Source organism: Lepisma saccharinum, chromosome 15 (assembly GCF_977018435.1).
Source record: "Lepisma saccharinum chromosome 15, izLepSacc3.1, whole genome shotgun sequence".
Lineage (NCBI taxonomy): Eukaryota > Metazoa > Arthropoda > Insecta > Zygentoma > Lepismatidae > Lepisma > Lepisma saccharinum.
This window is the reverse complement of record NC_139243.1, coordinates 27,722,245-27,787,763: the sequence shown is the minus strand read 5'-3', so window position 1 is coordinate 27,787,763 and position 65,519 is coordinate 27,722,245. Positions and strand designations below refer to the sequence as shown.

At 38.4% G+C, this 65,519-nt stretch overlaps 1 protein-coding gene across 1 annotated transcript; it reads left to right on the top strand.

Moving 5' to 3' along the window:
• The first annotated feature begins 23,909 nt into the window (after positions 1-23,909).
• On the top strand, positions 23,910-46,542 carry LOC145999180 (glycine receptor subunit alpha-2-like). Its single transcript, XM_083136111.1, has 8 exons — positions 23,910-23,934; positions 25,479-25,546; positions 29,945-30,174; positions 31,139-31,221; positions 33,882-34,022; positions 36,438-36,636; positions 44,646-44,898; positions 46,294-46,542. The coding sequence occupies exons 1-8, from the start codon at positions 23,910-23,912 to the stop codon at positions 46,540-46,542; spliced, it is 1,248 nt and encodes a 415-aa protein (XP_082992237.1).
• Positions 46,543-65,519: the final 18,977 nt, after the last annotated feature.

Here is a 65,519-nt window from a genome sequence, read left to right as displayed (position 1 = left end):
GAAGCGATCTAGACAGTATTCCTAGTAGTTCCACACAACATAAATTTAGCACATAAAATTGTTGTAAGCAATACCATTTTAACACCTCTGAGGTTAAACATTATCCAAAGTCTAGAATGGACCTCCTGGGGTTGCTATCTTTATCATTTTACCACCAGTGGTTTTCTAAGGACAAAGTGGTATAACAATTAGAATAAATAAGTGCAATTAGAGTTGATTTAAGGGGGAAATGAGCTCGAAATAAAAAGGCGCTACAATGATTAATCTCGAAGAAATTAATGCGAAAGAAAATTCGCGCGAAAAGCTTTTATAGTTCAAGCTTATTGCCTTTCAAAACATTGCATCAGAAGCAATAAAGGTTTTCTCCGAAAGATAGATGGGTGAGAAAACATGCATGTCCAATATCCAAGCATATTTAGGAAGATAAATGTATTTTTCTCGTGCTGTTAGTTCAGAAGTGAATACAATGTTGGTAATCAATGGGGAGTTTCGCTATATTTTCTCACTATTATCAAACGCACACAAAATCGTGATAGTGTCTTGTTGTTGCTGTTCTGTTATTGGATTAACAAATAAGTTCGAAAAGTATAAATGGCGAAGGCTGTATTTCTATTTTACAAAAATACAATACTAATATTTTTATTTACAAAGTAGCTGATTGCCCGGCGTTCCCCGGGAATTTAATTATCTCAATCTTGTATTAACCAGCCAAATAATGAACTCTAACTATAGTGTAAAATGTAAGTAATTTTATTTCATCGTGAATGTCACCAATTAGCTTAGAGACTCCGAAAACAATGGTTTCGACAATAATCTAGGTCATTCGTGGCATTTTATTTTTCACCCTCTCTCACCCCCTATGCCGAAGGTGGTGAACTTGAAGTTGAACCGCATTGGGAGATGGATTTTACACTAATATAGGTTGTTTTCGCAACACAGCCTGAATGTTAGACAACCCGAGAAACACAATCGTTGTGCGGGATTGCATAGAGTCACGGATGTCTGTTTGTGCGGAATTTATTATCGGTCGTTTTGAATTATTTTTAAATGTCACCCCTTCCCACCTCACCCCTAGGGTTGCCAGGGGTGTCTTACCCCAAAAGTATTCTTTCCAGATTGCAAGTGATACGTGTACCAAGTTTGGTTAAAATTGGTCCAGGCATTCGAGATTTATGCCGGAACAAACATATACACACACCCTAACACACACCCACACACATACATCCATTATTATATATATATATTTATATATATACGTAGATTATAGTACTATGTGTATCGCTGCGATGTTATTTTGTTTACCAAAAGCAATAGACTGGGCAGTGGTATGGTAAAGTTTATAAATTACTAAAAAATACTTTTTAAATAGACAAAAGATAAAAAACCTATACACAACGAACGTAGACAGAAAAATCTTTCGTGAAGGTGTGTTTCACCCGTAAATGATCCTACACAGGCACTGTGCACTACTTAAGCATGTGTTTGTATTGAACGAAATACAGGTTAAATACGTATACGAGGGGAGAGTGAAAAGTTTTGAGCCTCACAGTGAAGGGGTGTTTGAGCTACAATTTATGATTATGATTTCTCAACATAATCACTTAATCTCTATAATCACCCCCCCCCCCTGATCAATGCACTTATGTATTCTGTGCTGTAATTTGTTTACAGTCATCTGGTAGAATGATTTGTCCTGAGTCTCACACCACTGAATGACCATCTTCGTCCATGTGGAAGTGACGTGCCCGCCGAAGTGAATAGCAGGGAAAAGATGAAAATCTGACGGCGACAGGTCGGGGGAATAAGCTGGATGGGAAAGTGCGGTGAAGCCACACTCGACCAAAGCAGCCTGTACAGTGAGGCTTTTCCGACAGAGGTACCGAATCACGGCCCTGTCGGCCACTTTCTTCTCTGACACTTCATTCACTTTCAACCTGACTAACAAATAGAAGAAAACATGTGAATTTCATAAAAGTTCGCACACAGTGTCCTAAGACTCAAACCTTACAAACTTACCTAGCATCACTCCTTCATGTGAGCTTAACCTTGTGTTTGTGTGTCTGGGAGCAGGGGGGGTGGGTAATGCACTAGGAAGTTAGAAGTTTCAGATTCGAAATTTTACCCTGGAGGAGATTGTAACATCATATCAAACAACACAAAGAATTTAATGGTCGGAATGGGGATTTTGCAGCAATCTAAATTTTCAGTGTGAATAAGGAACAACACTGGATAGAGAACAGCCAGATGTGAAAGTGGACGGGTCGCTGGTTGGCTGTGATTCCAAGAATAAAACCTCTTTCCCATAAGATTTAGAAATTTCACATTTTAATAATTCCGATTCAATTGTCTCAAGCAAGGATCCTATAAGCATTGTCTCCTCCTAAATTGTAAAGTTTTGAACAAACCCGTAACGCAACAGCCCGACTGGCTGCCTCACTCATTGAAACAGTTAAGTGGTCAGCACGACGAACACACTGTTGTCTTTTCAGGTTTCCGCGAGTGGGTTACGCTAATCATTCGTAGCTCCATAATTTCGTCAAGATGGTGGATGGCCACCGGTCCCATACACAGGCCGAAATCTTACGAGAAAATTTCTTACGCTTCCCCCGGGAGACTCAAACCTGCGCGCGTCACGTGTCCGGAGCCCAAAGCATGACGCACGGCCACGGTTTCGGGACGAAAAAAGGTATTTTCAGTTCTTACGGCGGGCGCTCTAGGAGCTGGCAAAGGTAGTGTGGAGCGGGGAATTCACAGTAGACGAACCAGACAACAGCGGTGGCGCCGAGAGTTACGACGTTGAAGGGAGGAACTACTACGTGTACCTCGTTCTACAGGCTGCTGCGTTTCTTATCGCGCTGGATTGGTCGCTTCCCACCTCCCCACTTGCCAGCGTGTAGAGCGCCCGCCGTAAGAACTGAAAGACCTATAACATGTGAGAAGTTTGGAGGATGTTTAACCCCCGCCCCTTCAAATACCGTCACGCTGGCATATTTCAAAGTTCTATTAGAGTTTTTCCAAAGTAAAATACATTCTTACACACATTTGGCGAAGATAAGAAGTAACGTGATCTAGTTAGTGTTACATTACTTCATAAAGTAACGCTTTAACGAGACTTGGTCAAACAATAAAGATATATAACTCCATACTACATCTGTTCTCCGTATAACATGCTTTTCGTTTGTAACTTTACATACACTGGTTTAAACAATGGGACAAAGCCTGTTTCGTTCTGGCTAATAAATCCTTCAGGTCTGAACTGATCAAAGTAACGGAAGTAAAATCGCGCGAAGTAACTAAGTGGCGTTACTTATGTAATATCGGTAATAAGTTATTTACGCAAACTTACTCTGTAACTATGCAGTTACAGATATCTATGGTAATACAGGGATACCGGAAAATATGATATGCTGTTGTTGTTGATTTGTTGTTTTAAGTCCACTTTATGCACAGTAAGGCTAATCGGGACTGGACCTACAGTTTTAAAGTGGGATCCGAACCACTGTGTGCCTCCACCGGGTATCGAATTGTTAGGATATCACTTGTGCTATTATCTATCAATAAAAGCAACTTGAAAATATACCTTGTACTGGATAGTCAGGTTAAGTGCGTCAAATTGAGATTTTGTTTAAGAAAAATCATGTAACATCTAGACATTTTGAAAAAGACGGATATGATATTGAATTTGAGAGAAATTGGTCGGCATGTTTCAAGGTGACGCTCTCCATACCCACCAAAATTGCATTTATAACCGTAAATTTAAAATTGTTAACACATGGGGAATTCAATCCTAGTAACGTGTAAATTACTTTTAAAAATGAAAATATATTCTCAGTTGCGAGTTCCTGTGGTTGTGAGTTTATTTTGAAAATGTTCCATAGGTATTCATGAATTACTTCTGGAAATAAGTAACCAAAACTATAGCACAGTTGCTTTGAATATGTAACTTTTCTCTTTTCAAATGTTACTATTTACACAATGTTAATAGCAGTCCCATCTATCGAGTTGAGTGCTTCTAACGTCTAACTACATCTATTTTTCAAGTCTTTCATGTTTCTTGCAACGGTGTTCGCTAACAATGCCCATATGGAAAAATAACATATGCATTCTATGATAAGAATGTTGTGCTTTCAAAATGGTAAGGAAAATGCTATATTGCTTGTTACTAAAAATATTTTTGTCTGTGTTTCCTAGAAATATTAAAGAAACGAATTTTATAATGGCTGTGTCTGTCTGGGAGGCATCGAAAAACCTTTGTGCACTTTCTGCACTCTTCTATTGAAATGAAGAGGCTGTAATACTTTCTTCGCCAAATAACTTCAGCGAATTTACCATTGAGGTACAATTAATTTTTAAAGGTATCGAGGTTGTACTTTCTTGCCCACAGATGGCAACACAATATTATTTTACGACATTTTATATTCATAGTTTTTTTAAAAGAGTAGAAAACTAACCACAAAGGATTCAAAATATATTTTCTGGGTTCCAATCTGTATAAAAGATTCAAGTAAGAGTAGTAAACTGGTAATATGATCATTAATAATAATTCTTATCACCTGGTAATAATAAAATACGTTATTGTTACTTATATCCTTGGAGAAAAAAGGAGGGTATACGTATAGTTATCACATACCGTCTGGTATTATCCGACTTAGCAGATTTGCATTCTGTTTGCTTCATCATTCATCAGTTCACTATTCGTCTTCATCATCCAGATTAACCGAAAGGTAAGAACCCCAATCTTAAATAACCGAATTGATAAGAAAGAATTCTATAAATTAAACTTAACTGTTTTTCCACTTCTTACAGGACAATGCTGAGGAGAAGACATGATGATGGTCTGTGATAAAGTTCAGAAAAAAATGATCATCAATACACTGGTTAAACTGTGCACGTCTGGCAGAATTTATTTTGTAAACTTTATTGTTGCTTACTGGGTAGTGGACCTTCGAAATGATCTTGAAAATCAATCCTGAAAATGAGTGACTGTGTAAGATTTGTTTCGTGACTATCTTATCCTAAAACAATGTAACACCGAATAGTAGGCTAAAATTGTAAATGCTGTTGAAATGAAATTTCATATTTCTATGCAACATTGTATTTTATTTCTTGTAACTTTAGAAGTTGCAATGCAGCAGTGCTATTTTTCAATACTTTTAGCGATCATTCAATAATATTGGTGGTTTTTAACACAGGAAAAAGTTGTTTTAGAAAATATTAGCTACTGCAGGCCAACATACAATTACTTTCACAACAATATAATTTTGCGTTACCTATGAGTAGAAATAAAGCTGCTATTGCAGGTTTCCCTAACTGTCTCCTAACATTGAGGGAGAAAGTTATTTCTAACGCTAATTATTGCCGTTATACTATTAATTAATATTTACAATGCAATATTGAAAATTGTGCGAACGTTTCAGCAGACTTCTACTGTTCTATATCGTCACGATTAGCCTAAAGTGGCAGAAAAGTGAAGTAAAATAACAAAGCCAATAAATTATGTCCTTTAAGTTAACAGAGCCTCCCCAATGGCGCAGTGGTAGCGTCGTCGCCTTGTAATCAAGGGGTTCCGGGTTCGATACCCCGTGGAGGCACATAGTGGTTCGGATCCCACTTTAAACTGTAGGTCCAGTCTCGATTAACCTAACTGTGAATAAAGTGGACTTAAAAACACCAATTCTTTAAATAACAAAATTTCAAATAATATGACTCGATATTAATTATAAATAAAAATGGAAATCCACATGAATCAAGAACTTTAAGACACATTTTGAAAAGAGATTACATTTGTAATGGTAAAATAGACATCCAAACTGTTTTAATTTAAAAACATCTATATTTTAGATTTATAGCAATTTTGGATATTGGGGGACACAAATATATCATAATAATTTCATGTGATCAGCGGCTGTTGAGTATTAGTTTATTTGTTGGTAGAGTCTAGACGTGGGATAATGATGGAAATTGTCAAAATTGAACTTACACACTTGCACACAACACATGAAGGCTACTTCTTCAACACTCGGTGATATGAAAAATTAATAAGAAAGTAGACACAAAATTGTTAAGAGAAAGAAAATTCATATGCATTCCTACGCATTTTTGCCACATAAGCGCCACCTAGCTTTAGAAACTTGTAACGGAGCACAGTAGTTTTGTATAGTTTATTCCCCATTCAGTGTATCCCAACTCAGGAACTATGGAAATTCCAATGAAAACAAGTGTCATCTCAGGAACTAATCTTTACCAGTTGGATTGAAATGCCTTCTCAACTCAGGAAGTCCTACAAATTGCCTCGGGGGAGAATGAATTGGCGTTTGAAATAGTTGACATTACGCACACCTGCTTAACTGCCAACCTAACCTAAGCTACAAGCAAAATATGTGCAATATACTCCAAAATATATTAGAGGAAAGAATACATTATCCGTAAAGTATATTACTTTTTCTGCAACTGTGCGTAGTATTTTACTGCAGTACTGATAAGAACTGAAATAACCGGTACAAACCTCTCCCCTTCACTCTCGACGCAATTAGCAGCGCTTCCCGGGTGGGGAACATTGCTTGAAGGATTCTACGTGACAATATGAGTTCCTGAACTGGAAACTTTCGGGACAGTTCAAGAGTTGGAACTTCCTGAGTTGGGACATCACTTATTGTATTCACTTGTCAATAAATTTGGCCACATGGGGACGTTCAAGTCAATCCGGAACTTTTATTTTTACAGGTTTAAAAACAAATCCCAGGGTGGAGGTAGTGCATGCAATAGGAACTGGCAACTGTGTCCTGTTACTGGTAGGCGGCGGTTCTCATTGCACACGCCAGTCCAGAGACCAGTGTTCAAGATGGCGGACAACAGTGTGAACGTGTATACGAAACAGCGTCTGGTGATGAAGTTTGTAATGAAAGAGGGCATAAAATGAGCTGAAATTTACAGAATACTGAAAGCAAAGTACGGTGATGAAACACTCAGCCGCAGTGGTGGTTCCCGCCCACAAAAGTCATTCCTGAGAACATTAAGCTCGTGGAACAGCTTATCATTGACAATAGTCGCATCCATGACATTTTGCTATTCCGAGAAGATAGTGTTTCTGAGGACGAAACGGCCTGGTTTGATCACGAATGGAGTTCTGTTTCTACAGGACAATGGAAGACCTCATACCGCTCAACGCACTATGCAAACATTCCAGGAAATCAGCTGGGAATTATTTCCACATCCTCCTTACAGTCCGGACTAGGCGCAAACTGATTTCCACCTGTTCGAACCCCTAAAATAATTCCTCGGAAGTCAACATTTCAGCAGTGATGATGAAGTGAAGGAGGCTGTCCTAGAAAGGTTCAAACTTATTGACAAACTGTTTTCCGGGATGGGCTATAATTGTAAAGGTACATAAGTACAGTCAGCCGCAATAAAAGTCGGATACACAGATACAGAAATGCTCATTCCCCTACAAGGCGTTGTGTGTGATGAAGTTCCCATTGCAAATCATCGAAGAGTTATGCAATATACACAACGCCTTGGAGGGAAGCGATCATTTCAGGATATGTGTCCAAGATTTATTGCCGGTGACTGTACTTATGTACCTTTACAATTATAGCCCTTCCTGGAAAACTCGAAGACAAAACTGGTAATGTGGGTTTAATTCGAGTTCTTAACGAATTTTCACTTAAAAGTTTAGATTTTTTTCAAAATTTCGGGAGGGGATGTAGACGCCAGTGGTCTATGTTCACTTCTGAAGTTGATTGAGATCTTGGTCCTCGCTTGGGCGGTTCTCCCATAAACAAAACCCTTCTGTTGATTGCAGGAGGGGTGGAGCCTGACATGTTTCCCGTACTTTACCCTGCGTTTCTTCGTTTTGTTATTCTGCTGGTATTGTTCTGCTAACGACTATCAGATTAACATAATCGCTTTGTTTTCTAATTTTAAACGAAGAATGCCAATTTCCACACGAGCTTCTCAATCCACCCTGTTCACGTCCATGAACATACTTTGATACTTCATTTATTTAAAAGGGATAATTTAAAGAGTGATATATTACCTGCAACAGCCCCTATAGGGTAAGGACGGGGCAAACGGACACCCTAAGCACAATTTTCAAAATAACTGTGAAACATTTTATTGAAGAATGAAAATAACTATTGGCATAAAAGGTGTGAACCTTCAGTTAACACATGGTAGCACATAGTATGCAAGCCAATGAACATCTGTCTCAAAATAGTCTGATCAATCCCCGGATGCGGCAGTGTCCGTTTACCCCGCACGTTCGGGGCAGACGGACATTTGATCGGGGCAAATAGACACGTGATGATTTATGAACTATCATCACTCTCACAATATCAACACACATAATATGGGTCATTTCCTTTTGTAACACAATTTGAGAACACTAAGCATTGCACCCAATTTTGACCATGGTTGTACACATCTTTGCATTTACGGCACTTGTCAATTGTTGTGCGTTTAAACTTCTTTGATTTTTTGCTGCAGCTTTCAGTTTCTTGTACTTGAGGCAAGCGATGAAGGAAGGATCCCTCAATACATGTGATTGCCCAGTTTTGCGTTTCCTGCTGCAGATAGCAGAAGTTGATGGCAAAGGGTTTAGCTCCTCAAAACTTCCACGAGATGACACATCCTCTTCTCTTGCTGTAAGCTCTGATGATCGCTCATCTTTAACATGGACAGTTAAAGGAACAAAGACATGCTCAAGCAGTCGTTCTGGATTAACGGGATATATTCCATAAGCATTGAACCCATTTACAGCATTGTTCGTTCTCGATGTCTCACCATCCTGTAACAAGGTCACATTGTATTAGAAACACAGACATTTGAAGGGTACACAATATATTCTATACAATTCACACTTGACATTTCCATTACCGAGTCAAACATACATTAGTATCTCAATCTTAACAATAGTTAAATGCAATACAATTCATCTATGTCCGTTTGCCCCAACGGCAACCTGTTCATCTGCCCCACATGTAGCCTTTGACTTTACATTCCAAAAAAGTCCACCAGATGACAGCACAATGTTGTGAACACGTGTGTATATATAAAGGAATCACTGCCTTCACCACACTTCAAATCACAACTTCGGCGGGATCATATTAACCTATGCAATCCTTGTGTTCGCAACTCATTTTTTTAGTATTCAAGGTTTTGCACGTACATTTTCTGCTTACCTGGTAAGGTTTTTATCCTGCATTCGCGGTTCTTCTTTACGATTTCTTCCGATGCTCAACACAATTGCTCGCAAACATTCAGGTTCGTACACAACTCCAACTACTGCACTGTTGCTAACTTCAAACCGAAAATATTCGTACTTTTCTTAGGGGATGTCCGTTTGCCCCATTGTCCGTTTGCCACGTCCTTACACTATATTTCACAGGACCTAATGTATGATCATTTTCGTGTCATCTGCACAGAACACCTTGGGATGAAAAGAGAAATGGTCCCACAATCTTGATCATCCAGAATGGGAAATATTGAATTATTACAATCATCGAGTTGAAATAATTGATTGATTGATTGATTTGTACTTCGCTTTTTGTGCCACTTTTGGCTATTTTGCGAAGATGGGGATGAGTGATGACATGATGAAATTGATGAATGGACACTCACGACATCCATGCCCAGGCCGGGATTCTAAACCAGGACCCCTGGCGTCGTAGCGTGATGCGCTAACCACTCCGCCACGGGGGCCCATCTCAAGTTGAAATAAGTCTGAATCTGAAGACACGCCATAAGCACAGTATGCTACAACGATATGGGTTCGAATCCAGGCCTGGGCAATGGATGTTCTTTGGGAGTGTCCCTTCATCAATTTCATCATATCACCACTCACCTTCATCTTCGGGATTAAACGGTGTACGCTTTTAGAAGGAACATGAGTTCAGCCAATACGAAGCCAGTGCTATTGCGCTGTTGCCAAACTAACTTCTAGCGGAAGGGAAAGACAGAGAATTAGCTGTGTCCAATATTCAACTATTTTTTAATAATGCGTACACGGTATATATAAGTACAGTGAAATAACATAGTGAATATTTCTACACAGGATTATAATATCATGTCACTATAGCATTGTAAGAACTCAGACTCGCAATGTTAGAGAACGCCCACGACAATGAAGGGCCATTGTGTATATTGAGACGAATTTTACACCCATTGTTTTCTCAAGACAGAACAACTCAGCTGTCAAAACGGTGGCAGACTAAAGGAGAATTAAAGGGTCATTGTGTGTGTGGTGGGACGTGTTGTTTCCCAGTGTTTCTTCCAGAAACGATAACACCAGCTGTAGGCGACGAAAATTTATGGGACTTGGACAGACAGGTTCAACATGTCTTGCCCCAGCTTATGATGAACCTTAAAGTGGTGAGTTTTATGAAAACTTCTTGCGCGCAAGGAAAATACAGAAGACGGCGTTTAACTTGCGCGCCGCAGTTTCCTGACTGTATAAAGTTGCGCTCCTGCCATTGGCTAGTCACCACGGGCAGGCTTTGCGTGGCTCCGCCCGATAACGCTTCTAAAACCGTACGCCGTATAGCCAAAAATAACGGAAGAGAGAAGTAAAATAAACCAAATCAAAGAATCAATCACAGAGGTAGAATCAAGATGAAAGTCGGATAAGATGCTGTCCACGCAGCCGTCTGTTTTTATAGTCAGTAGGCCTATTTAGCTTTTCTGTTGTTTGTATACGTCGAAACAGAGTACATATGTACATATTTCTACAATATGCGAGACGAACTCCGTGCAGAAATTGTTAGAATAGCGCTCTACGACACCAACCCCGGTTCGAATCCTTACCTCGGCATTGATGTATTTTCTCGTGTCTTCCCGTTCGCCCAGTACCGAAAAACTTGTTTTATTGACCCAAGTGATAGCACGCGCCAGAACGGAAGTACCGTTTCGCCCAGAGGGAATTTTTAAAATATTGTTTGAATGTGAAGGGAAATGTGAAAGTAAAGAGCCAGATAATCAGGTGTGGCTTCCAAGGGGCTGCCTTGTCGCATTGTTTAATGCATTAATAACAGAAATACAGATACATCTACATAAGAATACACAGTACAAACACAATATCAACAATAGTGTTAGGTTAGGTTAGTATAATTTGTTAGAAGACTGCGAGTGAATTCGACATATATAACCATCAAAACACAGTAACTTGCCACCACGTTTCGTTAAAATGAATGACACAGACATGTTGCATTTGGTGGTGATCTATTTCAAACCCACGCTTATATAGGTGAGCTGTAAAGAAAAAGGACACGTGGCTCTACACGATTGGGAATTTTTACTTTCACATATCACCCTGGTCGAAACGGTGCCTGGCGAAACGGTGCTTCCATTCACTTGGGCCAGTAAAACAAATTCTTCGGTACTGGGCGAAACGGGCATGAATCGTAATTTCTTCACAATCTCATCATGTCATCACCTATCCTCATGGTCGCGATTTGTCAAAAATGGCAGAAAAGCGACGTAAAAACCTAACTCAATTCAATATGTGAGTGACAACAAGATTGTTTCCTCTATTTACGTTATAATATATCAACACCCGTTTCCTCCTCGTCTATTTTGTTATAAAACCGGTAATTTCTACCCAAAACATTATACCCTGTGTATCGAACCCGTGTCACCCGAGTAACAGTCACATGACCGACCGAGCGGACCCTCATGCCTCCTGGATAATAACCATGCAGTTGGGACTCATTTTCATCACTTGTGATGTCATAAGTCAATAACGTTACACATTTACTCGTCATCCCCGCTCGTCAATAATGCCTATCTTCGCAGCAATCGGCTACTGCATTCTCCACACACGGAAGAGGTTTCATTTCTTTATTTGTACGGGAACATATTACAAAGCAGCTCTATATTATCGTCATAGCAACCTTATCAGTATAAGTTAAAAAAATGTCTCACTTGTTTCATAGAAATTAACGGATATCATCGGTTTGCATTCTGGAACGGCGCTACAGGGGGCTAGGGGGGGGGGGGCTGTAGCTCTCTGAATAAATCTAACACATGTGTAAAATGATTTTTTTTACGTAGGGCAACGTTCAACATTTAAAGAGCCTCCGTCAATGTTCTTCTCTGCTTGTTAGTTCCTCATTCCAGTACCGACAATGGTATGAGTGTTACCGATGTTCTCTCATTGTTTTCATCGTTATATCTATCCTTATCGTTGCAAGTATTCAAGAGGGAGAAATAGGACGTTAAGAAATCAAAGAGCAGTACACAAAGTAACTAATTCTTAAATGTTAAGAATTGGAAATATTAAAATTGGACCTCCCCGAACTGGTTATCTAGCAGCAATACTGCTGCCTTGAAATTAAGGGGTCCCGGGTTCGATCCCCGGTGGAGGCACATATCATTAAATGACTCGGATTCCACTATAAGCTGTTGGTCTCGTCCCAATTAGCTTCTGTCTATATAGTAGATCTTAATACAAATCCAATGAAGTAAACATTTTTGCATACGATGCAAAAATCAGCACGCTTGGGCAAAAATCATTTTTCGCAGGCCTATTATTGCTTGTGATGTTAGAAAATAATTTCTGCAGTACGGTTAAAGTGGCCGAATTTGATTTCGTGCGGAAGAATCAATCTTTGAAGCACGTCTCATAAAACTATTGATCTAGTATCATTAATACAGTTTCTGTTCAAGGGCGTTTTCGCTTATTTCATGCCTACTTTATTAAGTTAGTGCCACTTTTCTGAAGCACGAAAAGCTACAATCTGTATAGCCAACGCTCTCTACAGTTGTGATTTAGACAGTTTAGAGTCATGGCACACTATGAGGCAGAATGGATGGCAAAATAAAGACATTCAGCAGCTTCTTTGCAATGATTGAAACATTCAAAATTTCCTTTTACGAACTTTATAAGCTTTGTGTTATTGAAATGTGCATATCCCCATCAACGGTTGCTTGCGACAAACCTTCGAAATGTAATTGGTGACGAGAGGTTGAGTGCTCTATCTGTTCTGTCCTTTGAAGAACTTGCAAAATCTTTGGATTTTAAAAAAAAGTTGTGGCTGCTCATGAAAACAGACGTATCTTATCGTAGTTTCTTGCTGTGGCTCATGTTTGAAGCAAGCCTTTTACTTGAACTTCAACGAAGCATCCTAGTATTCAGTTTACCAAATATCAATTAGGATTATGATAACTTCAATGAAAGTTGAACGTCACTATTTAAAATGTCCATATATTTTTTCACTTATTGATCTACTGTGTTTTGTTTCTTTATCGTTGCTATGGTCAAAAATAATATAGAAATGTATACATCGTAATTTTATATTATGAAGAATGTGATTATAATTAATTATACATCATATAATGCAACAACGTTTTCCAAAATATAACAAAACAGAAATTAATAACATAGATATATCATAGTGCGTATTAAGCACAAAATTAAACAAAACATAATGAATGATATAAACGAACATATTTGGGTCAGTCACAATACGCACCCCTTCCGGGTGAAAATTTTCGATTTATAGCAGTTCTGTAAATATAGAAAATTTTACCACATTTAGTTCCAAACTTATGAACATTGCATTTTTAAATTACAACATAAATTATATTTTTTTTCAAACAATATTAATTCAGTTCACTATGATCTCCGTGAATCAAACTTGACTGACATATTCTTCATTTTGTTTTAGTTGCATGCATTCAGTACATTAAATAAATAAACAATATTTTTGACTATGCAAATATCCAACATTTTTCATTGTAGAATTGTCCGTAGTTACCTTAACCTAACTATATTCAAGAATTATTTTGGCAAATTTAAGCAACTCTGTTTTCCTGTCGGCTGAACAATTAAACTTCTTTACATTAGACAAATTTTGCTTATTTACAGATTTCTTCCCATCTAGAGACATAACTTCCACATAATTGTTCTTAACATTTTTAATATAAATCCAGAAATTTGTTAATTTTCTTATTAACGAAGCTGCTATTCTCGTGGTTTTTAACAAGAACAATATCGTTGACTGCGATTGTGATACTCCTTCCAACCTCTTTCTTCGTTTTGGTTATAGCCCTTTTCTTCATTCTTGTTTTTGCCATTAGACATTTATTCTGCCATGTCACCTTCTCCAGTTCAGATGGCCAATTAATTTGATGAAATACTGTATTCTTGACATTATCATGAAGAAACAATTCATTCGGCGTAAATCCTGTAACCTCAGATACCGAACTGTTTAAAAGTCCAATGATTACACTTAAGTGTTTAAACCACTGCTGATGATTATTTTTTTGTGTATAGTCTTAGTAGCCTGATTATTTCCTTATTGTATCGCTCAATTGGGTTGGCGAAAGGTGAATACACTGATGTTGTAACATGTTTTATTCCATTCGATTCTACAAAACTCTTCCATTCAACTGATCGAAATTGATATCCATGTCAGACAAAATTACTTTAGAAAGTGGATAGTGATAAAAATATTGCAGTTGGAACTTATTTATAATTTCCTTGGTTGTAGCTTTTCTCAAAGGGTAAGCCATTATAAATTTCGACATAACGTCCACAATTCTTAAAATAAAGCTGTGACCTTGTGACTTCGGTAAAGGTCCAATAAGGTCTATAGAAAGCATACTGTGAGGGGTTGTAGTATGTACATGCAAAAGTTCCTTATCATTTTTTAAGGCTGCCTGCTTAGTCTTTGCACATGTTAAGCAGTTTCTGAGATATTCCTAATAGTATTTTTCATTTTTGGCCAATAAAAATAATCTTTGCATTTATTATGAACCTTAAAATATCCAAAATGTCCTTGCTTATCGTGAAGCCGATGTAGAATTTTAGGTACCAACTCCCTTGGAACTACGAGTTTCCACTTATCCTCTGGAAAGTGCTTCAGAAACAGAAGACCGTCATGGAATGTGTAAATCTCTTTGGATCCTTTCAGAGTATTGCCTTCCTTTAAATGCCATATAATTTCAGAACAGCATAGATCCAGTCTTTGACTCTCCTTCCAAAAGTCAACTGTGTCCTCATCAACAATATCTAGATTCAAATAATTAATGTATAATTCATTGATGAGAGGAACGCCTGTAGATAAATCAGGATACCTACTAAGAGTATCGGCAGCTTGGTTACAAGTTCCAGGTATATGATGCACGGAATAATCAAATCCTTGTAGTTTTAAGGACCATCTGTTTAGTCTCTGATTTAATGACTTCGCAGACTCCAGCCATGATAATGATTTGTGATCAGTATACAAATGAACTTTGGTTCCAGCAACATATATATAAAATTTTTCAAAAGCAAAAAGAATTGCCAAACATTCGATCTCGTGCGTACTGTAACTCACCTCATTACCGCGAAGAACTCTGCTTGCATATTTTATAATCTTGAGATCCTCTCCTGAAGTGTCGCCAGTTTGCCATAAAACCGCACCGATCCCCTTCTTCGAGCCATCTACATTTATGTTGAAAGGTTTTGAAAAATCAGGCTGTGCTAAACCCTCGGGAGATATAACTAACTCACGTAACTTCTCAAATGCCTTTGACTGTAATTCCTTCCACATCCAAGGAACATCAGATTTCAGAAGTTCATAAAGTGGCTGAGCAGTTTCTGCAAATTTATTTATAAATTTTCGTCTCCAGTTGACCAAGCCAAGGAATTTACGAGGAGCTCTTTTGTTATTAGGTGTCGGAAAATTTATTATTGCAGAATTCTTGCTTGGATCAACTTTAATTTTGCTTCCAGAAACTATATGGCCAAGAAAAGAAATTTCCTTACATGAAAATTTGCACTTCGAAAACTTAATTGACATATTAGCCTCCTTGAGTTTCTGAATAACAGCTTCTATATGCCGTAAATATTCCTGCCAAGTTTTACTGAAGATCAAGAGGTCATCCAAGTAGCAGACAACATAATCATTAAATTCCCTTATGAATATCTTATTCATTCTGTCTTGGAAAACAGAAACTGCAGACTTTATACCAAAAGGAAGATATCGAAAAAGATACTGTCTTCCACGATATGAGAAAGCAGTATAAATATATGAATCCGGACTTAACGGGATCTGAAAATATCCACAAGATAAGTCAATAGAAGAAAAATACTGCGCTCCCAAAAAGCGTTGAAACATTTCATTGATTGGTTCCCCTCTAACTTGCGGACTAATAACATGCTTATTTAAATTCCTAAAATCCACAACTGGCCTCCACAGACCCCCTTGTTTCGGGACTATGTGCAAAGGATTTATATATGGCGAAGATTCCTGGTAAATTATGCCCAAACTTTCCCATTTGGCGAGTTCTTCTTCCAAAGGTTTTCTTATGGAAATCGGAATGGGATATGGTGCAGTAGATACAGGTATTTCTGTGTCCAATTGTATCTTATATACCTCTACATTTGCATGTCTTGGTGTATCGGAAAATTGGTTATGATACTTCCATAAAAGTGAAAGTAAATCTTGTTTTTGTACTTCATTTATGTCATTAATTTCAAAAACTTTATTGTAAATGTCGCTCTTAGAAGGCATGTATTCGATATCCGATACAGGCACATAATTTAACAATCCACAACACTTCAATTTATTTGCTTCGGATTGAGGTTCATTCTTAATCATAGAGCTACAATATTCATCACATTTAGAGTGTAACAAATTAGAATCTTAATTATTTAATGAAGCACAAATTTCCTACCTGAAGAACTTACTAAACTTATGTGCTGTGACCTGAGATCTACTACAGCCTTATACTTTCGTAAGAATGGAACTCCCAAAATAACATCAGCGTTAAGTTCCTTTAAAATAAAGAATTCCATAGGAAAATATTCATCATCAATTTGAAGGCTTATCGTTTTGCAACCAGCAATCTTGCACCTTTTACTTCCAACAAATCCAGACAATCTGATATCTTCAACCTTGTCTAATCTAAGATTACCAATTAATGATGTTAATTGCACCAAACTTCGTAATTTAAAACATTTGCTTGACTTCCAGAGTCTATTATACAAGTAATAGGTAATTTACATATGAGTCCATGTATGATTGGAACTTCCGTTACAGGAATAGGAACACCATTCTCATTAAAAGTCCAGTCGGGTTCATCGTCGAACCATTCTAACAGAAAGTTTATTTCAAACGTTTTGAAAGATGAACTCGTATTATTTACAACATTAATATGATCTTCTTCACTAACACTATCATCAATTGAACGTTGCCTCTTAACAGGACAGCAGAGGGACTGAGGCACTTCCTTCTGCGCAACTAATTTAAAGATGCAGAGTTAGGAATTTGTTGCTGTATCGATCCTTGTACTTGATCTATTCGCGAAGTATTTTGTTCACGATTTGCCATTCTTGTAGAATCAGAATTAATTTGTGATACCAAACTTGCTGCTTCAGGTTGAGAATTTAATGAATTTGAATTTGCAGGAAAACGCTGATATGGTATTGTATTATTATTAGCACAGCGATTTTCATTCATGTAATAGAATCGCGATTGATTGAGCAAATTTTCATCATTAAATTGTCCTGTAGGTGAACGAGAATTATTTTGCCTGTAATTATTTCGGAATTGTCCTCCGTTTCTAGATCTGAAGCTATTACAATTGTTTCGTGCAGTAAAATTTCCATGATGTCCATAATTATTAGAGGTTCGCCTAAAATTGTTGAAATATCGACCTCGAAGATTGTTTCCCTGCCGATTTTCGCAACCTTGATTGACAACAGCATTGGCATCTACCTCACTACTAGTTGGAGTCTGAGTACAAACACTAGTGGTCTTCGAGCGTCGAACATTAATTTGCCGCACATTTAATTTGCCTCTATTTTGTTCAGAGTTCTTAAAAACCTTGGGAATATTTTCACGTTCGTTGTCTTCATTAGGAAGAACAACAAGCCCCTTTCTACTAAATTTTATTACATCTAATCTTCTTAACATGCTAGTTAGTTGATCTACTGAACGAATTTCTTGACATGTAATGTGATTGGCAATATTATCAGGTAATTGGCTAAGTATTAACTGCACAACATCTATATCTTGAGGATTTTCAACCAAATTGCAATAACTAGAGTGAGTTTTTAAAGCAAAAGTCTCTAAACTGCCATGTACACTGGGATCGTATTTGCGATTCCTCAATACGGAGAGTTGTGATTGGATAACTTCCGAAGAAGCGAACTGATTAATGAATTCTTGTACAAACTGATCATAAGAATTAAAGTAATATTTATGAGTCCGAAACCAATAACCAGCTCTCCCAATGAAGCATTGTTGAATACTTTGCAGTTTCATTTCTGTTGGCACTCCTACAACATTTAATATGTTATCCAGCTGCTCAATATATTCTCTCGCTGATTGTTGCTCTATCTTTCCCGAAAATTAGGCAATTGAGATAATTCACTTAATTTTAAACGTCCACTTCTTGCATTTCCTTCTCCATTGCATGCATTTCTAGTTATAGGATGATGACTTCTTCCTCTCAAACTATACGGTCGATTATGGCAAATATGATTTGCTCCGTTTAACCCTGTGTTACTATAATCATGCAATCTAGAACCATTTACAGACGACTGATGATCAGCGTGATTGTTCGAAACTGAACAAGGTACACTTGCATCACGATAAATATTACTAACACAATCATTATCTGGGTTAGGTTCCGATATTTGTAGGTTAAAATCACACCTCATACAAGGAGAATTAATGCTTTGATCTAGATGAGAATGTGGATTATTATGTACATTCCTACCATTGGCATTATTCGTAGTAAGCACAAAACTAGAAGTTGGATGTGCATTTGTACCAAACAGTTGATAGCAAGCATCAGTGTACTTATATTTCTCAGCATCTAACCCTCGTTTTTGGAATGAACCTTCTGTCGTCACATCTAAATTTCTTTACGCAAGTTTCATTAGAGCTAGATCTTATAGATTAATTATACTTGTGTTTCCAACGGACATGTTTACGAGCACTAGTGTTTATAACATTCTTCTTACCAAAAACTGTCCTAGAAGAAACATCTGATATGTCACTAGACGAAGTACTGAGTCCAACATCGAGCTTGGATCTTCCATTGTGACATGTATTAGATTCTGTATTATCCAGAACAATTGATTTTGTTCTACTTTTACTATTTGTAACAACAGAATTACGAGCATTAGAACTAACTTCGGCTGTTAAATATTGCCATCAGATTGAAGGTTTTTGTTACCTTGTTCCATACCTTCAATTCGGGAATTAAACTGTTGGAACTTTTCTGTACAATCAGAAATATGCTTATGTACATCAGCATTAACATCGCTTTTACTTTCTAAAATAGTGACTCTGGATAAAAGATCAACTATATTAGCAGAGCAGTCATTACAATTTGAATTGCGATTATCTAAACGTTGGTCATAATCAATAACGTGTTCTTTCAATGATAATTGCACATTTTCAAATTCAGATAGTTTGATATCAATATTACGACATTTATTTTCAAATACAGATTCAAGACGCGTAGTTGATTGTAAACACGCCGTACTAACCGCATCTATTTTGTCCTTAAATTGAGACATTAAAATATTGAGCCGATTGTTAACATGACTAATATCATGATTAACAGCTTCTAATTTGACATCAAGCTGTGAAGATAACTGTGTATGTGCACTAGATAATTCAGCTTGTTTTAAAGATATAACGTCGAATTTAACCTGAATATTTTCATTAGACAGATTTAATTCTGATCTAAATTCTTGGTTAGACTGTTCAAACTGAGTCCTACGTTCTTGGATAGACTGCTTAAGTTCTTGATTAGACTGCTCAAACTGAGTCCTAAGTTCTTGGATAGAACTTACAACAGCTAATTGTATGCTTCTAATGCTGTTTAGTATGTCATTTAAATTAGGATTTATACTTTCCAAATACACCGGCAATTGGTAAGGATCGTAACTGGAATCACATTTGTTACAACAGTATTTTTCCTTAGTGGTAGAATAAATTGTCCAATGTGTGACGGAAAGCTTCAAACATGAAACATGATACCACGAATGGCAATCAAAACATTGCACATACCTCAGGTCATTATCGAGCTTATCACAACACGTCACTCCTTCAATCTTACCTGACTGTACATCACAAATGTCACCATCGTGAGAATTACTACTATTTAAGTAGGTTCCTTCATATGCAACATTAGATTTTAGCCTACGTGAATGTCTAGGCTTCGTTTCTTTAGTTTTATCTGCCATGACTGCACAGAATAATAACAATCTTGAGTACAATATTTAGGGTCGCCAATTTTGTCTTCACAACATGTTCAACAAATTGCAAATCCAAGACAAAATAAAATTTAAAAGTATCTAACTACCATTGCTCAAACTTCTCACCACGCATCAGAAGATCGTCCTTTTTTTTCAATCCTGGCTGTAGGCGCCAAATTATTGAAGCAAGCCTTTTACTCGAACTTCAACGAAGCATCCTAGTATTCAGTTTACCAAATAGCAATTAGGATTATGATAACTTCAATGAAAGTTGAACGTCACTATTTAAAATGTCCATATATTTTTTCACTTATTGATCTACTGTGTTTTGTTTCTTTTTCGTTGCTATGGTCAAAAATAATATAGAAATGTATACATCGTAATTTTACATTATGAAGAATGTGATTATAATTAATTATACATCATATAATGCAACAACGTTTTCCAAAATATAACAAAGCAGTAATTGATAACATAGATATATCATCGTGCGTATTAAGACAAAATTAAAGAAAACATAATAAATGAAATAAACGAACATATTTGGGTCAGTCACATGTTCTCATTTTAACAACAAGTTAGTCACACTCTTTACATAGAAATAGTGTTACGTGTGGTATTTATACGAATATCCAGTTAGTTGATAATGTAATGAGTGTAGTTTCTATGGTGCATTTTGTAGCCTACTCTTAACATGAATAGTAAGAGTCTGATATTATTCCACTCAATACTGGCTTAGGAAAAAAACAATATAATTATTACATTTTATTTGACATAAAAGATTCGTGCCTAAAAGTACTTTTGTATATGATGGAACAAAATGGCACATTGATTTATTTTGAGTTCTGATTGTAAAATATGCAAGCGGTAAAATTATACCCTGAAAGTATGAAATAAGTACATTTTAGTCGGTATTAGTTAGCCCACCGAGAATTTGACTGCGAAATCTGAAGCCCTCCACTTATTTCACTGTTTGTATTCTAGACATGCAAAGGTATGATTAATAGCCTGTAGTCCACAATATGTGTACACATAAATACGTACATATCATGCACACTACTACGAGTTGTGAATAAATAAATCATTTTACAGCAGTGATGTTATCATCACTACCCCTTGACGCAATATGGTTGTTCAATAATTCATATTGTTTACATGGAATAGAAGCTAATGAAACAATCAATTGGTTGCCATGCGAAACATTGAGGCTCTGTCAGTACATCATTGTTGCCATTGCTCGAAGATCGTTCGACTGAACATGAAGTGGACTATAATTGCAATATGCATGTAAGTGTGTAAATTGTTTTATGCGCAGTGATCGAATTGGGCTGGTATGGCATTCCGGCAGTAAATTCATATGTCGAAGAGCATACCGGCAGTAAATTTTGATAACTGGTATTTATTTATTGGAGCTGAACGCACGAGTAGCTTCGCAAATACCAACAATGTAATCGCTCCTTCTTCTCTCTCTTTTGACAATACAGCCCCCCCCCCCCCCCCCCGTCCACGGCCAGGAGCTCCTTGTCGATCATAAGTTATGAGAAACGCAACAATTGAGTCGAGAATGTTCAAAAAAGGTCTAAATTGACCTATATAGAGGGATCACTTAATATAATCAAAAAACACAGAATCAACCAGCAACATGTTGAAAATTGTATATATAAATTGGTAAAAGAGGACGGCCTTTTACAGATTTACCATTTGACATAACTGGTATTAAATTAAACAATGTGACTTACACACAGTGATGACGTATGTTAATTTTGTGGCTGATATTTGTGGTCTTAGGAACTTCTGTAGCAGTGAGTGGTTAAATGTCCAATACAATATTAGTTATTACAATTCATTCGTGGCACAAATAAAAAAGGAGCGCAATTTGTGGTGATAAAATAGAAAGAGAATAAGAATCGATGTATTATTATATAAGAAATCACAAAAAATATTGTATCAAAAGACAGGTCTGTGCATACAAGCATACTGGCAGTGGTGTAACTTATTTTCTATTCGGCCACTGTTTATGCGTAGGGTAGACTTAAGTATCACCAGTCTAGTGCATTGTTTCATATTTCTTGGTTGTTACATGTAACGCTGACTGGATCTAGTAAATGTTGTGTGTAACTGACTGATGATATGATGAAATTGATGAAGGGGTACATACAATGAATTTATTCTGGCGCCATAGGCAAGATTATGGCACGTAAAATGGTACCGATATTTTAAGCGCGTCCTTAGATATTTTCTTATGTCATGGCTTGTGATATTTCCATGAGGAAACAACGAAAAACTCATCCATAGGTTATACGTAGTTATAGATTCGTAGTTTGAATTTCTGATTAAAACAAGTTTAGTATCTTTCCGAATATTTTAGTTATGGTTTAGTGTCTGAAGATTATCTTTTAAAAACGTATTATTAATACTACTTTTGGAGTAGTGTGTTACCAGAACATAAGTCTACAAATAAAAAAGGTAAAGTGCTCCCCTGTGCTTAGCACCACGCCATGAAGGCGTATAGGGGTGTCGGGGTAACTTCCCACACTTTCTTGATCCAGTCGTGAGTGGGGGTGATGTGATCAGCATCACGCCCCTGACCGCCTTTACCCCCTAGGGTTTCTCGAAGGTACCCATGTCATTCGACGCTGGGTGGATGCCGACTGAGCCACCGCCATTCAAGTAAAAGAAGAAAAATAAATTATGGATATTAATTTGAAGTAAATAGTGAAATATGCAGTGCACAAAGAAACTAATTTAAAAATCCGAGTGATATTTCAAAAGGAAAATAATTAGAATTTAACTTTCCTTGCTTTCGATGAAGCATAATTGTCAACTTTCCTATCAAAACTGACTGAGCAATTTATTTTTCATTTGACGATCTCAGGTAGTTCTCTTATTCTACGTCGGGTACTCTGACTTTGTTGTCTTAAGAAAAGAGGATTTTAATGGCGCCCTAGGTTTCAGCACCTCCTTTTCAGCCTACCCTTCGCTACGGCTGCGACACCAAGACACTATTTATTTGTTAGTCAGATTTATTATTAGGATCTACTATAGCTCTCGCCACGAAAACAGTCCAGTCAAGGTCGGAGCTTCCCCTTGCCCCCTCCACACCCCTGGCCCTACAGGGTTGACACACTTCTTCTAAGCTGCTCAATCGATACTTCACGTTTGATTTCGTCGGTAGATATTGTTACTCATTGGCAACACTGTAGGTGGATGGCGTGACCTTCACTGGACTGTTTTCGTGGCGAGAGCTTTAGGATCGAGATATGAGAACCCTTCATTACGATTGTTGCGTCATTTTTTCCGTCAGTTTGCCATCCACACTCAGCCTTATTGATAGCTCCGTACACAGTGTTGCCGCCTTGTAACAATATGCATTTCAAGTTTCTTTTCAAGCGATGGCTGATTGTAGAGTTTGAATCCTTCTTTTGTTACCAACTTGGCGGCGGAGGGGTCAGCACGGTCTCTACATGGGTGTTCATCATATCATCAGTTAATGACAGTCAGTTACATGCAACACTGACTCGATCCAGTCATTGTTGCATGTGAGTGTTACTTGTAACAATCAAGAAATAAGAAACAATGAATAATGCGTGGTTATGGTTACGATACTTTTTCAATAATCATCCGAACAAGTTCTCTTAGTGTCTCATTGAATATTTCCAGAATTCCAACAGCATTGGGAATCAACAATTTCTGTTCCAACCACTCTTCTAAGATGGACCTACCACCGATGGAAAAAGGTGAGTTTATTCTCTAGTAGAAATAGGCTATAACACAGAGTGGACTGGGTATTGCAAACAATCTATTTCATTGTAGGTGAGGTAAAAACAATAAATGAGTGAATAGAATGGATATAGTTTAATAGTATTTCATGCATTATAAACTTTTTTAGGGAACCTGATGCCAAAGAAGGGAGTTATAATTGATTTGGTTTATTTTACTTAGCTTTTTTGCCACTTTTGGCTAATCGTGAAGATGGGGATGAGTGATGATATGATGGAGGGACACTTACAAGGGAGACGCATGCTAAGGCCGGGATTCAAACCAGGGACCCCTGGAGTCGTAGTGCGCTGTGCTAAACTCTCCGCAACGGAGATCGGAAGGCCACATCTCACAAACCTCCATAGGCATATCATTGAGTAAGTTACACGGTAGTATATTGAGAGGAGGTAATATCGCACTTGTCAAAGATTGGTTCGACAGTTACGCGGGAGACCCGGCTTCGATTGCCGGTGAATGGAGTAGTTCTGGAGTTAACCCAGTCTCTTAATAAATCGTTACCAAGGGGAAACACTGGGAGGTAAAAGCAGCCGGAGCGTGGTGCTGATCACATCATTTTCAAAAATTCTTAATTCTTTCTAGTGTGTAGAAATAATTAGGTGAATTATCTATGCATCATTTCGGTTGTTTATACACCATAATTGCACAGTGGTCAACTAAATATTTATTAATTTCGGACAATGCACTATTGGAAGGCCCCAATGGTGCATTTCGTCTGCACTATGTTTAATTTACTGATATCCCATATACGTAGAACACGAATGCAAACGATGTTGAAATGGTTCTCAGTTAAATTTATTCAAACGTTGCTTACTGTACAGTTGGATGCACTACAATTGCTAGACAAATTGTCCATGACTGTTTTCTTAATATCTTTCTTTTACATCTTGTGTGTTTTTAAGCAATGAATTTTTATGTATGCTGGTGCAGAAGTTGTCAACAGCTTGTTTTGAGTTTTCATTTAATTCTTGAAGCTCTTATTGGGTCAAATAAAGTGCAGGAACATGGTGATGGACAATTTGCACGGTAATACACATGGATCTCACTGTACATACTGGAAGATTTGAAATATCTCGATGCAATATTAGATATTATATTTGTACTTATCACGTTTGAAAGCACAAAAATGTTAACCTTTTTCTTGAAGAAGTTGAGTTACATTTGGGTAACATTTGCATTATAATTCAGACTATGACATTGCTCTGACGTGGCGAATATTTATCCTCGTTGTCAGAGTTACTTAAAAGTATTGAAAACGATACCTGGTATACCCCATTAATTCACACTTTCTATATATTAACGTTCATGTATGAATATTAATTTACAGTTATTTATTTTTATTTAAAACATTTTGCGATATTCTCTTCTCTTTAAAAAATCTGTTTCAAACAATGAAAGCAACAAATAATATAAACCTTTTATATTTCTTTTAAAACTTGAATTTTGCTAACTTTGTATGCAGTCTCTCATCTGTGATAATAATAACATATTATTAATGTTGCAGGAGAATCGACACGAGTTTTTCTAAATTTGGAGTTGGTGAGGAAAATTGAGGTTGAGGAAGCTCATGGGGTATGTTTCTATGTGAATGATTTTTATACTAGCAAATTAAAATATGTTGGTTTAAAGGTAGCTGAGGCGTCATTTATATAATAAGGACATCAGTGTTTCTATTCGTTTCTCATACAATTTGCGGCACAAGTTAATTTGCTGCTATTTTTGAAACATATTAATAACACTATCTGTAATATGAGACTACAGATCTTAACTAGTTCTAATGTTCTCTCCTAGCTGTTTGTTGTTCTTCTTCTGCATCGTCTCTCTTCTTCATTCCTCAGCAACAACTTCCATCTATACCCTGTCTCGGCCATCTCTGGAGAAAGGCCACACATAGCTGCAGAGAATAGGCAGAGCGAAACAGTACACTCTGCTAGAAGGCTGCTAAGTAACTGCATTCGCGCAATACCGTTCCCTCTCGCGTGTTCATTGGTAGTGCCATCTCACGTCACTTTTGCGCAGACTTGTTTTCATTCGCTTGTTACAGAGATAGGGGGACAGATTCACCTCCAATCCTTTTTTCCTATTACTTGTATTGTATGATAATAGTCCTCCTCCGTGGTCGTGCGAAGGCGCTGTGCATTGGGGACGGCAGGGGTTCGAATCCGCCTGGGTTCAGTCTCTGGGTTTTTGGCCAGCGTATAAGACCAGTGGCAAGCCACCATCGTGAGGGAATTAGAGAGCTACGAGTGAGTAGCTTAACCTGGTCTCGGAAATCTCCTATAACGGCTGGAGGTTCGACGTGCTGACCCCACATCACCCAATTACTGGTTCAAGATCTCCACATCTCTAGGTAGGATTGTCGGAGAGAGACTGGCAGTCGGGAGATAGACCAAGGCCCTGTAGAGCCACGAGTCATTATTATTATTGTGTGATATTGTCTATTCAATTTTTGTAATTTATTCTGCCTATCATGGTAATCGTGATGTTATGTATTTAAATCATGCTTTTTTAGAGTTATTTTTATCATCCCATAAGTATGTTACTCACTAATTTTCGCTCTCTTCCTCTCTCTCTCTCTCTATCTCTTCCGATCTATATACCTAGATAGCTAATTATTGTCTCTCATCTATCTATCTCTCTCTCTCTCTCTCTCTCTCTCTCTCTCTCTCTCTCTCTCTATATATATATATATATATATATATATATATATATATAAATGGATGTATGTGTGTGTGTGTGTGTGTGGGTGTGGGTGTTTGTTTGTTCCGGCATAACTCTCGAAGGCCTGGAGCGATTTCAACCAAACTTGGTACGCGTATCACTTGCAATCTGGAAATAAATACTGTGATGGTAAGACACCCCTAGGGGTGGGGTGGGAAGGACTGACATGTAAAAATAATCGAGAACCACCGATATTAAATTCCGAACAAACATACATCCGTGACTCTATGCAATCCGCACAACGATAATGTTTCTCGGGTTGTCTAACATTCAGGCTGTGTTGCGAATGGAGTGCATAGTTTTCGTGACACTCCCAATGCGGTTCAACTCCAAGTTCATCACCTATCGGCATGGGGGGGGGGGGTGAGAGGGGGTGAAAAATTAAGTGCCACAAATAACCTAGATTAGTGTCGAATCCATAGTTTTCGGGGTGACATTCACGATCACATTTAAAATCAGTTACATTTTGCACTATAGTTAGAATTCATTATTTTCCTGTCTAATACAAGATTGGGATAAATAAATACCCGGACAACGCCGGGTAATCAGCTAGTATTTTATTTCCGTCAGTTCTTTTCTCTCTGTTTTTTCCTCTGGCTAGTTTATTTCTCTATCTTGTTCGCTCTCTTTGTCACCTGTTTCATTAACTAGTTTATATATATATTTCACTCTCTGTATGTATCTTTGTGTGTGTATAATGTATGTTGCTCACTCAAACTCTATATTCGAGGGGCATTCAAGTCAATCCGCACTCTCGAGTTTATAAAATAAAAGAACAAATTTCAAGGGGTGGAAATTGATTTTATTTTTCGACACATACTCCCCTGCTTCATTCATACATTTATTCCACCGTTCGACTAACTCCTGGAACGCTTCGGCATAGAAATATTTGTCAGTACATTCGAACCATTCTAGGACAGCCTGCTTCACTTCGTCATCACTGCTGAAATGTTGACCTCCGAATAATTATTTCAGGGGTCCAAACGGGTGAAAATCATTTGGCGCTAAGTCTGGACTGTTATGCGACGATTGTCAATGATAAACTTTATGATAAAACCAGGCCGTTTCTTCCTCAGATTCTTATGCACAACATGCAGAACACTACACTAATATTCACTGTAAGCAGTGACACCACGGGGTAAAAAATCCACGTGAATAATCCCATGTTTGCTCCAGGCTATGCGACGATTGTCAATGATAAATTGTTCCACGCGCTGAACGTTTCCAGGAATGACTGCTGTGGGCTGGAAACCATCACGACCGGGATTGTCGGTGACAGACGTACGCTTCCACCATTCAAATGTCTTACTGCGGCTGAGTGTTTCATCACCGTACTGTGCTTGTAGTCTTCTGTAAATTTCAGCTGGTTTTAGTTCCCTCCTTTACTAATAACGTCATCACCACATGCTGTTCCGTGTACACGATCACACTGTTGTCCGCCATCTTGCATACTGGTGTCTGGACTGGCGTGTGCAATGAGCACCGCCGCCTACCAGTAACAGGACACAGTTGCCAGTTCCTATTGCATGCACTACCTCCATCCTGGTATTTGTTTTTAAAGCTGTAAAAAAAAGTCCCGGATTGACTTGAAAGTCCCTCATATTTCTTGCTATGTGTCTCACCATTTACTTCACTCAGTATATATATCTCTATTTTTATCTCTGTATATCTTAATTATCTTTACACATAGTTCATCTCTCTCTCTCTCTCTCTCTCTCTCTCTATTCCCCCCTCTCTCTGTCTCACTCATTACTTTCTCTTTATTTATCTTGTTTGCTATATCATCTATCATATGTATTGTATTCCTTACAATCTTTCCGTCTTTCATCAATTTCTGGCTGTGTTTTTCGAGGGTTTAACTTTCAGATTTTCATCCTCCTTGGAAAATTTTCTGCTGGTGAACATTTTACATCTTCCTGGTTAAATGTCTACTCTTCCACAAATTGATTCGTTTTATCAGAGTAATTCCAAAGATATACTAATTTCCTTAGAAATGCACTAGAAATTTTACTGAATGTTTCTTTCCAGAAGATGATCTTCAGCAACTTGGTTTATATTATTCAAGGTACATTGATTTAAATTGCAATTTAAATGAAGATGTAAATAATAATTTATAGAATAATGTACATAAGGATTTTGTAGATATCAGGATCACTTTGGTGAAAGTACATTAAGCTTGAATTCATTTAATGTTGGTTATTAGGCTCTAAGAAGAAAGAGGAAGTAATCAAAATATATGTATAATGATGGTGTGAATGAAATGTAAACTGTAGACACACATACATTTCTCTTGATTTAAAAGTCAATAATTTTTATGGCCTAAAAAATAGCAAACAGTTTGTGTAGATAAATATGCAAACTACTAATCATGTTAAACCGTGAATAGTGTAATTATCATTAAACTGTAAATAAACATTGCAGCTGATAGTTTGTAAATTATCATTAAATAAATTGCCAAAATTTAGCTACAAGAACTTTAAAAGATAATTTAAGTTAAAGTTATAAAATACATCCAGAATGCTTTATTTTCACTGGAAGAAGAGTTATTGAACTTATTATAGTTTAATTAGCACACTCATCAGACATTTCCACAGTAGGTTCATATATACATTATCAGAAACAGATGTAAACAGTGTATATTTACATATAATTTTTTATTTGCTTTAATCAAACTGTTCAAAGAAATAGTTAACAGTACCGTTTACTAGAAAAAGCTCTTCTATAAGAAACATACATCTATAAGTGTGGTTTCAAGTACCAAACAAGCAATTTTGACAGAGTCTTTTATAAATAAAAAAAATCGAGTTAATTAAAACAAATCCGATTTAAATAAAAAGAATCATCATATTAATTTAATAGTTCCAAAGAGGCATTTATTTACTTTTATGCTTATCATTAAAATTTAAACTAATTATACAGCGTGTCCACAAAGTCCTGCTACCGTTACAATGACTTAACTCCTAAACTATATGAGATAAAGACATACGGTTTTTTGCAACGTGTTCTACAGCTCTCAAAGTTTTATTTACAATTACCATTCTCAGCATACCACACACATTGTGCCTTCTCCTGTGCTGTCGTCATTGTCGCTCACAACATAATCTGCAAAAAACAAAGAAAAACAATGAAAAATTAAAATAATAATAATAATAATAATAATAATAATAATAATAAAATACCACTACTTATTAAAACTTTGAGAGCTGTAGAACACGTTGCAAAAACAGCATGTTTAATATTTCTTTGCAGGAAATAATTTTCGTGAGCTTGATCCGTCTCCTGTGGAAAGATAAGAGGCTCTTAGAATTTGTGGACTTCAGTACTGGCCCCTTCAGAGCTATAAGTGACTCTGAGTTGGAATGCGTGTGGGTGCCAGACATCATGTTCAGTCCGATGAGGGAGCTGAAGGTGACCCCTGGCATCAAGAGCCTCAAGAAGATCTTTGTAATTAGGTCAGGAAACGTGTTCTTTGAAATGGGGTGAGTGTTCTCTTAGAGTTCTACGTAAAAACGTCACTAAATTTTAAAGTCTGGTTTGATTGAAGTGTGAATGAGAGCGTGTCAGTCCTTAAGCTGTTGAAAACACGTAGGACCATTACAGAACAAGTGACTTAACAGCTACAAATAAGATTGAATTATTGATTTTCTCTTTATAAATATGTCTGAAGATTGTTCAATTATACTAGAATGTATCGTGATTGGACATGAAGGAGTTACATCACCAAAATATTGATAAGTGCATTGTTAGGCGGACGGAACTGAATTCTGTTTTTCTACAAATATGACGTCAACTACTGCTGCTGGCGTAATATCCTCATGCTTACTTTACTACTGCACATGTGAGTGTATGCTCGAAATTGGTCAATGCTAAACACACACTTTTGATAGTAACGAGATTCTAATTCTACCACAAGGCTTGAATGAGAACTATTCAATTGATGTTATATGTTAATTCTCAGGGCAACAATGTGAGTATTTTGCATTTTGTTAGCAAGTGAACGTACGATATTTAGAATTAGTTTATTAATTATTTCAATTTTATAATTCAGTAAATAAATGTCTTCATTTTCCTACTCCCAAACACATATTTTGGTAAACATTCTCGTTATGCACGCTCAGCGACCACGTAAATAATGTAGAAACTCTTTGTTCGTCAATTTATACAAAACATTACTGATATTTCAAGCATTTAATTTGTACAAAATAATAAGAAAACTAGCAGTTAACTATATGTGGTCGTTGGATTAACAGGTATGTATTCAACCAAAATCCTTTGTGACTTGTGTTTTCGCTGACCTTCACAGGAATGGTTACTGTTTTATCTTAATTGAAACGTTTACTTGGTGCCATCACTCAGCTCCAAACGTGGTTTAAGCACTTGCTTTTCTTTTGGATGGTAAACCAGAGATTTATTATGTTCTCATACAAATACAGTTTCTTCCAGGTGTTCAATTATTCTCTTTTGTGAAATGGATTTTACGCAGTACCCTTTCGACGTTCAGACGTGCACGTGGATGATTAGATCTTGTAAGTATTGATTTATTTTTATCACCATATATGATGTAAAACTGCAAATGGTTTTCACACACTTCCAAGAGTACTGAATTTACGAAGGCAGGTGCAGATGTACAACGTCTAGACACAATACACACATGCCACTGCTTAAATATCATAATCACTGTGGGTCCTGATCACAGATTAAATTATTCACCTCAAACGTTAAAGGTGTTGATGTAGCCGCAGAAAAAAAGGGTAAGAGAGTGTTACATTTTCTGTGAGTGCGGAAGAGGTTTTAGGATGCCAATGCATCTAGCGGATAATTTCTTAAGAAAAACTTTTCAAAAGATGGTTGCATCTTATAAGATTAAAATATTTCTGGACCTATCCACTATGTGTGAACTCAACTTCAATTTGGAGGAAGAAGCCATGTTATCCATTCTCTGATTTAGGAGTTCATTCACGGAAATAATCAATAATAACTAGAAAGCATTAAAGCTATGTACTTCCATATGTAAATATCTCTCCCGATATTGCCATGTACGTACTTGAGCATTACACAACTATTTAAAGTTTTATAACCATGAATTGTTTCCATTTTTATTACTTCGAAAATGTTAATTATGTATCGTAACTCATGCTTTTTAAGTATCCTTATTTACAAAGCAAATCAGTTATTTAAACAAATTATTACTCGTTCTCCAAAATATGTCATAACGACCTAGTGATGACATCACACTTCTAACTCTATATGTATATGCCATGCCGATAGACCAACCTGTATATACCCTCCTAACACGGTTCAATATCAAATAAGCAATTGGTCAAAAATATGGCGCTCTGAAGTAAAAACCGAACATTTTTCGCTGTTTGGGCATTACACAAGTGAAGTGGTTTCTTGTGAAAACTGTCGTGTTTCGTGTTATATGTACACTCACAGACACTTCTAGGTTGTAATGACCCAATGGAAATGTTGCAAAAAGGAAGTTCAGATATGTCCTTGACTGTGAAACATTAATTGTGATTGTGCTTGTGTTTTGTTCTAAGATCACTTTATGCACAAATATGCTAAACTTTATGGATCTATAGATAAAAGTAGGATTCGAATCAGGATGTGCTTCCATTGCGTATTCAACTTGGGACACACTAATTACGAAGCGACGACGTAACCACTGAGCGATCTGTATAGCTATTGTTGGTTGTGATGGAAGTAATGTGATATAATAATTGCCATTTTCATCTGTTCAGGCAATTTGCTGAATGGAAGAAAACGATATTAACCTGTATATTGTTCGTAAACTCACAAACAAAATATAAACCAATAGTTAAGGCTTAGTTACGTATTTATGTTAACTCCACTCCTTAGTTTGGTTCTCTTGTTAGTGAAGGAGCAGAAAGGGTATTTTCCTATAGGGTATAAGGCCAGTAATGCTCATGGTCTACTTAAAATTTAGCTCTTTTTATCGACTCGGTACTTAAAATACATAACCACTTATGTGATCTACATGTACAAACTTTCAGAAATTTGCACATTGCATGAACATTTATCATTAAAATTATTATATATTACTCATGTTACAAACCTAAAATGTCCACAATATTTTGTTATGTATTTCTTCATAATAAGGTAGTACGTGTTCTAAGTTTTACCAGGGGCGATTACAAATGATTTAGACTGGGGCTGGTATCCGAACCCCGGAATAGGCAAGCCGGCGACAATAAAGTAGTCTGAAATAGTCGACCTTGAAGAGTGAATAATGATGCGGGAGGCCGGTAGATGTCAGGAGTAGTGTGACCAGCGCGCCATTTTACAGGCAACCTGTGTGGCCTCACTGAGAGATTATGGAGTGTGATTGCCACGGACAGAGGTGGACTGCGTGGTTCCTGTGGAAAGAAGGGAACAGGCCAGCAACCATTTATAACAGATTGCGCGCAGTGTGTTACTGGTGGTTTCATCATTACGTGCCGGAAATGAAGCAGCAGTCCATGCAATGGAAGCACAAGGGCAGCCCTGCACCAAGAAGTTCCGGTCCACTCGATCCTGTGGAAAGCAAATGGCAACGGTCTTCTGGGACGAGCATGGCAACCTCATGATGGATTGGCTCCCGCCGAACATGACCATCAACAGCGATGTGTACTGTGCTTCTCTACAGAAGTTGCGTCGCCGGATACAGCAGTTTTGGAAGGGAAAGTGGGCCAAGAACGTCCTGTTGCTTCATGACAATGCTTGTTCGCATACCGGTCACCGCACTGATGTTAAGCTGAGATCACTGGGGTTCACTGTGTTTGCACATCCTCCTTACTCACCAGATCTCGCACCGAGCGACTACGCCATCTTCAATGAAATGAAGAAGCCCCTACGTGGTGTCAGATTTCCGGACAATGAGTGGGTACGTGACACCCCAAGAGATTGGTAACGTGCGGCCATATGAAAGCTACAGGAGAGGTGGCAACGTTGCATCGCTCTTCAGGGAGAATACGTGGACTCCTAACCTGGGAGCCCGGATCATCCAAGATATGGTACGTGTCATTAGTCTAAATCATTTGTAAACGTCCCTCGTACAATAGTGAGATGTGTTACCACCGAATGCATATCTTGCACTTAAATCGTTTCCTTCATATCAGACTGAATTTGAGAAAGACCATACGTCAAGCTCAAATAATGTAACGACTAAATATTTATATTGCAGTCCGCCAGACAATCCGTGAGATGTACGTACGATGGAATCCATACGACCCTTTAAAAATTGATGGAAAACTAGGAAATAATTTGGAGATGTCTCTAGCAGCGTTTCAGATAACTTTCAAGGTGTGGAATACGAGCGAAACAGGTAAACAATATTTTACTTTCTTCTGTAAAAATAAATCCCAATAAATCCCACTCTTGCGTTTTGAATAGGTATACAGGGTGTTTTTGTGACCGTGTTAAAGCCTTGCAGGGATGATGGAAGGGAACAAACTCAACACAATGAGATAGGGAACCCTGGTTTGGAAATGTCCCAGTCAAAAGTTACAAGCCAAAACCTTCGAAGGGCAGGCAACCACGCACAACGCGGAAGGGAACCATAAAGGAAAGTGGAAATAATCCACTGCTCATGCCCTGGAGAAAACTTAACGTCAAACTCGTCGTGTGTGGTCTAGAAGCACGAGTGTCGCGGCTGCAATCAGTGCAATGGAGTATGCGCTAGAGGAACTGGCTGATATGGTGTTTGTGTATGGACGAGCAAATGGGAACTGTAACGAAGCAGAAAGGTTATATCGGACCATGTGTCTACGACGCAGACATCCAGCACACATTATGCTTCCCAAACGTTTCCAACGATTACGCGAAACGGGGCAAATGCGATCTCAATTCCACGAGCAAGGAGGACAAAGAACTACAAGGACACCCGACATTCCAGAAGCAGTGCTGGATCGGATGGAAGGACAACCATCCATTAGTATACGGCCTGTGGCATGTGAAATTGGTGTGGCCCATAGTACTGTTTGGAAAGTTCTGAGGGAGCAGCAGATGCACCGTTACGATCCACAGCGAGTCCATGCCATGGGTCCAGCTGATTTCGTGTTTAGGGAATGGTTACTGCAGAGCTCTGTGGTAGACCTCAGTTTTATGTCTGTGTGGCCTGTTTCACGAGAGACGCGATGCTGAATAGTCGCATTAGCCACGTATGGGCTGATGAAAATCCCTGTGCCACAATCGTGAAGGGCCTTCAAGACAGATTTGCTTTAAATATGTGGGCAGACATTGTGGGCGAACATTTAATAGGTCCGTATCTTTTACCGCCACGATTAACTGCACCAGTGCACATTCTGTTCCTGAAAGACATCCTTACCTAATTATTGGAACATGTTCCACATCTTGTTCGTCAACGCATGTGGTTTCAGCATGATGGAGCCCCAGCCCACTTCGTAGCTGGTGCTCGTGATATTCTGACGCAGACCTTTCCTCAGCGGTGGATAGGGAGAGGCGGATCTGTTGCTTGACGTACCCATTCACCTGATCTAACACCACTTGATTTTGTTTTGGGGGGGGACACTTGTTGGTAGTGTAGAGGAACTCTTGGCAAGAATCCTTGCAGCCTGTGATCTGGTCCGAACGACTCCTGGAATATTAGAGAGGATGCGACAGAGCTTATTGAGACGCTGTCGTGCCTGTATCGAGGCAGGGGGCGCCGCAATGAATAACTGCTATAATGATGGCTGCAGTTACTACTCATTAAAGCCACTACAGTGATTCTTCTGTGTTTGTTTTCCACCTCCGAAGACATCTTTTATGCCCCTTCCCCCAGCGTTGTGTGTGGTTGGCTGCCCTTCGAAGGTTTTGGCTTGTAACTTTTGACTGGGACATTTCCAAACCAGGGGTCCCTATCTCATTGTTGGGCGTTAAATTCATTATCTAAAGTTCAATGTGAATACGGTGATATTGCACAAATGTCACTATACCGGACTATTTTAGCTTTTTATCTCCAAAACACACCAACCCAATCCCAATAGAACATAAGAGAGACCGCAAAGAACAGAAAAAGTGAGTTAGAGAGAGAGAAGAGAGAGATAGAGAGAGAGAGAGAGAGAGCTGAACTTCTAAACAGAAAGCAGAAAGATGGAAACGGGAAGCAGATGAAAGGACGAAAGAAAAAGTAGAGGTAGAGAGAGAAACATTAGGAGTAACTGAAACAAGTAGGTTAAATAAATTGCGACAATAGATATAGAAATGCAGATGGAGAAAGACAGAAAGAAGAGAATGAAAGACAAACATAAAGAGGAAAAGTGAAAGGAGGTGAGAGCGAGTGAAAGAGAGAGAGAGAGAAAGAGAGAGAGGAGAGAGGAGAGAGAGAGAGAGAAAGAAAGGTGGCGAAGAAACTAGAAATCGAAACATCGTCAGACAGACAGACAGGGAGAAAGATTTAGAGAGGAGAAAATTGTACAAAAGAGAGTATGAGGTACCTGAAAGAAAAACAGACAGAGAAAGAGAATAAAGGCAGAAAATAATGAGTTTGATTTTTCGTTTTACTTGCACTTGATACACGTATTAGCTAATAGGAATTGGACCTACATGTTAATGTAATATCGGAACCACGAGGTGCCTACATGACATTACCGAGGATGCTTAAGATAATAAGAGAAGCAAACAAAGAAATATAAATAGTATTTAATAAATGGCCTAACTTCTGGACTGTGCATAGGTTTTTAAATCGACCAATCAATAATGTCTCTATGAGGTAATTTTATGGAGTTCTATTTTCCAGAGAAGAAGACTCAGGCACACCTTGCAATCTTCATGTACCGAAACATATGGAATCATGTCCTAGTGACGTACTTCCCCAGTTCCCTGTTCGTCATTATCTCCTGGGGAAGCTTTATCGTCTCTCCAGACATGGTCCCTGGGAGAATGGTGCTCCTGGTCACCACCCTTCTCACTCTGGTCACCATGTTCAACTCAATCAGGTAATTCCCTTAGAAACTCTTTTTCACTATCTTCGTACTATAAACTTGTATTTATTGATTAAAGAATTGGTCGAGAGTACAAAAGCACCTGCTCCTGCTGCTTGTTGCTAATGAAATTAGTAGAATGTACAATCCATCTACAAGCTCCATCCTTATCTTCTGCTAGTTCTTGATCACGAATAGAGGCCAGCATAGTCTGCCTTTTACCTACCCACTGCCCGCTTGCACGCGATAACAGGTTTACCTGCTCGCCTGCCCACGGCAACGAGTCGACTTGCGTCTCTACCCGAGTTCTTGGTCTTCAAGGCGCTCTTCGCTTACAAGGTACCTGGGCATTCAACAAGACCCGGGCGCCTGCAAAACCTGCTGGAAGAAAACAGCCCTCCGGCAGCGTGTCGCTCCAGGTGTTTCATCACCACGTGGACGGCTGCAGCCAGTGTTGCCTACTTACGTAGCTACTAAATCATACGAAGTCCTAGGAGGAGCTTCTTCTCCAAGGATAATTTATATACTTAGCGATTTCAGTTCAGCGTAAGCAGTTTTTATCTTATTGCCAGGAAATGCACGCAATATTACAGCTTCATTTATCTAAATGAATGATCGAGCAAACAAAAATCTCCTCACTGAAAACTAATTGTTTTTCATTGCATGGTGCCTTAACCAGGTACGCACTGGCGCAACCAGAGGGGGCAGGGTGCATTGCTCACAACCTTGGACGAAAATTGTCTAGCGGAGGGGTCAGGGTGGGGGTCAAACATTAAAGTACAAGTCTCATCAAGTTCAATGCCGTAGCAAAGGGGTAGCGGGAGTCGGCCCTGAGCGCCGAACATCTAAGTGAGAAAAGTTTTAAAACAGAGAATGCTATGGCGGCCCTTGATATTATTTGCTATTAATGTTGGTTTGTTACGAGTTGGATGAATTAATTATGTAATACGTCGCTCCATGTGAAAAGAAAATATTGTAGATGGAAATTTTACATGCCATATGCATGTACATTCGGAATGCATTTATCATGCACTTTCTTTCTTTCAAAAATAGTTTGTGTGCTTGTTTTCCATTATTAGCTAATGTGAAATTGACGTGTTGAAGAAAAATATTTCTAATCCTCTGTTTCAACACAAATGCGTGAGAACCGACTTCTACCCCCTTTTTGCGTGATTTATGAGGATAATAATGCCTTTCATGCTACTTTATTACTATTATTGTGATTGTTGTTGTTGTTACGTTTATCCAAGTACTTGCCCCCCCCCCCAAACGAGGGTAACGGCAATGCCCCTGGCTGGCTACGGCCCTGGTGTTCGCAGTAGAACAGTGTGTTGTTTGACTCGCGACCTCAGCGTCGAACGTGACATGTTTCAGTCCTGCCCTATATCACTATATATACGTATATTGGTTATTTACGACATATACTTATGGATCCTGTGCCACGGAAAACCTATTTCAATGTGTGTGTTTGGGGGGGGGGAGCAACATTCGTAAATCTCATTTCATTATGTGGCTTACGAAGCTTTGAGTTCCCTTTTTTAAGTAGTGAAAATCTATTGCAGTTGGCAACACTGCAGAGCGGTGTGGGTGCAGTTTCTACTCGAAGCAACTACGTCATGCAGAGGGAGGGGTCTGCAGTTGATGGAAAGAACGAACTGAGACCTACTAGGTATCGTAAGACTGCGGGTACCCGGCGGGTCTACAATGCCTGCCAGGAACGATCTGGACAGGTGGGCATTCAAGCTGCTCAAGCGAGGATGTTGCGCAGGTTGCATGGCATTTCAGGAGCGATGTCTCGCGAACGGTTCTGCTCCAGGTCTTGTGCAGGCCTCTGATCACGAAACTCGTCAACAGTGCAATTGACCCAAACCTGTCCGTTCCCTCTGCTGTTTTCATTGACCATGAATTTGGTGAACAGTAAAATAAAACTAATCAGTTCCCTCTGGTCTCCTGTTCATTGCTCATAAAATTGGTAGAGTGTGCAACAGATAAAGACCTCTACATTTTCTCTGCTGTTCATTGGTCATATAATCGGTAGAGAGTGCAAAAGATCCAAACCTCTCCATTCCCTGTGCTGTTCATTGATCAAAAAACTCGTCAACAGTACAATAAATCCAGACCTCTCCGTTCCCTCTGCTGTTTATTTGGTCATAAAATTGGAAGAGACTGCAACAGACTTAGACCTCTCCGTTCCCTCTGCTGTTCAATGGTCATGAAATTGGTAGACAGTACAATAGATCCATACCTCTCCGTTCCTTCTGCTCTGCTGTTTATTGGTCATGAAATTTGTAGAGTGTGCAATAGATCCAAACGTCTGGGCTCCCTCTGCTGTTTATTAGGTCATAAAATTGGTAGAGACTGCAAGATACATCTCGATTCCTACTGCTGATCATTGTTCAATAAATTGGCATAAAGTACAACTAGTATGGGTAAAATAAGGTTGAAGACGGAAATAATTATTAGAAAGCTGATTTCTTCTGAAATACGTTCTTTAAGTCCCCCTGTACTTCCCCAGAAAAATTCCAAAAAATCATGCATGGGGAACACCCTTAACTTTTGAATAAACGGCCGCCATCTTGGAATTTAAAAAAATGCTATAACTCAGTAATGGACAATCAAAGGAAGGTGCTGTTGGTGCGAAACTTTTCAGTTTTGGAAGAAGGGAATTATTACTGCAAAAAAAGTGTAAAATAGAGAGTTGATATAAATTTATTAACATATTATTGCATAAAACGGGTTTGAAAACATACAAAAACATAATTTTTTCAGTAAAGAATTGTAGAATTTGTTTGGAAACATTTCAAAATGAAAAATGAACACGTATACATAAACAGGTAGTGTTTAATATCTGACAAATGTCCGTCTTTCATTAAACTCGTCTTCGTTTTGCACAATCTTCTCTGGTGGAGGCGCTGGTACGTTTGATTTCAACATGATTTTCGGTATCGCAGTTGCCTTCGATATAGTCTTCATCCTCGGAATTCAGAATATTCCGATTGAAGCAGGACTCTCCCGTACATGCGATGCACTTAGTGGTGCATGTCAGCCCACTTCGCTTGCACTCACAATTTCGGGAGCAGTCTCCTTTGCACCCACAACCCACAAGATGCATCAGGTTGTCTGGCGCTGGGGGTAAAGAGGATGTGACAGGCTAATGGTGTCCCTGTTCGATGGTCCAGCCCCAATCTTTTGCTGAAAAGACGTTACCTTTCCACGCCTGAACTTGGTTATATACTTTCAGACTATGCTGGCGGACGGCAGCTGAAGTAGGAGGAAGGCTCGCAAGATCCATAACGTAGTTTGGAGGTTTTCTTACCATCGGTCTGGACATATTTCTTGTATCTGGTTTTGTCAAGTCCCTCTGAACGTTTTTACCTCTGTACAAATGGACGAAGAATTGCTCTCCTGCAGCTTCAACACAATCCTGCAACGCGTTTGGGTTGTTAAATACTTCCACAACTTCACGGTTATTTTGCAGCTTGTTGAAGCCTGAAATTGGACCTCTTCTGTACAAAGCAGAGGTGGTGCCGCATACCATAAAAGCGTGTAGGAAAAGTAGGTGTTTCGTCATGTTACCAAGGCTTTGGTGCAATTCTCTGCTGCAGTAAACTTTTCTAGCGGTTGTAGAATTTCCCGGAACTAACATGTACACGGCACCTTGGGGTTGCGTCAAGGCAGCAATGAGTACAAGTAGATCTGAGTTCGCTCCAACTACAACAGCTGATCGTCCTGACTCTGCTTATTTTTTTCGCCGTTTCAACAACCAAAACATCCGCGTCACTAGTGGCCTGGAAAACTAGGAACTTTGCTTTCTGGAATTCTGTGCTAAGGAGTTTCAAAAAACTTGTTTTATTCTCACCGTTTGACAAGAAATTCTCTTGTGCAATTGTCACGGGGTTGGATGGAGTTACATCAACCCTCGCAGCTCATTTTCCTACAGCTCGTCGCATATTCACTGTATCTTTCGTACTGGGTTCATATCCGTCAAATACTACGATGACATTTCTTCCGTAATTTCGGTTGACGTAATCTAAGTAGGCATTGCACACATCACAATACGTTGCTGGACGGGGCCAATGTACTCTGTCCAAACGATCCCCACCGTCGAGAACATAGCTTGGGTTTTCCGGCAATTCATTGCTAATTGTGCACATCTTGTCGATGACTTTAATAATGATCGATTTTGTTCCCGCGCGAAGACCAACGTCGTCGAACAAAGACTGGGGGAAAGGTGATAATTCATACTGTAGACAGTCTTCAAGGTCATCCGCACTTCTTACAATGCACGCGATGCGGTGGAACAGTTGGTTATGGTTCACAACTACAGGATCCTTATTAATTGTTATAGCCTTTCCTATAGCAGCAGAGTGTTATGATCAGCATTATCGAAGACCAACTGCACAAATCCATGTTTCTGAACTTCACTTGAAGTGTTTATTGTCACGGAAGTTTCATACTTACAGATTTCACTGTAGGAAACAGAGCAGCCTAAATTATGCAGAAGGTTAATTAGATATTTTGACCGGAAACGCCTATGAAGAAACACTCCAATTCCAACCTGCACAGCTGACACAAATGAACGTGGACATACCGAAGAAATGATAGAGTGTGTAACACTCAACATCTTCTGATTGCAAGGTGGACCTTTTACTGGTTTCATTAGACCAGAAAGCAGGTGAGCGAGCATCTCACCTACTTGATTTTCTCCAACTTTCGATATTTCTTCGTAGGTTGGATATATCGAGCAATCATAAACTTTAGATCTTATCTCTTCTTGGAGGATGGTAATAGCCGCGTCTATAATCCTCTTCTTTTCTTCCACAGCGTCTTTTTTTCTGTCGCTGTACCACTTGTCCGTTAATATCCTCGATGCAACGGGCCTAAAAGAAACAACAGTCCCGAAACATTTCTTGCTGGATGACATAAGAACAGTATTGCCGTAGCGTGCTGATAAAAGCTCCCGCAGACGCTTTTCACTGTATAACTTGTCACTGTCGGATCTGAACTTTAAGAGCATCTCCATAAGGTCAGACAGCAGGTACTGGCAGTCATCGTTGTCATCCAGGAAGTTGCATAATTTATTGAAAGCCCCTAACTTGGACTCGCTAACAGGTCTTCCAACCACATTTTCAGATGGCTCGCCTGGCATACTTGAACCAACGATTGAAAATCGTGCATCACAGTTTTTATGATATTGCGCTTCGGCCGCAATCAGGTCCCATTCGCTATTAATGCAATTTAGAACTATTATTCCCCACTTGTCTCACATATTTGCGCACATACTCCACTCCAAATACTTGACATTTTTTGAAAAGTTTCCATGGGTGACTATGTGGGTGCTTGTTGCAAGCTTCCTTATCAACCGTCTCCTCGCAATAAGGACAGCACGTTTGAAAGTTGAAGGGATGTAGGTTACTTCTGACGAGGGGATTTGTTGCATATGTTCCTACAGGTAGAGACACTGGAACGTAATTTCCATGTCTGGTATAACGTTTTCTGCACTGTACATGCACTCTCACATGACTAACGCTCTCAATTTCCCTCCCAATCCCATCTTTTCTCTTTATACTGAGATTCGTAAAAGTCTCTAACCCTCTTGTCACATTGACACTGTCAATGTCCACCATCCCGCCTTTACCGCAGAAAATGCACTTCTCCTCTATTTTCTATTCAGCTTTCCAACAACCGCATACGATCACTAACACCTGAAAAGAAAAACTATTAATAATAATGGTAATGCCGTTGTTTTTTTGAACATTCAGTTTTTATGTCAAATTCTTATTGATTTCATTAAATATTTACCGTATACTAGACTTTCTTTAGAAAAAAATGTTTTAATCGATTATACTACACAAACAATGTATTTTAGCGCAAAACAGCACCTCCCTATGATTGTCCCTTACTGAGTTATCGCATTTTTTGAAAAATCCAAGAAGGCGGCCGTTTATTCAAAATTTAAGGGTGTTTCCCATGCAGGATTTTTCGGGATTTTTCTGGGGAAGTACAGGGGGACCTAAAGAACGCATTTCAGAAGGAATTAGCTTTCTAATAATTATTTCCGTCTCGAGTTAAATATAGGTCTAAATGTACTATACTAAACAGATCCAGACTTCACCGTTCCCTCTGCTGCTCATTGGCCATGAAATTGGTAGACAGTACAATAGGTCCAGACTTCCCCTTTACCTCTGCTGCTCATTGGTCATGAAATTGGTAGACCGTACAATAGATCTATACCTCTTTGTTCCCTCTGCTACTTATTGGTCATGAAATTGGTAGATAGTGCAATAGATTCAGACTTCTCCGATCCCTCTGCTGCTCATTGGCCATGAAATTGGTAGACAGTACAATAGGTCCAGACTTCCCCTTTACCTCTGCTGCTCATTGGTCATGAAATTGCTAGACCGTACAATAGATCTATACCTCTTTGTTCCCTCTGCTACTTATTGGTCATGAAATTGGTAGATAGTGCAATAGATTCAGACTTCTCCGATCCCTCTGCTGCTCATTGGCCATGAAATTGGTAGACAGTACAATAGGTCCAGACTTCCCCTTTACCTCTGCTGCCCATTGGTCATGAAATTGGTAGACCGTACAATAGATCTATACCTCTTTGTTCCCTCTGCTACTTATTGGTCATGAAATTGGTAGATAGTGCAATAGATTCAGACTTCTCCGATCCCTCTGCTGCTCATTGGCCATGAAATTGGTAGACAGTACAATAGGTCCAGACTTCCCCTTTACCTCTGCTGCTCATTGGTCATGAAATTGCTGGACCGTACAATAGATCTATACCTCTTTGTTCCCTCTGTTACTTATTGGTCATGAAATTGGTAGATAGTGCAATAGATTCAAACTTCTCCGATCCCTCTGCTGCTCATTGGCCATGAAATTGGTAGACAGGACAATAGGTCCAGACTTCCCCTTTACCTCTGCTGCTCATTGGTCATGAAATTGCTAGACCGTACAATAGATCTATACCTCTTTGTTCCCTCTGCTGCTTATTGGTCATGAAATTGGTAGACACTACAATAAGTCCAGACTTCATCGTTACCTCTGCTGCCCATTAGTCATGAAATTGGTATACAGTACAATGGATCCAGACCTCTCTGTTTTCTCTGCTGTTCATTGGTCATGAAACTGGTAGACAGTGCAATACTCGTATATCCTATTGCCGGACCCTGTGGTCGAGTGGTTAGCACATCGTGCTGCAACGCCAAGGGTCCAGGGTTCGAATCCCGTCTCGGGCTTGGTTGTTTGTGAATGTCCATTCATGGATTTCATCATTTCATAACTCATCCCCATCTTCGCAAATTAGCCAAGAGGCACAAAATGCGAAGTAAAATAAAGTAAATAAATCATTCAATCATTCGTATATCCTATTGATTCCAATAGATTGAAATTTGGTCTGAAATCATGGTACCAATTGCTAATTGTCACTTTTCCTTGTTTGCTTTTAATATTTATGTGCTTCATTTGTTTATTATTTTCACATTAATCTGTTCTTATTGGCTTATTTCATTAAATGTAAAGTTCTCTTTTATTTATGTGTGATTAAAGGTGATACCGGAATCGGAAGTCATTTCCGGTTTCTAGACATTTGAAAAACTATCCAATCTGACACAGATATATCTGTTGTTGATTGAGTTGCAATGACAAAAGTGTATGATGAAACAGAACGTTGATTACTTTTTACGTAACTCTTTTATTTTTAAGTGTATTTGAATTGTGATGATAAATAACTGAGATTGGTCGTTAGTGATAGAACAACAATAAACGTTAGTAAAGGTAAGTAAATTATATTTTACCGTCCGCTATCACGCCCTGAGAAGGTTCATTGTAGCCCAAACTTCAGGGAGTCTCATAACTCTGCCGCACAAGGGGATTGGCATCTATCGTTACGTAGCAATCCTGTGGCACACACCTAAAGGAACGTCACAACTTGTCACTTCCTTTAATGAATTTTGTGTTTGCGTCTCATTATTGGGAACTTATAACCATAATTTCAATCTATTTCCTCATTGTAGGCAAAACGTGCCTGGGTCCTCTGGCGTAAAACCAGTGGAACTGTATGTAATGACGTGCATCGTGTTTGTCGCCAGCGCCCTTCTAGAGTACGCCACTGTCCTCCTCAGGCTAAGGTACCACAAAGCATGGAAACGGAAATCTAAACCAGTTCCTGTCAACAAGGAAGAACGGGTAGATTATTTAGAACTTACCGTTCCACGACGTCTGTTTGTCTCAAGGCAAGCAAACACAGCGACACTATGTAGTCAAGAGGTAAGTTTTATTCTTTTACACTGTCGCAGAGAATACTAACTTTTAAAAAATGGTTTACATGGTGATATGGATAGCCTTAATGTCAATATTGTGCTACGTTCCCCGGATTATTCTCAATGGAACAACTTACATTTATTCCTCAACGGCGAGCCTGAGACTTATCAGCCTACTATGAAGCCCCCAGGTTGTGGGAAATCAGATAAGGATATGCTTACGTAAACCTTACTAACTCTCGCACACAAAAATATATTTAGAAGTCAGTTAATGTTAATATATTACACTTGCATTCGCAATTAAACTCCTTATTAGAAACAAAATTGTATTAAGATCATAATTGTTCTTCACTACACAAATTACCACATTCACATTTCCAAAATCACTTCCATTATTCCAGCAACATTCATAATAATATCTCTCTCCTAACAACTCACAATCGAATGTTTTAAGGTTAGTCCATAACCATAACAGACTATTCATTTGAACAAAACTAATTACGTCATCACAGACAATTAACATCTTAAACATATTAAACACTTAAAATGATACAATATGTGGGTGCGTATCAATAGTTTCGGAACTTAATTAAAAAGCAGTTTTTATTTTAGATTATATTTTCTATTTGTATTGCCATCATTCTAGTACTGGATTGATATCTGTGATAATCGCTATACCAATATTATCCTCATTCTGGTATATTGAAAGACGAGGCAAAAATGTAAAGTCACCTTCATTATCAAGAACCGAAATGGAAGAATATAAGAGCTAGGTAAAGCCACTTTCATCTTCAGAGACTGAAATTAACGAAGATGAGAGTTAAAGTCGTCGCCTTGTAATCAAAGGTTCGGATATCACTTTAAACAGTAGGTCCAGTCCCGATTAACATTTCTATGCATAAAACCGATTTAAAACAACAAGTCAATCAATCAATGAATGAATCAATCAGAGACTATAGTGTATGAAGATAAGAGCTAATGTCACTTTCATCTTCAGAGACTGGAATGTCTGAAGATGAGAGCTAATGCCACATTCATCTTCAGAGACTGAAATAATTGAAGATGAGAGATAGTGTCACTGCTATCTTCAGAGACTAAAATGTCTGATTGATTGATTTGTTGTTTCAACTAATCGGGACTGAACCTACAGTTTAACAGTTTAAAGTGAGATCCGAACCACTGTGCCATGTGCCTCCACCTGGTTTCGAACCCGGTACCCCTTGATTACAAGGCGACGACGTTACCACTACAGCATCGTGGAAGTCCTGAAACGTCTGAAAATTATAGTAATGTTTTCTTTCGAAAGTTTTGAATTTTTCCGTAATATCTTTATTATTTATCATTAGAAATTCTCAACACGAATCGTAAGGTTAGTTTTCATTTGTTTGTGTTTGTTCGACAGGAAACACGTTCCTCCAAGAAGTTGGCCAGGATATTCGCCAAAGGAAGTACACTGTATCGCAGACTGAAGAGATGGACTTCGGTCCGCGATGGAATCGAAGACATGGTCTCTCTTGTTGTGTTTCCCGTGTGCTTCGTAATATTCAACATCATCTACTGGTACACGTGCCTCGCCAGGAGAGAGGAGAGTGTCAGCCACATGGAGAATGACGTCGTTGGTCCTGGTGTAGATGCTGTTGCAGTGACCTAATTGAATGAATGGAATGCCGAAAATATATTCTGCAATTTCCTCCAAGGTTATTGATTTCGTTTCTTTCAGTTTCACTCAGCACTGACAAATATTTTTGCTACGTTGCACGTGAAATCACGTGCAAGAGAACTGAAGGACACCACCTGTTCTGTTCTATGAAGGAGATTATGTTCTTCACCCGGTATAAACATATAGTCGCCCCATTCCCACATTAGGTCCAGTCCCGATTAGCCTTCTGTGTAAGAACAAAACCTCGCCAAAAAGCTCAACCAGGGAGTCGTAACATAATCAAATGAGCCACGTTCAAGACCGTCTTAGAGGCTCAGGCCGCAGCGCTCAGTCCTGACGTCATCATCTGGAGGCGATCATGTTAACACTCTACAAGGAAGACAATATTTTATCGTAGAGAATTTAAGTTCATTTGTTTCTCTTTTGGAAGCTCAGAGGAAGTTACATTTGAACATTTATCCTCACCGTAAATATATGTAGAAGAGATAGAAGAAAATATTAAATATTTACACCATTCTTCGTTCAAGACGCAACTTTGGCCACCACAAAAGAATCCCTAATACCACACAAATTCATGTTGAAAATCGTTTAAACTTCCTGGTGGAAAATTTTTAAAAAATGCGTGTATTTGTGAAATATTATCCTTAATATTTTTAAGTTTTACATAAAACTCGTTACAGTTTTTGTAAAAAAAAGTAATAACAAATAGAATAAGTAAAACCCCGCATGTTACGTTCAGAGGAAATTCGCCGAGTTGCCTAATCAATTAATAAACTCACAGAAGCATCGCTAGCAGTTTCATTATTATTATTTCATTGTCTTTCCGTTCATGAAAAGACGACGACAGATAGCACTTTGTAGTACAAACACTAAATTATTTTTTCAACAATTAAATAAGGCAAACAGCAAAGAAGTTTAGAGTGTGGAGAGTTTGATTCTTTTGTGTCGGCCTTCAACAAAGTTATTTACTTTTTTACAATAATTATTTAACAAAGCATTTGTTGAGGACCACAAAATTATTCTCAAAACCTTTTCGCATTCGTGTCCATTATTGCAGCTCACCCACCACGTATCTTCATCTTCTCTCAACTTCACAAGACTGAGATTGAATGCCACTTCCCGCTGGTTTACTGCTTTCAAGAATTCCACTTCATATTCACGGCTTATCAGTTTTTTTACAACAACATAATTGATGAGCACAATATCCACAAACACCTCTGAAGGACACAACAATCCACCTCTATCCAAACTTTTTATAAAATCCAATGAATCGTTTGGAAGATATTGCATAGTCTTGTCCAAAACTAGAATTTTGCTGCAGTCATCACACGTCAATTTTTTTCTTGCGATGTAAGAGCAATAGGTACATCAAAATAGGAAGATCTCTCTCCGCTTCCACAATATCCGCAGCACAAATTTTCAAACTCTGAAACATAGCCAAGTCTGTAACTGCCAGGGTAAATTCAGATGTACCATGCTCGTCAATTTGATTTACAAAGATGTCACCATGTTTTAGTGACCTCAGTTTCAACTTCATTCTGCTGGCAAGACGCAGTTTTTGTTCCGTCTCAAAAATCTGACGGAGAGATAAGTTGTACTGCGCACCAGCCAACTGTCTGTATTGGCCAAATCTCGCTTCAAGTGTGTCTGATTGAAATTTTCCTGGCAAAAGGTATTGCATTCCAAACTCTTCTGTACAATATCGGGTTATTTCAATTAGCCCATGTGTGGTTATTTTCAGGGCACTGGAAGTTTCTCTAGTGAGTTTTCCTGACGAGATGTTCAAACTTTCCAACTTTTCCATCCAATCAAGGAATTTATGTAGGTACAAGAGTCTCTCATCTGAGGCTTCGTTTGTCAGAGGATACTGTAAAATGTTTCTTAACCTCGCACCTTTCCCTGGAGACTTGACATTCACTACTTCCCACCAGTTTAAAACAATCTTAATGAACTCTGCAGTGTCTTCATAGTTCAGCAAATTGTGTTTTGGCCCTTGCTGCTTTAAACCTTCAATTATCATATGGTTGGAAACTTGAGCAACTAGTTTCACGTTCTGTCTTTCTAGGGAACTTGGCCACAGATATTTTAATGATAAATTATGAGCATATTTTAGGATATTATCACTTTCCATACTAAAGAGTGTTCTTAAAGTTGCGAATGATGCAACATGAATATCACACAGGTTTTCAAAATCTGGGTAAACAACACTCACATTTTCATTTTTCTGATTGATCCAGTTGTTTCTAATACACTTAAATAAGTGCACAGTGTCCACAAGATAAAGCAAAGGCCTCTTCTTATCACATGGGTGAATATACACAAAGTTCTGTTTATGTTCAACATTAAACATGGACATAGATTTCCTATTTATCATGTTGTTATCTGAAACAACACATATAATCTTAATACCTAAATTTTCAAGCCCCAATATGACATTCTTAATTACGCAATGCAATGAGTCAGCAGTTAAAAGTTTTCACGGGTAATATATGCACAACTTCCTTGTAATTAGAGAGCACACTGTTAATCATAAATACGTGAGCACTTTTTGCAGCTTCAGCACTATCATATGCAGTGCCAACAATTGTACCTCCCTTATAATTGATGTAGGATTTGATATGGATTTCATCCAATATCAATGAGCAGTACAACTCATGGTCTTTAAGGTGAGCCACTTTCTCTTGCATATGCATTAGAAAATTGCCTTCACTTTGCTCTGCGATTGGACTTGCATGGATATCTGAATATAATTTCCTCAAAGTATTTGGATGGGGTAAAATAAAATATCCTGAATCACGGATGAACCTATATGCACATGGAGACATAAAATTCAACAACGGTGAGAAAACAATAATCTCAGAATCATGTCTCAGCCGTTCTTTACGAACATTTAACAGCCGTATTTGTGATTTTATAAAATGAAGCACTGACACTCTGCTTTCATGTACAGTCTCTTTTACATTGTCCAGAAGGATTTCAATGGCTTCCAAAACATCACTAATATTACATGCTGATTCTACACTGTCGAACATTTCCAGGAAATGTATTTCATCTTCAATAGCATGTGTAGTTGATACCTTACGTGAAAATCTCTTCTCATTAATTTCAACTCCACGATAAAACATTGACAAGGAGAGTGAGTCATTTACAACAACATACTTAACTGAAAGGGGCTTTTCAGAGAGGTTGAGGGATAAGAAAATAATACAACTTTCCTTTTGCAAAATATTCCACTGGAAAGAAAGATGGATTTTGTTTATCTGATCCTTCAGTTCACTTAAGGTCGAAAATGTGCGAGTTGCGTCATACTCTTTTTTTTTTGTCCCTATACTGTCTGCAATTGCTCTTATTAAAGCTTCCGCCTCCCTCTTTTCTTTCTTCTTTTCTGGACATTCTCACGCCTCTTCATATTGCGTTCCAGAAGACAGGTACGATGATGGACATCCAGGGAAAATTGATGGGATTGCACCTGGACGGATCCGAGGCCTTGCCTAAGCAACTCTGAAGATTTTTCCTGTACGGTCATCCACATGCATAGTCTCCCATTCAATGTCCCCAGTCTTGAAATGTGCCAGACACACCTGGAAATAGCATAATGAAAAATGGCATTATAACTGGGAACATAAAGGTAAAGTGGGAGCTTTAGAATGAAGTGAACTATTAGATACTTGCTTTATACAAGCAGAACTTAAGATATAAGGGAATGCAAATCTTGCAGAAATTGTGACCGTTTTTGAAATATAGAAATACAAGCGTGTGGTTACCATGAAAATTTTCAGCAAATCATGACGTGAGGTTAAGAATGCCAGGAATTGGCAGTAAAAAGACCATAGGCGGATATAACATTCATTTTCACCAGCATAGAATGAACAAACTGGTAAAGCTCTTACAATTTATTAACAATACACATGTACAGTATTTAGTTACTTAATCTGTCCTCAAGTAGACATGTAATACTTTTGTTGAAAGGAAAATAATAATCTCTCATCGAGGTCTTCTGACATCAGAATCGACTCGGTGGCTGAGAGGTTAGCACAGCGTGCTACAACGCCAGGGGATCCGGAGTTCGAATCCGACCGGGGCACGGATGTTCTTTGTGAGTGCTACCTTAATTTCATCATATCGTCAATCGTCCTCATCGTCGCCATTAACCAAAAATGGTAGATAAATAACAACAATCAAACATGACATCAAAAAGTCTCAATACTAGTAGTTATACATTTTTTTTAAAAATTTGAACCAAAACTTTTTACAAGACGGTTTAAGGATTCAGGTTACGGTTGGTACAGAGAAAAAAAGATTTGCTTAGACTGACGAAAAAGGTTAGGTTGACAGTTTGGCGTTGAGCAGTTTGGCGATTTATTTGTTTGCAATAACCAAACATCAGTAAAAATTTCTAAATCATTTTGTTTAGGATTAAATATACAAGAAAGTTAAACGAAATGACTATGTTTGCTTATTCACATAGCTCGGTAAAAAGTATGTTTTTTGTGTAAAAACGTTTATTTCAAACATAAACAATATATTCATGTATAATTATACAAGAAAATATTCCAACAAATTGCTTGTTGTTACACAATGTACTTTGTATTTCAATGCATAACCTAAATATCAACTTGCCTTCCATTATCTCCGATTAACCTAAAGAGGCAGAAAAGCGGGCTAAAAATAGGAATATAAATGTGCATATTTTTTAATTTTTGCTCAGTTCTGTAGTTTTATTTTCTTACGCATACTTTGAAACTAAAAATTTGTATAGAATTCTCGATGACGATCATATTATCAAAAAATACTGCTTTGGTAGATGTAACAATATTTTATAACGTTGAACAATTTATTTTTCATCGATAAACAACTATGTAACATTAACGAAATATAGTAATTGAAGTTAAATTTGGCATTTCTAAAGAAATTAGCTTGGTTTGATTTACCAATTCGATACTGGTGATCAAGAATGATTTGCAAGAAACAAGTAAAACTTGACCAAATCTGAAAGTATGTTAGATGCCTATGTCGTGCACATTAAATCTTTACATTATGAACTAAACTATCTCTCGTTTATTTATAAGTATAAAGTCTGTGTTACTTACCCTGGAGTTCATCGTAGGGTCAAAATTACGTGGAATTGCCCTAATCCATTTCTGTCTTTCAGTAACATCTTGAGGAAATCTAAATACATTAGTCTTACTGTTCTCATCATAATTTCCTCTACAATTGAGAACACAACACTTATATACCATATTCCTTGTACGCTCCCACTTCACTTATACTTCGTTGCAGTTCTAAAAATTGCATTGCAATTCCACATACGCTAAAAACGTTCCAAAATTACTTCCACCAAATAAATCAAACATGGCGGCTGTCTCGCCTACAGATGATGACGTCGCTCACGTGACTGGAACAAGCCATTCGGCTTTCTCCAGTTTGAGAAGGTAATGGCACGTTCCGCTTGTAGGAGGAAAAAGAATGACTTAGCCGCTGGTATCCATGAAACGTAACGAAATACAATATGTCATAGTCTACTGTTACAAGCAAAGTAACGAAATGTAGTAATATGATAGATATTAACATGATAAAGTAACACAATGGAATGAATGCATTGTACCAACGCATCGAAATTCGATATGGTAGTTTTTAACGTTACATAGGAATGTATAAATACGAAAACAGGTGAAACTTAACGGTACAAAATGCAACGTTGTATAAACTAATGTTATGAAGAACGTATTTAAAGTCAATATCGTTGTCATTCACGTTACACAGCAGTGTATCAAAATGCAACTCCCTTTAACAGAATGGGACAAATTGCAATATGGTATAATCCAGTGGTTCCAAAGTGTGCGTCGTGGCTGGCTTAAAGAGGCGCCGGGAAATGTTCCAATATTTTCACTGAAATTATATGATTGTTCCAAATATTTGCTTATTCAGTAATTTCTGCATGTACTTTTTTCTGAATTTGAAGTATGTGTATTTTTTTTAACAAAGGCATGCAACCTAAACACACTAACTGAGCATTGCAAGTGTTATATAGGTTCATATTCTGATCAAGCCGCCTCGTAAAAATCTTGAAACACTAGGGGCGTCGTGTAACGAAAAAGTTTGCGAACCTCTGGTATAAAATATAATACAGCATATTCTAAGGCAAAAGTAAAGAGCAATGTAGATAATGCATATCCCTGTTTTAACTAATCATGAATTGCAGAGGCGCAAACCATGAAATTTTGTCTCTGGTAATTTACAATGCATTACATAATAGAATGATATTGCGAGCTAAGCGATCAAAGAAACTTTTAGATGAAAATGTTTGCAAACTGAAAACAATAGATATTGATTAAATAGTGCATCAATAATTTCACGCGGTGCCATAGCATTATCTCTTAAAGATTATTTTCATTTAGATCATTCGGCTCTTAAGGTCGGCTCCCGCCTCCCCTTAGCTACGACTCTGAACTTCACGAGACTCCAAGAAAAGGAGACATTGCAAGGGAAGCGAGCAAGAAAATTTTCGCGAATTGTATTTTTATTTGTATAAATTTTGAAATCGAGGTGGGGCACTTGTCCCTCTGCTCCCACGGCAGGTGCCTTTATCCGTCAGGAAAAAACAATGCAAGAAATACGTGAAAATAAATTCCATTTTGAGTATCCTTTTGTACTGGCACTCTTACATTCTGCCTGTCTTGATTTTTTTTACTTCAATGATTACGTCTTCTTGCCCCTCCCTATAATTGATTTCTGTCCAAGGTTGAAAGAGGGGCAATGCACGCCTGCTCCCCCTGTGTTTGCTTCAATGATGAATTGTAAATTTGTCAGACATATTAATACTCACATGAATATTATTTTCTGTCTCATTACTGCAAACTTTTATTCTATATTCCAAACACGAATAATAATATATTAGATAATTTTTGTCTTATAACAGAATCATATGCTTTTTTAAAATCTATCATTACCTGATGGACATTTTGGTTATATCCCAACTTATTCTCATGTGTCTGTATGATGTTGAATTTGATCTAATACATTTAAGTTGAAATTAAAAATCACATATAATTTCATTAGCATATGCAGTTAATCTTGTTAAAAGTATGTTAGATATTATTTTATGTGATGTTGAGATGCGAAACATTCCACGGTAGTTATTGCAGTTCGTCTTATCACCTTTTGTAAATACAGGAACAACGATGGATTATGTCCACTGTTGAGGAATTTATTATTTGTTCCATATTAAAGACATTAGTTTATGAATGTGCCATATTAACAAATTCCCACCTTATTTAATTAACTCAGCAGGCACTAAATCAATTCCAGGTGCTTTGTTATATTTTAGCCTTTTAATAGCATCATTAACTTAAGCCAAGATTCCAAATGCAACATGCAAGTTAAAATCAGCACTAACGAAATTAATGTATTTATGATTGCCTCAGGAATCTACACCGTTTCATTAGATACAGAGTTTGAAAACTATTATAAACCTAATTTCTGTATTTGTCAGCATAATCTAGATATAATCGAACAATTACTCTTTACAGCTAAGGCACAATTTGTTGATTTCAAGAGAACATAATGTTTTATGTATAAAATGTTGTTTTGTTTTAAATTAGAAAAGCATTTAAGAGTAAAATTATTTGGATCTGAGTATAGGCTTACTCTTAGATCGAGTATTTCACCTCGAAGAGGGATGAGTTAAAAACTCCTTGAATATAGTCGTCGGTAAAAATAAAATAACACGACAACGTTCGGATAGAACCAACAAGTTTGAATTAATTCGCAGATGTATTTAGGAATATTTTTGAAACAAACATCTATTGTGCTTAATTTATTTCTCAACTTTTATCCACAATTGCTGTCATAAATTCATTGCGAAGGCTAGTCAATGATCTTCATTAATATAATGAAGGAGCGTATCTTTTCAAATTATTTATTCAGAATCATTCGAGCACAATGTGAGTATTTATGCATGATAAGAACATAACATTTGAATAAACTATAGAGAATTCTGAATTACCATTCAAGGAAGACCAAATATATATAGAAGAAATTTACGTTCATTCACCTTTATAATCGCGGACACTAATTTGATAGAAATCGTATTTTACCAACATGCTGTATTTTCGTCAAGTGATTGACGAAAGATCGTAGTTCATCTTCTGTGTCGAGCAGAAACCCATCATGTACTTCGAACGTTTCCAACTTCGGCATCTCTCTCATTCCAAGTAATCTGCTCAAGAAACAGAAAGAGAAGTCTTTCCTTTCCACTATATCAGAAACAGTCAAATGCTCCAAATTCGGGGCACATTCCAATAGTGAAACAACAGCCTTTCCAGTTACTTTCGCTTCCAGGTTAACAAAGGACTAGTTTTGCATTGTATCGTGATGAGGAATCAGTCCGCCATTTGAAGTAGCACTCCACAAAATAGTGTGGAAGCGGAGTTTCAGACGAAGGAGCGCTGAACCAGAGATATCGAAAGGCTTTCCAGCATGTGGATTGACAATGCTCATCTCTGTAAGTCTTTCTCTTATTTCTGCTGACAAATCACAAAAACTCTCAGCTTCAGGAATCGAAGTGCGGTGGCTTATGTGCACAGACTCGATGCATCTGAAGTGATTGAATGAGCTCAACGCGAATGTAGATGGCGTATTTGGTTGGAAGTCACTGTAACTTATGTGTCGTAATTTTGGACACATCGTTATTATCATGTCGAATACAGATTCTCCCATTGTATCAACTTCGATGGACGTAAGATTTAAGGGAGAAGGTGCGAAATCAAGATTAGTTTTCTTGGGCTTGTACCAGATCTTGAAGAAATCATTGAGAAACCAGGCACATGGACTAATTGATTCTAAGCTGGGAATGAGTTCCGTGAGAGCAAGCATGGGTTCAAACGTGTACTTATAGAAATAATCAGTTTTCAAGGATCTTAGCGTGGAGCACAAAGGGATCTTCTTCCTCTCGTAGAACGTCACAGCTTCCCCTTCCGGCAACAGCTCCTCCAATGGCGGGAATAATCCAGGTACTCACAAGAATTTACTCTCCCATATTCTGTTTTCTTCGTCAGTCTCCGCTGGATGTTTGACAAAGTTTTGAGTCAGGTTGTGGAAGCCTTTGCAAGTAATACTCGAAGGCAGTTCTTCTAAATTCTGAAGACAGGTGCAATTCTCACCGATCAGCTTCATAATGACGTTATCGCCAATCGAAAATAATCGAAGATCCACAAGGTGATCAGCAGATGCCAAGGTATCCCTAATCTTCTGGTAGATTTCAGGCGTGACTTGTACTTGGGAACTGTTTTAGTTGCGGTAAACGAACATAAACGTGCGCAGTCCTTTTCCTTCCGCTGACGCCAAATTAAAGAAATTTTCGAAATGAATTTGATGCAAGTAGAATGTTAAGCTCAATTTTAATTTTCTCATACCGGTCGAGAACAGTACCTCATCCAGATACAGTTGGAAGGGGTAATTCCCAGCTATGTAATTCCTTGATAATTTTTGCAGAAGATTTTCTCGCACGGTTCCAGGAAGTTGGGAGAGAAACTGCCTCATGATGTTTCTGTTCTTGTAAACATTGTAGATGGCGTTAATTACATTCGTGCAGGAATATATGATCATTCGGGTCATCTTCGAGTAGCATATTTCCTTGAGTGTCTTCAATCCTGGAGGTAGTGGCCGATAAACGGAATCTTTGTGATCCATACACCTGATCAATTGGATATTCCGCTCCATGTTTCCTCTTCCTATGAACAAATTGTTTTAAAGTTGGTTAAGTTGAAACATAATATGAATAATAATTATTTCCTCTATTGCTTTATTTGTCGACTCTTTTAGTGTTGTGCGTGCAATATCATATTTGGTCTAGTAAGTGCTTGAAGGTTCGTGATGTGTATTTTTCATATACTCGTGTACCATAAACTGTTAAAGTATTACAATTTCGAAAAAAAATCTGAAAATGTATTTTAATAAATATTTTCTGTTACTTGCATCCACTGTCAAAACCGAAACGTCCCTGAGTTATTTAGTGTGTTCCAGAGGTTTCTGATGAATTGAATTTAATAGTAAGTCCCCGACCTACATTGCGTAATGGTTATCACTGCGCCCTACGACAACAGTGGTCTGGCCTTTGGTTCACAGCCCGGGCATGGGTGTTGTTTGGTGAGTGTAACTTCATCAATTCAATCACTTGTCCCCATTGTCGTGATTAGCCTAAAGTAGCAGAAAATCGCTACGCTGCATAACAAAAATCAAATTAATCTAATAATAAGTCACAAACTAGTGAACAGTGCAGCTTACTGTTTTTTTAGTGGTATGAGGAATTCAAAATATTGCTAACATCCTAAACTGCCTTGATGTTCTCTTTCCAGGGATTTCGCTCAAATAAACAAGAATTCATTCGACGTTTTTCTCAACATATCTTCTTGTCAAGACCACTTTCGGTCTCCACAAACTGTTTGTACCAAGACTTAAAGCAGTTTGTGGATTAAGGTCCTACAGATACCTCATTCAGAAGTCTCCTTAAGTTTGGATAACAGATTTTGTTCGTGTACACACACTTTTTTCTGAATAATACCTGACTACTAAAAATATTTAGCGGAATGTACTGAAATTGTTTGACATTACGAAAGCATTCCGAAACACGTAAATTGCTATCCTCAACAGATTTTGAGTTATTATTTATTGGAATTCGTCTGAGCATCGTGGAAAACGTTGCAGTGAATTTCTATATATAGCATATTAGAGCAAGTTGTCATATGGAATATTGTGTTGCGTTTAGACTCAATGTTTATCTTTTCTTACTAGATAAAGATTTAGTAGGCAAATCAAGCAGGGGGAACATGTTGGCGAACATTGGAGTCTCAAGGGTAACCTTCTATAGCCCTCACTCGACCAAGTCTCTTTCTTCTATCAACCTCTCCGTCGAACACAGTGGCCTGATTGCAGTGTTGCCAGTAATATGTTATTACGTATCACTAGATCCATTTATCCAAATTCTGCCTAAATTGTGCACACACTCAAAAACAAATCACACTGGAATATTCCTGTAGTCACGTATATGATTTCTGTTCCTACTAATATTACAATTGCGTCCACCGATTGTTCCGCATCTTAACATTTCTACCAGACAGTTTGCATAAAACACCAGGCTTGCAACACTGAGGGTCAATTCATCGAGAAAATGAAGAGGAAAGTAACAGCGGTTAAAAGTTGTTGATTCTTATAGTGTGGGGATCAGAGGATTGTGATCTTCCGCCAACTATTACTATAACATCTGAGAATTTCCCTTGAAAAACTTTCATACCGTGTGCTTCTATATGTGCACGTGAAGGTTTGCTCAAGCAAATTCGAATATATGTACTGTCGTTAATCTGAGACAAGCCGACTTCTGTGGCAGAGTGGTTATCAACAACGGCAGAGGGGGCCGGGTTCGAATTCCGTCGTGGCCAAAGGTGTTCATTTCATCAATTTGATCATACCTTGATTCATCTTCATCGTGGCGATAAGCTAAAGGTGGAAGAAAAACCACGCTAATTATCAATAATTAAGCTACCCTGAGACAAGACATGTTTCGATTTTGAGGACAGTTTTCTAAATTTTGGGCAAAATTTTTCGAGATCTTTCCACTCACAAGTCGGTGGCATGTAAAAGCAGGAGAGTAGTTTATCCTTAAGGAAAGGGGAGATTGAATAGGACTATGTCGTCTGAAGAGATAATCCCTGAAACACACTAAATATTCATAATCTTACCCTGTTTTTAAAGATGTTTGACAGAAATAGATGCTTCGTAATTAATGTACCCAACGCCTGGTGCCGGGCAACAGTCATAAGAACACATTATTTGATAATTGTTGTTGATTTCTATCACTAAACACTTCATCACCATCACTTACTTTTGTTTTGTTAGGAGCTGTTCCATATGTGTTGATGCGACAAAGAAGAATACTATAATATTTTGAGCATTGAAAATGTTGACAACGCCAAATGGGTAGACAGAAATGCAATAATTAGCTCATGTCAGAGCAGTTTAGGCTAATATAGAAGATGGGAATGAGAACTTATATGATGATATTGATGAAGCGGTACACATAAAGAACATCCACGCCCAGGACGGGATTCCAATTCGAGACCCGTTGTGTCGAAGCGCACTTTGGTAACATATCTGCCATGGAGATGTGCTTTTCGTGGTTGAAGAATCATCACAAGTACCAAATGCTCGACCACAGAACCGGAAGGTAAATGTGTTTCTACATCGGAAGTCGAAGATATCGCTTGCTGGGCGACCTTGGGAAGATGAGCTGATAAAACCCCCAAGCAAGCAACACCGTTGGGAAAATCGGAATCCTCAAACTTTACCTACATGATATTCGGTCACGAAGCATGTTTGATATAAAATGCATTTTAAGGATTGCAATATAACTGATATATAATAGAAACGTAACCTTAGACAGAATTTTTGAACGATGCAGAAAAGTAGGGCATGTTTTTGAAGCACGTCTTTCTCTATAAAATAATAACATTGTGTGTGTGTCCTCTCCACTTCATGCTCGAAATACAGCATAACGTGTAGATGGTTCTCCTTCCTTTTTACTTCAAATAGTGTATTTCAAGTTTGTTTCCTGACAAAGTATACGTCAGGATATTTCATACTTTCAACAACAGGAATGCGATGTTAAGTAAAGTGTACTATGCACAAAGCCATGTGTAACGTGGCGGTTGCGAACGTGAGGAAAGCAATCAAAATTTCTGGAAAGCGCGTAAAGAGTCCGGGATCGATTTAATAGACGTCCGCTAAAAAACAAAAGAACCAACCAGTTACAAAAGTCGCGTTTTTTTTACGCTTTTGACAAGTGTTTAGCACTGTCGCCTCAGTCTCTAACGAGAACCAAAGTTAATGTAGAAAATGCCCAAAAATGTGGGATCCATCAAAAGACACCAAGCAAAAATACATTCAAGATTACTGGGAAAATTCACACTAGATTGACGAGCCAACATATATATATATGTGTGTATCCGCGTGACCGTCTCCGAAGAATCAGTTGCACTACAAATCAATTAGTTTAGAAATTCGGATATTACATTTTTTTTTTACGTTTGTTTGGAGTAAAGGGTCAAAACATAGATCAATATTCAATTTGAGACGTTAGGTCTGAATTTATTACGCTAATCACTCAACGAAATTCGATTAACGTTTCAATCAAATAACATATACATTGAATAATTATTAACAATCCTTCCCATTTAACTCTCACAATGAACTTTCAAATAGATGCAACAATTATCTCTTTTTTTTGCTCTGAGATTTATACATTAAACCGTAAGAGAGTGAACAAAAAAATACAATCATCAAAACGCGTCGCATTCATAACATCTAAAATTTAACAAGGTCATTCTTCAACAGTACGTTAATATTCACTCTTTTCTTGCAACCAATTCCCCCTTTTAACTTTGGTGCTCCCGTTTATTTTATCGTTTCAAGTGCCAACCAATCATTATCTTTAACTGTATTCTCCCTTCCCTGAAGTAATTTACTAAATTACGCTAGTGTACGCCTTGCTTGCTCAACATTTAAAGTTCAAACGCCACTTTTACGTTCCTTTATTACGAAGCGTGACGACGACTCATTTTTGACCAACAGTATATCGTTATTTGCCTGGTAATTCGAAGGTTTCGCCGTTCGTACCTTCTTTCTCCCAATATTCAAACTCGTGACTCGCTTCAGAAAGATGCGTGTATCCAGCGCACTTCACTTTTCACAATATGTCAAAAAAGGGGGTTGATAAAGTACATACCTCAATCACCAGGATAAAATTCGTCCCTCTGGCCAATCAAACTCCGTCACCATGGAATCAAATAGGGTCTTGGTGTCCTTCTCGCTTGGTATCATACTCTCACGTAGTTTCTGGATACCTCGCTCAAACTTCCTTCTCTGTCAAAATCCCATCCGTAACCAAATGGACCCAACGGCGAATGGTACCTTGAAGAATACGGCAATCGAGCTGTCCTAAGGTCAGACGAAACTCTGCTCTTCCACTTTCACTTCTTCGCAAAAATACAGTTCTTCCATGTCTTACTCCAAGAGACGTAAAAATAAAACGAGGCAGTTTGCGTAGTGGTCCGAGTATAGAGAGAGTCCAATACCCCAGCGTGTAATCTACGGCGAATGGTAAAGTCTCGTCCCGCGAGTTCCTGTTTCGTTCTAAACACGCGTCATACTCTCTGCCTCTCTTTTCCTCCAAGGCTCGCTGGCTGGTTTCGTGAGTGCCAGCTGGATCGGAACTACTTGCGCTTGCACGCTCGTAATCGCAGCACCGGACAAATAATAGTGGAGACCTCTAGCGGTAACTCGCACAACCAATAACCACAAGACAGACGCAAGGCGTACCAACGAAGGAGGAAATGTGAGGCTTTTCTACGCGTACTATAAACGTAATACTTTTTATTACGACTCGCGCAGAAAAACGTCACACATGAAGACGTATAGAGATTGTGGAGTTAGGGTCCAAAAATTTCTGGCAAAGGTTGGGGGTGATGCGATCAGCACCACGCCCCTGGCCACCTTTACAACCCCCCGGTATCCACCAGGTACCCAATTATACGACGCTGGGTGTGCACCGGAGCCGCTTGACCAGGTGCAAAAAATTCCACCGGGAATACAACCCCGGTTTCTTGCATGGTAGTCAGAGCATGCGATGAATTTCTCTAATGCATTTGTGTCAACTGCCGGTGTTGCGCAATTTGAAGATAATATTTTTTTATTTAAGTATGGATATTGCTATTCCCAGGGTACTAAATTGGGCTGTGAGAGTTTTTATGGCTTTGGTTACAGCGAGGAACTCTAGTGTGGCGTCGGAGGTGAGACTATTTCTGTGTTTCGCTCTTAGACAATGAGTAATTTGCATTCAAGAGGAAGGCATTTAAAAACTTGAAAAATACGAAAGTAAGATTTGATTTTGAAAAGTTTATTTTCCAGGTTTCGAACTTGCATAGGTATTATTTTTGTCCGAAATCATGCTGTGAAAGACAAGATGCATCAGACAATGAAACTTAACAACCCTATTTGGTCACGATGCCATGTAGGAGGAAAATTAAGATTCCTAAATATTTAAATAATTGTCGTTAAACAGCATATTAATTAATGATTGATTGATTGAGTTGGTATTTTAAGTCCACTTTATGCGCAGTAAGGCTAATCTGGACTGGAGCTACGGTTCCGAACCACTATGTGCCTCCACCGGGTATCGAACCCAGTACCCCTTGAACATATTAATTAATGCATTACCAGCCACAGAATAAATGTAGCTTTCCAGCGTTGCCCACTGCGCTACATTATGTACTTTAGTCTCTGCTCTCTCCGAGGGAACGGCGTCCGCTATAGGACAAGACGACACCGGATCGTCGCATCCCGTAGCTCTACTAACCGTGTATCCTCCGGGAGAGTAGAGATCGTACCGGGATAAGGCAGACTGACAATTATAATGACCGATACTCGCTCCACATTAGGTTTATTGATGTGATTGGAGGTAGGGCTTGTAAACGGAAGGCACACTCACTCACTGACCTTGCCTAATCTGGCGACGCTTCCTTGAACACAGCGTATCCTAGGATTACCAGCCCAATAGCTTAGGCTTACACTTCGATGACAACAGAGACAAAAGAGAGCTCCACGTAATTGCTCCTGTGCTTATATAGGAGGTAGGTGTATGACCTCCCTGTCGTGCTGGACGTTTGACGTTGAGCTTACGTGGGCATTAGGCAAGGTTTTTGCGTCGCTAGCACCCTACCGTCTACAATCCCCCTGGCCAGGATGTCTTTGGCTAGGGTTGAACTATACAAAGACATAGGCAAGTGACGAATAAATAAGAAGAACACTGGAACAGACTGTATAATATTTACATAAGCATTATATGATGTTTGTATCTTTTAGTTTTAGTTTGGTTTGTTCTGTTCTGTTTTGTTCTGTTCAGTATTGATAATACCAATATTAGTAGATTAGTGCTGTTAACGTGTATGTTGTACTGGTAATTTCATGAGTAACAGTTTCAGTACCACACTGTTCGAGTTACCTCTAAATATATCTTGCATCAAGTCTGGAGAAAATTCGAGAAGGATTTGACCATTGTACCTATACAGACGCACTATCACTGAACACTAGTAACACTGACACAACATACTCTTCTGCATCCACAGTTCATCATAATCTAACAAATGGTGGATACTGGGAATTTTCATGAGTCCTTGTCAGACATCTATTATAGCCTGACAAGTTTAAGTCCCGATATGCGCAGATCGCTACGGAGCACATTCCTATTACGTCACCCTCCCCACCACTCTTCTACGTACTAGTCTGGCCTTGAGAGTACGAGTGGTGCCAACTCAGCAAAATTAAGCTAAAAAAATTATGACAAACGATTTTTACTGTGTAGATTGACGATGCCGGCTCATATCAGTTTATCAGTGGTTCATTTGATTTAATCCAGTCTTTGAAAATACGTGCGCTGCGCGAATCATAAACTGTAGTATTACTCACGCGCGTTAAGGTTTATAATGAAGAGAAATTACTGGGCGAATGACTTCATTTTCTGAATGCGACATCGAGCAGTGGCCTGTTTTTGTTTTTTTTTAAAAAAAAGCCGAGTGGGGTGGGGGTTATTTTGTTTATCGTGCAACAATTGTTACGAGAAGGCAATCTGATAACATTCTTGCCTGTGTTCTTTTTTAAAGCATTGAAATGTTCTTGCTCTTTACTCTTGGCTGCTTATTTTTGAAATGCAAAAATCAAATCATGTCGGGTCCAACGAAATCCACAATCTGCTCTAGAAAGCCCCTTAGAGGACAGACCAGAGAAATTGTTTACAATGTTGCAACATATTTGCGAAATCGGAAGAAGGAGTTACATAAACTTAAGTATAATGTTGTCGAGTCCACAAGCGCCGCCATGGGAGTATCTAAATGGATGGTTTCTCAAGTTTTAAAAGAATTGGATTGGAATAATTTGTTGTTTTAAGTCCACTTTATACACAGTAAGGCTAATCGGGACTGGACGTACAGTTTTAAAGTGGGATCCGAACCACTATATGCTTCCACCGGGAATCGAACCCGAGACCGCTTGATTACAAGGCGACGACGATACCACTACGCCATCAGGGAGGCCATATTTAAAAAAAAGGAAAAGAGTCGTTGGCGAAAGGTGAGTTGAATTTCTGTACCCCGACAGGTAGAAAACAGCCCAGGAAAGAACGAATACAAATTTCGTTGAAAATCTTCAGACCATTCCGCTCCCTGCTGGTTGCAACACTGCCAACCAACGTCCCTGCGGAGAATGGAGTGGGGAAATGTGGTGTGAGATGCGCAACAGCAATTTGCAGCTTCTCTGACCTTCACCGGTTATATATATATGTATGTATGTGTATGTACTTCGTTCGTCAGCTTGAACACATGTCTTGGAGCGAGAAAAGTTTTGTACCCATTACCGTTTGTATAACCTCCACTAATGTTTATATTTGTAATAGTATATATATTTATGAATTTCGAACCACCACCATTTGTGCATGTAGATATACGTATACGTAGATCCGGTCTTCCGGAGAATGGCACTGTTTGTGTCCTGAAGATTGGGCGAAACTTGCTATTCCGGCGACTCGTTGTTGTGAGGGCAGATAGGTTTATTATATAACCTGCGTGTCAGGGGAACGAACTGATATGATGGCGTTTAGGACATCTCCTTGGCATGTGCTGAAGTGGGTGGAGGGGGGGGGGTTGTAACTGCTTTGTGCAGGTTGACGTTGCTGTTCTTCTTCGGCGCGTGCTGAGGGTAGAGGGGTTGGTGTTGGATGTAGCTGCTTCACTTCCTTGAGGTTTCTTCTTCCACTCACGGGCTCGCTGGATGTGAGGTGACATGTTGAGCTGATTCTGCAATTTCCGATGTTGCTGTTGGAAGACTCATTCTCGAACGAGAGAAAGGTTGATAAGACATTTGATGTATTTTTGCGTAAAGCTTATGCGTTTGAGTAAATGAGTGGCTCATACCTTTGGGAATGGTTGTTAAATTTGTATGGGGTGGGAGATATTAGGAATGGGTGTAGGGGTGGTGAGACATTCGACCTTCGCATGATTTTTCTTTGTTCTGGTGACTCTACTTGTTATTTTCTTCGTGATAAGATTCACGGTTCAACAACATACTGTAGATGTACCTTTTATGGCAATGATCCATTGATATGAAACAATAATTATTAATATCACGAATTGAAAGTTTAAACAATGTGTAGAGGAGAATTCATTCGTCCGGTAGATGAAACAAATGGCTGCTATCTTTTGTGTAAATCTGTTACATATAATAATAATGAAAATGTAAGGCATAGGCCCCACAGATGTAGCATATAGATCGGCGTGTCGTAGTGCGGATAGAACGGGTATTCGGGTAAAGGTGTAAATTTGAAATTTGGTACATGCAGTGAAGGAGTTTCTAATTTCCAGTCGTGTTTGATTGCTTGGGGAATGTAGTTTTTATGCTTTTTATAAATGTTGGCCAGTGTAATTTCATTGCATTTGATCCTGGCAGAGGGTAAGATATGGACCGAATGAAATTCTGTTTGTCGTTCTACCACACACGGGTATATAGGATGAATAGTTACATGTTCGGAGATATTCACTTTGGAGTTACAGGTGATTGAAATTTTAACGGATCCGTGTTGTTGGTGAGTCGATATTGGATAAATGGCAGTTGAGGAGTTTGAATACTGTATACTGATGTATTCCGGGGGGGTTGTTATAATAAACTCTGTTCTATCTACTTGAAGAATTTCGGTAACCGATGAGATTTTGCATTATGGACACTCGTTCACTAGATCGCGTACTGTTGTCGAGTTTAAGACTTGGCGTACGTAAGCCGCGAAACCGTAATGCAATGAGATAAACGTGGGTATCTTACAGAGACGTTTTTATGTACCTGACATCTGCCAAGCTCTGCTCCTTGGAAGATCG

Coding starts and splice junctions, on each gene's coding strand:
- LOC145999180 (XM_083136111.1), top strand. CDS start 23,910: ATGGACCTACCACCGATGGAAAAAG. Junction 31,222..33,881: donor CACGTGGATGATTAGATCTT/GTAAGTATTGAT, acceptor TTTATATTGCAG/TCCGCCAGACAATCCGTGAG. Junction 44,899..46,293: donor CGACACTATGTAGTCAAGAG/GTAAGTTTTATT, acceptor TTTGTTCGACAG/GAAACACGTTCCTCCAAGAA.